General features: G+C 44.1%; 3 protein-coding genes and 1 long non-coding RNA gene across 10 annotated transcripts in view; 2 read left to right on the plus strand and 2 right to left on the minus strand.

Annotated features, from left to right (window-relative positions):
• LOC135519123 (gap junction alpha-5 protein-like) overlaps positions 1-12,904 on the plus strand; it is a 21,253-nt gene extending 8,349 nt beyond the window's left edge. For both annotated transcript variants that reach the window (XM_064944184.1, XM_064944185.1), the window contains exon 3: positions 9,944-12,904. In XM_064944184.1, coding sequence (XP_064800256.1) covers positions 9,976-11,157 — 1,182 coding nt within the window. In that variant the 5' untranslated portion in view covers positions 9,944-9,975 and the 3' untranslated portion in view covers positions 11,158-12,904. The remainder of the gene's footprint in view (positions 1-9,943) is intronic.
• Positions 12,905-16,876: 3,972 nt separating this feature from the next.
• Positions 16,877-30,967, plus strand: LOC135519122 (lysophosphatidic acid phosphatase type 6-like). Of its 3 annotated transcripts, none has more exons than XM_064944181.1 (11): positions 16,877-17,167; positions 17,616-17,844; positions 18,295-18,423; positions 22,576-22,706; positions 23,919-23,998; positions 24,104-24,191; positions 24,326-24,458; positions 24,952-25,073; positions 25,262-25,354; positions 27,286-27,451; positions 29,312-30,967. In XM_064944181.1, exons 2-11 carry the CDS (start codon positions 17,626-17,628, stop codon positions 29,444-29,446), a joined length of 1,296 nt encoding a protein of 431 aa, XP_064800253.1. In that variant the 5' UTR covers positions 16,877-17,167; positions 17,616-17,625; the 3' UTR covers positions 29,447-30,967. The 3 variants fall into 3 exon arrangements, with proteins under 3 accessions (XP_064800253.1, XP_064800255.1, XP_064800254.1); XM_064944183.1 differs by having other exon boundaries at positions 24,973-25,073; XM_064944182.1 differs by having other exon boundaries at positions 17,621-17,844.
• A 4,181-nt stretch (positions 30,968-35,148) lies between these two features.
• On the minus strand, positions 35,149-35,870 carry LOC135521120 (uncharacterized). Its single transcript, XR_010452494.1, has 3 exons — positions 35,707-35,870; positions 35,339-35,444; positions 35,149-35,192 (listed from the first exon to the last, which is right to left on the minus strand). It is a non-coding gene; the product is annotated as an uncharacterized LOC135521120 (long non-coding RNA).
• Positions 35,871-56,403: 20,533 nt separating this feature from the next.
• The window catches only part of LOC135519124 (B-cell CLL/lymphoma 9 protein-like), a 128,714-nt gene continuing 113,028 nt past the window's right edge, over positions 56,404-72,089 (minus strand). For all 4 annotated transcript variants that reach the window (XM_064944186.1, XM_064944188.1, XM_064944189.1 and 1 more), the window contains 8 exons: positions 65,064-65,484; positions 63,235-63,581; positions 62,695-62,802; positions 62,431-62,614; positions 61,870-61,969; positions 59,547-61,713; positions 58,587-58,868; positions 56,404-58,378 (listed from right to left, as the gene is read on the minus strand). In XM_064944186.1, the coding sequence (XP_064800258.1) occupies positions 57,303-58,378; positions 58,587-58,868; positions 59,547-61,713; positions 61,870-61,969; positions 62,431-62,614; positions 62,695-62,802; positions 63,235-63,581; positions 65,064-65,359 (4,560 nt within the window). In that variant the 5' untranslated portion in view covers positions 65,360-65,484 and the 3' untranslated portion in view covers positions 56,404-57,302. The remainder of the gene's footprint in view (positions 58,379-58,586; positions 58,869-59,546; positions 61,714-61,869; positions 61,970-62,430; positions 62,615-62,694; positions 62,803-63,234; positions 63,582-65,063; positions 65,485-72,089) is intronic.

Below are 72,089 nucleotides of genomic sequence, written 5' to 3' on the forward strand. Positions count from 1 at the left end.
CGCGACATTACCTGAACGTCCATCTGCTAACTGTGGCCCATAATTCGTTAGCTGTCTTGAACATATCGGCTGCTAGCTGAATAGGTCTATGGGACAATTTTCCTGGGCCACTATAACTATAACTATTTTGCCAATTGGATTGGTCCCCTCTACCACACGGAACCCCACTAATCTACCAACGGAAACGCACAAGGTGGCTAAAAGCAGACCTCCGTCTTATGCTAGCTTGCTACCCATGGCCCAGCTAGCTGTCTGAATCGCCCGTGACCCCAAACAACCTCACTACTCACTGGACCCTTATGATCACTCGGCTAAGCAGGCCTCTCCTTACTGTCAATATGCCTTGTCCATTGCTGTTCTGGTTAGTGTTTATTGGCTTATTTCACTGTAGAGCCTCTAGCCCTGCTCAATATACCTTATCCAACCCTTCAGCTCCACCACCCACATCTGCAATGACATCACCTGGTTTCAATGATGTTTCTAGAGACAATATCTCTCTCATCATCACTCAATGCCTAGGTTTACCTCCACTATATTCACATCCTACCATACCTCTGTCTGTACATTATACCTTGTATCTATTTTATCGCCCCCAGAAACCTGCTCCTTTTACTCTCTGTTCCGGACGTCCTAGACGACCAATTCTCATAGCTTTAAGCCGTAACCTTATCCTACTCCTCCTCTGTTCCTCTGGTGATGTAGAGGTTAATCCAGGCCCTGCAGTGCCTAGCTCCACTCCTATTCCCCGGGCGCTCCCTTTTGTTGACTTCTGTAACCGTAAAAGCCTTGGTTTCATGCATGCTAACATTAGAAGCCTCCTCCCTAAGTTTGATTTATTCACTGTTTTAGCACACTCTGCCAACCCAGATGTCCTAGCTGTGTCTGAATCCTGGCTTAGGAAGACCACCAAAAACTGAAGTCTCCATCCCTAACAACAACATTTTCAAACAAGATAGAACGGCCAAAGGGGGCGGTGTTGCAATCTACTGCAAAGATAGCCTGCAGAGTTCTGTCCTACTATCCAGGTCTGTACCCAAACAATTTGAACTTCTACTTTTAAAAATCCACCTCTATAAAAACAAGTCTCTCACCGTTGCCACATGCTATAGACCATCCTATGCCCCCAGCTGTGCTCTGAACACCATATGTGAACTGATTGCCCCCCCATCTATCTTCAGAGATTGTGCTGCTAGGTGACCTAAACTGGGACATGCTTAACACCACAGCCATCCTACAAGCTAAGCTTGTTGCCCTCAATCTCACACAAATTATCAATGAACCTACCAGGTACCACCCCAAAGCCGTAAACACGGGCACCCTCATAGATATCATCCTAACCAACTTGCCCTCTAAATACACCTCTGCTGTTTTCAACCAAGATCTCAGCGATCACTGCCTCATTGCCTGTATCCTTACTGGTTCAGCGGTCAAACGACCTCCACTCGTCACTGTCAAACGCTCCCTGAAACACTTCAGCGAGCAGGCCTTTCTAATCGACCTCATTCCGTCAGTAGAGGATGCCTGGTTATTCTTTACAAATGCCTTCCTCACCATCTTAAATAAGCATGCCATATTCAAGAAATTTAGAACAAGGAACAGATATAGCCTGTGGTTCTCTCCAGACCTGAGTGCCCTTAACCAGCACAAAAACATCCTGAGGCATTCTGCATTAGCATTGAACAGCCCCCATGACATGCAACTTTTCAGGGCAGTTAGAAACCAATATACACAAGCAGTTAGAAAAGCCAAGGCTAGCTTTTTCAAGCAGAAATTTGCTTCCTGCAACACAAACTCAAAAAAGGTCTGGGACACTGTTAAGTCCATGGAGAATAAGAGCACCTCCTCCCAGCTGCCAACTGCACTGAGTATAGGAAACTCTGTCACCACCGATAAAACCACTATAATTGAGAATTTCAATAAGCATTTTTCTACGGCTTGCTTTCCACCTGGCTACCCCTACCCCCACCCCCACCCCGGTCAACAGCACTGCACCCCCACAGCAACTCGCCCAACCCTTCCCCATTCTCCTTCTCCCAAATCCAGTCAGCTGATGTTCTGAAAGAGCTGCAAAATCTGGCACCCTCAAAATCAGCTGGGCTAGACAATCTGGACCCTTTCTTTCTAAAATTATCTGCCGAAATTGTTGCAACCCCTATTACTAGCCTGTTCAACCTCTCTTTCGTATCGTCTGAGATTCCCAAAGATTGGAAAGCAGCTGCGGTCATCCCCCTTTTCAAAGGGGGGGGACACTCTTGACCCAAACTGCTACAGACCTATATCTATCCTACCCTGCCTTTCTAAGGTCTTCGAAAGCCAAGTTAACAAACAGATTACCGACCATTTCGAATCCCACCGTACCTTCTCTGCTATGCAATCTGGTTTCAGAGCTGGTCATGGGTGCACCTCAGCCACACTCAAGGTCCTAAACAATATCTTAACCGTCATCAATAAGAAACAATACTGTGCAGCCGTATTCATTGACCTCGCCAAGGCTTTCGACTCTGTCAATCACCACATCCTCATCAGTAGACTCAACAGCCTCGGTTTCTCAAATGATTGCCTCGCCTGGTTCACCAACTACTTTTCCGATTGAGTTCAGTGTGTCAAATCGGAGGGCCTGTTGTCTGCGCCTCTGGCAGTCTCTATGGGGGTGCCACGGGGTTAAATACTTGGGCCAACTCTTTTCTCTGTATACATCAATGATGTCGCTCTTGCTGCTGATGAGTCTCTGATCCATCTCCACGCAGACGACACCATTCTGTATACTTCTCGCCCTTCTTTGGACACTGTGTTAACTACCCTCCAGACGAGCTTCAATGCCATACAACTCTCCTTCCGTAGCCTCCAACTGCTCTTAAATACAAGTATAACTAAATGCTCTTCAACCGATTGCTGCCTTCACCTGCCCGCCCGCCCAGCATCACTACTCTGGACGGTTCTGACTTAGAATATGTGGACAACTACAAAAACCTAGATGTCTGGTTAGACTGTAAACTCTCCTTCAAAAGTCACATCAAATTGGATGCAGTCTATCACAGTGCCATCCGTTTTGTCACCAAAGCCCCATATACTACCCACCACTGCGACCTGTACACTCTCGTTGGCTGGCCCTCGCTTCATACTCGCCAAACCCACTGGGTCCAGGTCATCTACAAGACCCTGCTAGGTAAAGACCCACCTTATCTCAGCTCGCTAGTCACCATAGCAGCACCCACCCGTATCACGCGCTCCAGCAGGTGTATTTCACTGGTCACCCCCAGGGCCAATTCCTCCTTTGGCCGCCTCTCCTTCCAGTTCTCTGCTGCCAATGACTGGAACGAATTACAAAAATCTCTGAAACTGGAAACACTTATCTCCCTCACCAGATTTAAACACCAGCTGTCAGAGCAGCTCACAGATCACTGCACCTGTACATAGCCCAACAATTACCTCATCCCCTACTCTATTTATTTATTTTGCTCCCTTGCACCCCAGTATTTCTACATTCGCATTCACCTTGGCTTTTTTATTGCCTTTACCTCCCTTATCTCACCTAATTTGCTCACATTGTATATAGACTTGTTTTGTACTGTATTATACTTTTATACTTTTTCTATTGTGTTATTGACTGTATGTTTGTTCTATCTCCATGTGTAACTCTGTGTTGTTGTATGTGTCGAACTGCTTTGCTTTATCTTGGCCAGGTTGCAGTTGTAAATGAGAACTTGTTCTCAAATTGCCTACCTGGTTAAACAAAGGCAAAAAAATAATAATAATCTTAAATGGAAGAAATTTGGAACCACCAAGACTCTTCCTAGAGCTGGCCGTCCAGCCAAACTGAGCAATCGGGGTAGAAGGGCCTTTGTCAGGGAGGTGACCAAGAACCGATGGTCACTCTGACAGAGCTCCAGAGTTCCTCTGTGGAGATGGGAGAACCTTTCAGAAGGACAACCATCTCTGCAGCACTCCACCAATCAGACGTTTATGGTAGAGTGGCCAGACGGAAGCCACTCCTGAGTAGAAGTCACATCACAGCCCGCTTGGAGTTTGCCAAAAGGCACTAAAAGGACTTTCAGACCATGAGAAACTTGATTCACTGGTCTAATGAAACCAAGATTGAACTTTTTGTTCTAAATTCCAAGTTTCACGTCTGGAGGAAACCTGGCACCATCCCTACGGTGAAGCATGGTGGTGGCAGCATCATGCTTTGGGGATGTTTTTCAATGTCAGGGACTGGGAGACTAGTCAGCATCGAAGAAAAGATGAATGGAACAAAGTACAGAGAGATCCTTGATGAAAATCTGCTCCAGAGTGCTCAGGACCTCAGAATGGGGCGAAAGTTTACCTTCCAACAAGACAATTACCCTAAGCACACAGCCAAGACAACGCAGGAGTGGCTTCGGGATAAATCTCTGAATGCCCTTGAGTGGCTCAGCCAGAGCCCGGACTTGAAACCGATCGAACATCTCTGGAGAGACCTGAAAATAGTTGTGCAGCAACGCTCCCCATCCAACCTGATAGAGGTTGAGATGATCTGCAGAGAAGAATGGGAGAAACTCCCCAAATACAGGTATGCCAAGCTTGTAGCTTCATACCCAACAAGACTCGAGGCTGTAATCGCTGCCAAAGGTACTTCAACAAAGGACTGAGTAAAGGGTCTGAATACCTATGTAAATGTGATATTTCAGTTTGTATTTTTTATACATTTGCAAAAATCTCTAAAAACCTGTTTTTACTTTGTCCTTGTGGGGTATTGTGTGTAGATTGATGAGGGAAAAAACCATTTCATACATTTTAGAATAAGGCTGTAATGTAACACAATGTGGAAAGAGTCAAGGGGTCTGAATACTTTCTATATATTGTTGTTCTATATATTGTTGTTACATATAATGTTGTTATATACTGTATATTGTTGTTCTATATGTTGTTGTTATATACTGTATATTGTTGTGTTATATATTGTTGTTCTGTATATTGTTGTTCTATATTTATAAACAGTACCAGTCAAAAGTTTGGACATCCCTACTCATTTAAGGGTTTTTCTTTATTTTGACTATTTTCTACATTGTAGAATAATAGTGAAGGCATCAACACTATGAAATAACACATATGGAATCATGTAAATACCAAAAAAGTGTTAAACAAATCCAAATATATTCAACCCATGATTCCATATATGTTATTTCATAGTTTTGATGTCTTCACTATTATTCTACAAAGTAGAAAATAGTAAAAAGAAAAACCCATGCATGAATAGATGTGTCCCAACTTTTGAATGGTACTGTACATTGTTGGGCTATTTATTGTTGTTAAATACTGTATATTGTTGTTCTACATATTGTTGTTCTATATAATGTTGTTATATACTGTATATTGTTGTTATATATATTGTTTTATATGTTGTTGTTCTATATATTGTTGTTTTCCTATATATTGTTGTTATTGCTGCCGCCCGGGTAGACTAGTGGTTAGAGCGTTGGACTACTAACCGGAAGGTTGCAAGTTCAAACCCCTGACCTGACAAGGTACAAATCTGTCATTCTGCCCCTGAACAGGCAGTTAACCCACTGTTCCTAGGTTGTCATTGAAAATAAGAATTTGTTCTTAACTGACTTGCCTAGTTAAATAAATAAATATACTGTTGTTATAAACTGGATATTGTTGTTCTATATATTTTTGTTGTATATATTGCTGTTATATACTGTATGTTGTTGTTATATATAGTGTTGTCCTCTATGAGAACAGAAAAGGTGCACGTCAGTGGGTCAGACTACTGACAGCATTAAAGGGAGTATGTGTATAAATCAATCCTGCCTCCTGTTGTTCTCATCTGGTGGATACATGAGAGGAGGGAGAGATTGTGCATGATGGGTGGGGGAGATTGGGAGGGAGAACAGGGTTGTGATGGGAAGGGGTTGGAAAGAGTAGGGGATGGAGGGGGGTGGCTGTTTTGTAGCAAGACAGATTTCTCTCAACAAGCCTGTGTAAAGTTTTCTCATTTACTTGTCGGTGTGAGGGAATCACTTTTCTCTCATATAGTTCAGTAAGGTAGACTGACCAGTTCTGATAGTACTCTTGCGAGAGTCTATATACCTGTGGTAAGGAAAGATAGAGCATTGAAGACTTGATAGAGGACTAACTGGGGTTGTGGGTTAGGGTTTTCAAATGAGTCATCACTTGTTAAACGTCACTTGTTAGCGCAGAAAAAAGTCTTACACTCAGCGTTTGGAGTGGTGGCTCTCCAGCTGGAGAAGGACTAACTGCCCTCTAAGGCAATGCTTTGAGCCCAGGCAGAGAGGAGAGGCGTCAGACAGGATTTATTGTTGTTGTGTTGCTGCCTGCCCTGCATGGAGAGAACACACTGCATTCATTCCAATGGCTTTGTTAGCCCTGCTGCTGCTGCTGGGTCTGTAGCTGCACTGCAGTGGAACAGCAGTCACCTACATACACTAGCAATGCAGTTTGCTAGCCATTTCATCTCTAAGGAATACAGCCTGGCTGCTCTCCAGCCTCGGTCAACTCAATGTCCATGTATGTATAAACGGCTGTAAATACCAGCCAAGATTCTACCTTTACTATATTGGACCACAGGTTGTCCATATCACTCTGTGTGTCTCTCTTGTTATTTCCTGATCCACTCTCTGTCTATAGGTTGCTCCACTACAGGTCCCTATGGTAAGAGTTAAGGCTTGACACCCACTTTTCCAATCCTCTGTAGCCCTCCGTTTACAGTGTGTTCACTAAATGAAGTGCAACCTCACTCAATGCAAAGTGTGTAGGCCTACTGTTCAACCACAACCCCATCCCTCCATCTCTAAACATACAGGATTATCTTACTCTCTTTTACTGACAATAACTCTCTTTCTCTATACAGTACAATACAGACCACAGACTCGCTCCATGTCGACGCAGCTTATTGGCTCATCTGCCTACCTGCTCTGTAACGTCCCCTGTGCTCTGATCAATGTCAAAGAGACGGAGCTGAGTGATGTGCAATACCCAGTGTGCTCAGTGTTACATACCTCATAGCCCATTACTCGGAGACAGATATTATAAACCAATACGACAGCTATGACAGTGTACAGATGATCCATGGTGCTACCAGTGTATTCCAGTAAATCCCTATTTATTACTGGGCATCTAGGAATGGAACAATCTCAGATGTGACGGCAAAGATGTGAAGATACCAGGTGGTGCTATGTATACATCAGGACAAATGACTGGAACTTCTCTTTTGACTAGTAATAACACATACGTAAAACTTGTCATTTTTGTTAACATATTTTTCAATGCAGTGCATCCCTCCCCATTGTATTTAAACAAAACCGTCTTACCTTCAGCCAACCACTTTCTAAAAAACAATAACTCCTCTCATCCAGCTCCGCCACTCCTCCTTTTCCATTCATATCAAATTAGCTCACTTCTCAACTACGACTTATTAAGAGGGAGGTTTCCTTTTAAGTGGCTTGTCTTTCGGAAATCATATTGTTTTGGATTGCTTCCTCTGAGAATAAGAACAGGAAGTAAAGTAAAGGAGGGAGACACTGAGACCGCTCGGGCCTACTCCAACCGATTGAGATATCCGCTCTGTCCCCGTTTCTCAGTGTAGCTAAGATTCCGTTCCCACCACTCTACTGCCGGTGTGTATGTGTGTTTGTCCAGACAGACTGACAGACTAATAATTGCTCCAGTGACAGGTCTGTGCCCCCGGTGCCCGTGCTTCTACCTCTCACCCCTCTTACCCTCCTCTGACTGACCATGCCAACTCTGTCTGTGAACAAAAAAAAAGTTAAATAAAGTCTGAGAAATAAACATAGTCAGAAATATCAAGAGTGACTCTTAAGGGTGCGGGTCTAAAGCTTACTGGAATGCTCAAGACACAGAATGAAGAACAATAACAAAAGACGACCTCACCACTTTGAGCAAACTTTGTCTGAACATACCATAACTTACTTCAACTAACTAAGCACAACATTAGTCTATAGGAGTCTATGTATACTTCTGACTTCATCATGGTCCTAATAATGTAGGTAATGTTGACCAGCGAGGCTAGACAGCCTGTAGGTTGCGTTATAAACTTGTGAGGAAACCCTTTGTCAGTCCAGCCTGGTAGCAAAATGACTGTTTTAACTCCTACCTCCTGCTATTGTTAAGGCCAGGCTCTCATTCCCTTCCTCTTGTCTAGGCTGGCTACACCTCTGTTTTTTGTGGCTTGCTGTACACACATTATCTAATGCCAAGAAAGCATTATAGCTAGCCAAAGCTGTGTGTTGATTTGATAGTTGGATATTGAGTTTTTTTAAAGACCCTGTGGCGAATTCAATTACTTTGCGAGCATTTAGGGAGCATGGAATTTAAGGGTTCTAGCTTAGCTAACTCTCCTACATATCAGTTCTGAGCTCAAGGCATGGATGGACACCGCTAACATTTCCCCTCTCCTGTTCTCATAGTGGTGCTTTTTCCAGTGTTCCAGTCTTATTGAACCTCTCCCCTCCCCTCCCCCCTCCTCACCTCACCCCTCCCTGAAACGCAATCCGCCTGGGGGGATAAGAGCACTGACTCTGCTTGGAGCACCACCCGGTTTCCATCCTGCTGCCATAAACCAGGGAGAGAGAACTGCAAAACGTCTCATGGTCATGGTCACTTCACAGGGAGGGTGAGAGAGGCAGATAAGACGGAGCCTGTGTCCTACTCAACGTAGTCTTAATCATGTTCTAAGAGAATTTCAACTAACATTTCAAACCAGCTTTATGGATAACTATCAATGGGATATGACACACACGGTAAGATATGTTTGTGTGTATTTGTATGCGTGTGTGGGTGGAGGTATACACAGAGGTATAGGATACTTTTTTATCCTGTTGAGTATTTGTAGTAAAATTCAGATTAGTTCACTCAGTGAGTACTTAATGGTACAAGTGAGTCTGAGGCTGAAATGGTGGAAAAAACTCTCAGACTGTTCTACCGTCATCCTTTCTGCTCTAACTCGTTGTTATTAGTTACTCATTGCCATCCTAAATCGTGCTCTGGGTATATATTTAGACAGCTCTCTGTCTCTCGGATGTTTCCTGTTGAGGACTGATGGATTGGTTTAATCCTTGGATGATCGGGGCGTTTAAGACACCTATAAAGCTGTCTACTGAGATGCCTTATAGGGGTATTAGACACACACCAGCCTGTCACTGCCATTTTGGGGTCTCACCCTAACTCTCACACTGAGGTCAAGGGGCAACATCACATGCACACGCACACACGCACACATACACACAGGCACACATATATACACACACACACACGCACACACATATAAATCACAGGAGGAGTGGAACTTAGAGATGGAAAGTGTAGAGAGAGTGAAAAACATCAAACATCAAAGACGTCAATTAACCGGTTCAAACATGGTGACCGAGGACTGTTGCCAGGTGCTCTGGAGATGATGAAGATTGTCACAGAATTCCATTTGTAGCATTAGGAACTATTAGCTCCTAGCCTTGTGCTGCCCTATGGTCCATCAATCGCTCTGTCTGTCATATATTATCTGGGTTATAATGGGTCAGTGTCAGGGATAGCAACAAAAACATCCAAATATAATTTCTCAGAAACGACCTCACTATTTACTTCGAAATGTCATAAAACATACATTGTGTTTGTGTGTGATGTGGGAAAGGTTCATTCTCAGGCCGTTGTGTCGTGTCCAAGTCTCCAGGCTGATCACAGGCTATTTAGACCATGCCACACACACACTGGTCATTTTATCACCAGGATAAGGGGTCTCTAGGCTGTCATGGTCGATCATAATCTGCATTTTGTCTCCTTTCTTTACTCTGCCCATTTTCTTTCTTCACCACCTATCTTTCTATCTCTTCTCCATTCTCTCCCTCCCTCCTTGACCCATTTCTCTCTCTCTCCTTTACCCATACCCTGCCCCTCTCTATCTTTCTCTCTCCCTCTCCTCCTCTCTCAGGTGTGCCAGTGACCAGTGACGAGTGATCAGACATGGGGGACTGGAGTCTTCTGGGGAACTTCCTGGAGGAAGTTCAGGAACATTCCACGTCGGTGGGGAAGGTGTGGCTCACCGTCCTCTTCATCTTCAGGATCCTGGTGCTGGGCACAGCCGCTGAGTCCTCATGGGGAGACGAACAGAGTGACTTCCTGTGCGACACCCAGCAGCCTGGTTGTACCAACGTCTGTTATGACCGGGCGTTTCCTATCGCACACATCCGCTACTGGGTCCTACAGATTGTCTTCGTGTCCACACCATCACTGATCTACATGGGCCACGCCATGCACATAGTGCGGAGGGATGAAAAACGAAAAAGGAGGGAGCAGGAGAAGACAGAGGGGAAGGAGGAGGAGGAGGAGGAGAGGGGAGAGGGGGGGAGCGTATCGGGTGAGAAGGTGTATCTCCAGCAGAGGGATTGTGGGAAGGTGCTAGAGGCATCTGGGCGAGTTCGCCTGCGGGGGGCGCTGTTATCCACGTACATTCTGAGCATCCTGATCCGCACTGTGATGGAGGTGATCTTCATCGTGGTCCAGTACATGATCTATGGAGTCTTCCTCAGGGCTCTGTACCACTGCAAGGCCTGGCCCTGCCCCAACCCAGTCAACTGCTACATGTCCAGGCCCACAGAAAAGAACGTATTCATAGTCTTCATGCTGGTGGTGGCAGGTGTCTCCCTCCTCCTCTCTGTGGTCGAGCTCTACCACCTGGCCTACAGGCGGTACAGGAAGTGCAGACGCACTCGTGCCTCCCTCAAAAACACCACTCATAATGCTGTGGCAATCCCCTTCACCAGGGACCCCGACAACCCGACCAGTCACAACTCCTCAGGCTGCACCCCTCCCCCTGACTTCCGCCAGTGCTTGGTGTTGTCGGGGACAATGACCCCCTTGGCCCCTGTGAACCCCATGAACTCCATGCCTTCTCACCCCTTCAACAACAGAATGGCGCACCAGCAGAACTCTGTCAACATAGCCACCGAGCGTCACCATTCCCATGACGACCTGGAGGGAGAGGGAGGTTTCCTGAGGATGAACTACACCCAGGTGCCAGGGGAGATGCCCAGCGGGTGCTCTGCGCCACCCTTACTGCATACCGCGTACCTGAAGGACAAACAGAGTCTCAGTAAGATCAGCAGCACCAGCAGCCGGGTTCGACCAGACGACCTGGCCGTGTAGAACCAGACAGACGGAGAGAGAGAGACAGAGAGGGGCTTAGAAGGTGTGGAGGGAGAGGACTTTCAGACACACAGAGAGAGAAAGGCCCTGCTTAGATGAGAGTGGAGCAGGCTGGGTCTATATACCCAGCCAGAGACAGAGAAGGGGAGCAGACAAGGCAGACACTGGGCCTAAAGATGGATGTGTTAGCAAACTCCAAGTGAAGGGCTCCATTCAGCCCAAATCTGGGGGAACTGTGGAAGATTGCCTGGCCTAGGACTCCATGAGCACTACAGGAAGAAAGACATTGGGGTCTGTAAGCTCCCTGGGAGTGTGTTGAATGGATCTTGAGAACTTCTGCATATTGGACTAAGCTTTAAGACTGTGACCATTGGTGCTGGAAGAACTGGTTGTTTTTGTTAGAGCAACAAGTGGCTGGCCAAGCTTGAAACATGGACTTTCATAACGTTGATCAAATATTGACATGGAAGCAAAATATAAATATACCTTTTAAATCACTGTGTGGAAAAAGCCTTCAAAAAAATAACAGATAATTGCATTGTATGTTTTTGATGTTTTAAAGTACCTTTAAAGTCTGAGAATATTGTACTTTAAACTTGCACATTCACTATGCTAAAAACTGTCCCACTGTCTGTCCAGCTGCCCATTATAATAACACAAACATTTACAAGCTTGCAAATGTAAGCAGGCATGCACAAAAACACACACATGCACACACTGCTGTCATAGGAGGACAAAACCCTATCCTCAGGGGTCTGACCAAACAGTATGGCCCCGATCCCTGGCATCCAGTGACGGAGGCTATTTGCAGCTGTCATGTTGTTTGGAAAGTGAAATTGTGACACACATCCCTGCAATGGAATCCATTGTGCATTATATCACCTTCAAATATAGCAGGAGCAACTGTTTTCTCTGTGTTTAATCCTGATGGCATACAAACAGAAACATAGCACCAGCATTATCTTCCAGTCAGAAGTCAGAACAAGGGACAGCTGTGCCAAAATAACTGATTTCTCTCCATTCAACAGACGCTTAGACCAATAATTACAGAGGGTTGTATGCACTCAGGTACAAATAATGAAGAGCTATGCAAAAGTGCCTACAAAATGTGAATCTGCAAAATGTTCAAAGTCAAAGTCTTTTAGCTCCATATTAGGTGTGAATATGTCCTGATACCATTTTAAAGTGTGTTCAGGAGCCATATAGAGTATGTATACAAATAATTTACCTTCAATCGAGACACAAGTTTGAAAAGTTGATCATCCTTCAGTATATTTCAGCGTTTCTTTTTTTGTTAACCACTAGGTGGAGAAATTTCCCCTTGAACCTTTAAAATACAGTGTAGTTCATTCATTGTGACTGTGCAACTGTTGATTGTCACAGTAGCTATCCACCTCTCTTCCATATCTTTTCATCTTTGTTTAAATTTGATTTATTTTTGTTTAACTGTGTGAGGCTGGTCAGAAAATGACATGTCTAGGCCTATAGGCTAATAGAGAAGGCATAACCACAATCTGTGAAGTTCTCAACTGATTTTGCACTAGACTAGGCCTTGTGGGGTTTGGAATATAAAGACCCCTTTGTAATTACATGAATCATATTTTCTTTTTCTATAGAGAGCAACAACCAGTAATTTACAGTAATAGTATTTTGGAATGCCAACAAACGGGTGACTGGTTGACGTTTCTCCGTGCACATTTCAATGTCATTGTGTTTTTGTAAAGTCTGCAATAAAACGAATATGTCAAATAAATTGTTCTCCCAGAAGTTAATGGGCTTTTTCGACATTGTAGCCAACAGTGCAGGCGATCTGCTGACTGACTAATGTACAAATCCCCTTGCATCATAAATAACTACTTATTGTTATTTGTAGATCAGTCAATCACCATTTACCCACAAAGCATCATGGATGTGATGCTCCCGAACGAAGTCAATGTAACGCATACCTTCTCAGAAAAAGTCTACCACAGCCCAAACATTTGTCCTCAACAGACTGGTCCTAAAAATAGTTGCCCTCAAAGAAATACATTGGCATTGCAACGCTGCACAACCTCTACTCTTGCCTCCAGACAAGCTCTCATCTGGTTGTCCACAGTAGCAGACATACCATTAGGCAGAAGAGGCAATTACCTCAGGCCTCACATCCTTAAAGGGCCTTGTGAGCTGTGCAACCTCCATATTAATGAATCCTTAATAATTCCTAATATATCAATAATGTATTTTCATACATATACATATACTTCATATAAATATTAATATAATCCAATTATTTCTTATAATAGAAGTAACAAGTGTCATTCATCATCCATGAACTGGTTCATAATAATGGACTATTCCACCCTGACAGTTTCCATTCATTGTTTCATGAGATATGATTGCAAAAGTGATTTTTATTGAAATTAAACTGCATAAATTAGGCGCTTTCAGAGCAGGGCAGAGAAAAGAAAAATAAATTATATTTAATTTTAACAGTTAAATTACCTTAGTTAACACATTTCATTAGTAAAATGACAGGTGCTTCTGATAATACTGCCATCGTCATTGAGGAAGAGGACATGTATGTGTAGCCATGTATCGGATGATGTCTGGACAAAAATAGTATGGCAGACTGGCCCCTGCCCTTGGTCTCAATCCCTAACTCCATCGCTGGCCATCCTGGTGGTTTTATGCATTCTGTCATGTCCTTCTTCAATTAGGGTCCCCTGGGAAACACAAAATAAAACCATGGTTCCCACCCTATATCTAACCTGTCTACTGTAGGCCTAAAGGCAATCTTAAAGGCTCAACTGTAGAGGCAGTACAGCATTTACTACGATGCAGCCTCTGCAGGGCTTTCATACTTCAGGGCTTTCATGCTTCTTGCACCTAGCGAAGCAGAGCAGAGCTATTATGAAAGAAGTTGTCAAGGAAGTGGGTTTGTGTTTATACAGGACGTACCGCCCCCCCACCTACCGTCAACCAATCATGTCAATGCGGAGCTATACGTAGCCCTCCGTATTGTTAGAAAACGGCGATGCGGTACAAAGCTGATTTGGGCTCTGGAGGCTCCGCAGTTGCGTCACACCATTCATATGAAGCCCCCGACCACATTTTCATTTCAAGCATAAATTGGCTTTTACTCGTTCCTTCAAATAGCCTTTATTCACACTTCTCATAGCCTTACATATAATGAATTGGCTACCATGATCATCAATGGATATTCATTTTTAGCCATATTGCCTGTATGACCATGTAGTGTTGACTATCAGCTTCATCATTAGATGATGTGAATACATCTTAACATCCAACTTGTATCTACTTTAAAACAACCTTGTAAAACAACACATTTTACTGCACCATTTTTACGACTTCCACACTAAAGCACACGGGACGGGTCTAAAGATCAACTTCAGAACAGGGCTAGTAGGCCTAAGCAGGGGAATTGATGCCATTTCATTTCCAGCCAGAATAAACATTTAAAGACTTAGTTGTCAAGTAAATCTCAACACATAAAACCATAGACTGTTGGCTTATATATGTGTAACAGGGTCAGGATTGCCTTGTTACAAGTAGTAACTTTGAGTATTTATATTCTATGTTGAATGTGCTCTGATTGAGTACACATGTGCCCCTCCCTATAAATGAGGAGCACATGGTGTGCTCTGGGTGTAAGCCAAGCCAGGTCAGGTAGTCAATGCTGCACTCCAAGATGCCATGCCTTTCCCTGTCTAGGAGGACTCACTAACTTTTAAAAGTGCACAATTGAGAGCATCCAGTCGGGCTGTATCACTGCCTGGTACGGCAACTGTACCGCCCACAACCGCAGGACTCTCCAGAAGGTGGTGCGGTCTGCACACCACATCCCCGGGGGCAAACTACCTGCCCTCCAGGACACCTACAACACCCGATGTCACGTGAAGGCAAAAAAGATCAAAGACAATAACCACCGGAGCCACTGCCTGTTCCCCCCGCTACCATCCCGAAGGCAAGGTCAGCACAGGTGCATCAAAGCTGGGACAGAGACATTGAAAAACACCTTCTATCTCAAGGCCATCAGATTGTTAAACAGCCACCACTATCACAGAGAGGTGGCTGCCTACCTACAGACTTGATATCATTGGCCACTTTAATAAATGGAACACTAGTCACTTTAATAATGCCACTCTAAGAATGTTTACATATCTTGCATTACTCATCTCATATGTATATACTGTATACTGTATCCTTCACTATCTATTCTTTACTATCTATTACATCTTCACTGCTCTGTCACTGCTCATCCATATATTTTATACTTATATATTCTCATTCCTTTAATAGATTGTGTGTATTAGGTTTTGTTGTGGAATTGTTAGATATTAGGTTTTGTTGTGGAATTTGTTAGATATTAGGTTTTGTTGTGGAATTGTTAGATATTAGGTTTTGTTGTGGAATTGTTAGATATTACCTGTTAGATACTGCTGCACTGTCGGATCTAGAAGCATAAACATTTCGCTACACTCGCAGTAACATCTGATAACCATGTGTATGTGACCAATAAAATGTGATTTTAAGTATATAGTTTGTTTCTAGGTGTGGCAACTTGTAGCTCATTCAGGTAAAGCACTACTTTCTTGAACATTGTTTTTATTTACATCATTGTGTGTTTTAAAGGGGAAGGACTACATTTTTATAATTAGCTTTGAGCATCAGCCATTTAGTAGTTAACTTGCTGTATTTAATATTATAGCTCTGTGTGGCTTCACTGTGAGCTGTGCTTTGATGTGCCTCTTCACTAGAACCTAATTTGAGTGCGGTGGATTTACGCGCGCTGTGACATATTCACGTAACTTCTGTGGATTAACTGCTCTTACCTGAACTTAGTATCTGTTTAGCTCCAGTACTCAAGAATTTGAGAACAAATGCTTTTCATCGTACCCTGAGTTTTACCAACAAACGAATAATATGGTAATAACTAATAAACAACTAATTTGTATTTTTGTCTTGATCCACCACTACCCCAGAGAGCTCCGGGACTGGCTATCCTCTTAAAACTATTTTTTGTTCGACAGCAGAGGCAAGTCGAGTTATGAATTAATGGTCGCTTTTGCATGTTAATTACCACTAGTGTGTTAACCCCATCCTACCGTGTTCCTACCGTGTTTTATCATGCCTGTGCTATCTTCCAGCTGAATGTAATTTATATAACATTATTTATTGCCCTGCTGCCCAACTCTAATAAATATTGGCACTTTGGTAAACACTGTTTGTAATTTATTTGACAGACCTGTCTTCAACCTGTCCCGAGGACCTCCACTCGTGTGTAAAAAAGCAGATAGAACAATGAGACAGATATTTCACTGGGTGTATTGTGAAGCATCTGCTTGGCGTTTCCATTCACTACCAAATATGGTTTTGAGAGGAAGCCCAATTGCGGGCAGTGGGAGAAGATTTTGGCCGAAATTCTGCAAATTTTCACATCGATGAAACATTTGACGTCAATACAGTTTTCTGTTCCCAAAACGTACATCTGTTACCAACAGAGTGGACTAAAGTTTGTAGACTTCACCTTTGCAAAAATCGCGTTGTTTAAAGGAGCACAAAGGCAAATTGAGTCACGCGCGCTTCACAGACTAGGCGTTCTCTCAAGGAAATATGCAGATATTGCTAGAGCGCGCCAATAGGATCTTGTTAACTCGTGCTTGGCTCTGCCCCTTCTTGTATGTTCTGCCCACCATGGCTCATTTGTTCCCATAGGAAACGAAAGAATGTTGTATATCTTGGTTTACTTATAAAATTTTAAAAACTGGCCTAATACAGTTTAAGGGGGAAGAGGGAAATGACGTTTGTGGGCAGCTTTTTCGGGAAGAGTAGTTTACCGCTACCATTGATTCGCTTTGAAAGCATGGATCATACCAGAAAGGACTACATATTCCAAAAAACCTTTTATCCTTAACCGGTGCAGTGTTTTCAAAATAGCCTGAGTTAGTCCATAGGGGATTTTTATCTGAAAAATTTGTTGGCTAGTTTACTGTTCCAGTGCTTATTAAACGTAAGTACATTTGAGTTCAAAGCCGTGTGATGTAACGTTAGCTAACCCCTAATCGATAGAATGACTAATTTCTTACGTTTGACATTAACTAGCTGTGAGTTGACATTTGTTGATAGCTAGCTAACCTTCAGTCTGCAGCAACTGCTCGATCTTGACGGCTAGCTAGTTTAGAGTCATTAGCTCAGTGGCAGCCAGCTTGTTCGTAGCTCCTGCTTCAAAACTTGTTGCCATCGCCACCAAAATAGCAAGTGCTAGGTTCAACAATACTGCAGTTGGATAAGAGCGTCTGCTAAATGACTTAAATGTAAATGTATAACTACCCTGTAATAAACTCCGGAGTCGCTGACATTACAATGTATGAAGATCATAAATTGGTTCGTTGTAAATTATTGACTGTGCTGGCTAAATATGTTTTCAATGTTGTAATTGTTGCGGTCTGTCTCGGCAGCACAGTAATCATGAGGATGAGGAACCTCTGGACCAAAGCAGGTGTTCTGGGCTCGGTATCCATGGCGTTTGGATCCATGTTCTGGTCTCAGAAGAAGACGGAAACGACTCAGACGGGTTCGACCACCGCATGCACGGAACCACCTTCTGCTTATGAGCTCAAACTCGTGCAAGTCCTGTTCCGCCACGGAGCCCGAACTCCGCTGAAGTCTATACCGGATGTCATGGAGGTGAGGGATCATTTGTGTCAAATATGGTGAATAAATAATAAATTAAGATGTCCCACTCATGCCTTTTACCGTAGAAAACAATATGAGTTCCGGTCTGCTTAACGGGGTGGCTCTCCCATAGGCACCAATGCATTAGCAGCTGGGTGTGAATGATCTACTTAATGTATTCACTTAATTCATTAACCAGAACAAATGAGGAAGTGGGATGTCTTGTTTCCTTTTCCATCTCTGCCTGTGTTTTGCCCCTGAACAAGGCAGTTAACCCACTGTTCTTAGGCCGTCATTGAAAATAGGAATTTGTTCTTAACTGACTTCCCTACTTAAATAAAGGTTTCAAAAATAATAATATATATTTTTTAAACGTTTAGCCTCATTGACAAGACAATGCATGCTGAAGGTATGGTCACCAGTATCTGAAAAGCTAAAATACTTCCTTGTCCTGTCTCTCAGGCCCAGTGGGTGCCTAACCTCCTGGAACCCCCAGCACACACACATATCAACTATGTGGTGACAGACCTGGAAGGAGGTCCACGGCCCTCCTCACCGGTGGAGGACAGCTACCGGGCCAACATACTGAGTGTGAGTGTGTGTGTGAGCAGAGGAAGTTGTACCTAGAGAGATAGGGTCAGGGCGAGGAGTAGGCGCTTTGATAAGTATGGTTAGGGCTGTTACGGTGACCGTATTTCTGCCACACCGGCTGTCACGAGTCATGAAGGCAGTCAAATTCCACGGGACTGTTTAGTCACAGTAATTAGGCTTCTCCAAGCTCTGATGCTGCTGATGGTCATTAGTAGTCTGCCAAACTTGCTAACTGCCTGGTGCTCAGCACGCTATTGTTCTTCTAATCACTCTGACATCAATGCAAATGTATTCGAAAATCTTATCAAACACTTCATAAGAGCCCATGAGCTTAGGTTGCGCAACATTTCTACAGGCTATGCAATTGCATGAGAATGTGATGGCATCTATTTAAAAAGAGGCGTATCCCATCAGTTTCTATAGGCTAGACCTACTACATTTATTTCTCAACTTTCCTAATATTAAGCACATTTCTTTCCTTTACAACAGGAGTATAGCCTAACTGTGCATATTAAGTGCATATTTTTCCCCCTGCCCCAGTATCCAACAGATGCATGATAATGGTCCATTCTAAATCAAAACAAATGTTACACATATATTATTTAGTATATGTAAAGACAATATTAAATCAAGAACAGTCTGATAGTCTAATATTTTCACCTATTACTTAGGAATTACAGTACCAGTCAAAAGTTTGGACACACCTACTTATTCCAGGGTTTTTCTTTATTTTTACTACTTTCTACATTGTAGAAAAATATTGAAGACCATCAATACTATGAAATAGCACATATGGAATCATGTAGTAATCAAAAGTGTTAAACAAATCAAAATATATTTTGTTTGAGATTCTTCAAAGTAGCCAACCTTTGCCTTGATGACAGCTTTGCACACTCTTTGCATTCTCTCAACCAGCTTCATGAGGTAGTAACCTGGAATGCATTTTAATTGACAGGTGTGCCTTGTCAAAAGTTATTTTGTGAAATTTCTTTCCTTCTTAATGCGTTTGAGCCAATCTGTTGTGTTGTGACAAGTTAGGGCTGGTATATATAGTATATTATTGATTGGATGTTTGTTTATTCCAAGTGTGTTGTTGTATGTGTCGAACTGCTTTGCTTTATCTTGGCCAGGTCGCAGTTGCAAATGAGAACTTGTTCTCAACTAGCTTACCTGGTTAAATAAAGGTGAAATAAATACAAATAAAAAATACAGAAGCCCTATTTAATAAAAGATCAAGTCCATATTATGACAAGAACAGCTCAAATAAGCAAAGAGAAACGACAGTCCATCTTTAAAGTTTCTTCAAGTGCAGTCGCAAAAACCATCAAGCTCTATGATGGAACTAGCTCTCATGAGGACCTCCACAGGAAAGGAAGAACTAGAGTCACCTCTGCTGCAGAGGAAAATTTCATTAGAGTTACTAGCCTCAGAAATTGCAGCCCAAATAAATGCTACACAGAATTTGAGTAACAGACACCTCTCAACATCAACTGTTCAGAGGAGACTGTTTGAATCAGGCCTTCATGGTAGAATTGCTGCAAATAAACCACTACTAAAGGACACCAATAATAAAAATAGACTTGCTTGGGCAAAGAAACTTGAGCAATGGAGATTAGAATGGTGAAAATCTGTCCTTTGGTCTGTTGAGTCCAGATTTGAGATTTTTGGTTACAACTGTCGTGTCTTTGTGAGACACAGACTGGTGAACAGATTATCTCCGCATGTGTGGCTCCCACCGTGAAGCATGGAGGAGGAAGTGTGATGGTGTGGGGGTGCTTTGCTGGTGACACTGTCAGTGAATTATTTAGAATTTAAGGCACACTTAACCAGCATGGCTACCACAGCATTCTGCAGCAATAATCCATACCATCTGGTTTGGGCTTAGTGGGACTATCATTTATTTTTCAACAGGACAATGACTAACACAGCCTGGAGGTGTGTTAAGGGCTATTTGACCAATAAGGAGAGTGATGTAGTGCTGCATCAGATGACCTGGCCTCCACAATCACACGGCCTCAATCCAATTGAGATGGTTTGGGATGTGTTGGACAGCAGAGTGAAGGAAAAGCAGCCAACAAGTGCGCAGCATATGTGGGAACGCCTTCAAGACTGTTGGAAAAGCATTCCCCATGAAGCTGGTTGAGAGAATGTCAAGAGTGTGCAAAGCTGTCATCAAGGCAAAGGGTGGTTACTTTGAAGAATCTAAAATCTAAAATACATTTCTGTAACACTTTTTTTGTTTTCTACATGATTCCATATGTGTTATTTCATAGTTTTAATGTCTTATTCTACAATGTAGAAAATAGATTATCTCCGCATGTAAAGAAGTCCAAACTTTTGACTGGTACTGTATATATTATCACTTGTGAATGAAGCATATATAAAATAAGTAAATGCCCAGCTTGTGTGCAGTAAGGCAAGAAACGGTGCATGCCTTTTTTTCGAATCATAGTTGATCACCCCATGTAACGTAGCCAATAGGCCTATATGTTTTGATACGGTTTGTATCACAACTAACGTGGCCAAATGGCTTCTTAAAATTAAGCACATTAATCCACTTTACAACGGCTGTAGAGCATAATTAGCATACATAAGCAGCACGTGAGTTTCAAGTTTTGGGAAGATAATTTTCACCATAAAAATGCACATTTAAAATAAAATTACATGCATAATTGTATTTGCGGTCACTTTTGAAAATGGTGTTTTCCTTTTAATTGATTGCATTTTGGATCATTCGCGCTTATAGCCTACTGCCATGTGCACATTGATGCACTTATAATGTAAAGAAATAGCCTAATAGTTTATCAACATTTTAAGCAAAACGTTCTGATCTGTTGCATCAGTCCTCGTTGCTTAAAAATGTTAGTGGTTATATTCATTTGGGATCTATCGCAACCCACAACTGTCCAAGACTATGTTCAAAATATTTATTTCTCACACAGAATAGAATAGGTCAACCTTTGTACCATGGGGGATGGTAGATTGACATAGGCTAGTGCTTTTGCTGTTCGTTAGGCCTACTCATCTTGTTGGCTGCCATAAAGTAAACGTGGACAGTTCTTCCAATATCTTCAATATTATGCTCTGAATTAGATAAGGACGTGCACAGTTGCATCCCAGATGTGTCTTTCACTTGTAGCATTTAAGAAAGACCCGATCGATCACCTGAAGGGCATTGGCTAATAACAATTGAGCCATGTGAGTGAGAGGTGCTTCAGAGCACGCAGCCGGGAGAAGGGAATTATAATTTGTATATTCAGCCCAATGGCACAATGTACACTGGCTGCAAAAGGCATTGATTTTTTCATCGGGCATTAAGGCCACACAAACGGGATGCTGCTGGGAATTTTGAGGCATTATCATACTTGTCAAATTGTGAATGAGAGACTGATAAAGTGTGTACAGCCTGTGCAAATAACAAAGCAGAGCTCATAACTTTCATGCAACTGTTTTCAAATCATCATTAGAGTCACATCATCCAGCCTTAGAATGTATTAATAATCAAAACAAATAGCCCAACATTTGTATCGCAACTAAAGTTGCATAAATAACTAAATTAGGCATATAGGAGGACTTGTTTATTTCCTAACCGCAATACACAGAATAGCTACATGTGCTCACTCCCTCAAATCGTTTGGAGAAAATATCCTTTCTATTTTATTCAGCTATGTTCAATTGTTTTGTTCATAATATAAGAAAATGCCACAATTCTAAGCCAATCTTGTCAGCTATATGACCTAGCTATATGAACTAATTTTGCACGCCCAATTTTTCAGTTTTTGATTTGTTAAAAAAGTTTGAAATATCCAATAAATGTCGTTCCACTTCATGATTGTGTCCCACTTGTTGTTGATTCTTCACAAAAAAATACAGTTTTATATCTTTATGTTTGAAGCCTGAAATGTGGCAAAAGGTTGCAAAGTTCAAGGGGGCCGAATACTTTCGCAAGGCACTGTATGTATATATATATATATACACACACACATTTGCTTATTTGTGGTGTGGTTTTCATGTCAGCCCTTTTGGGCTTCCAGCCTCACTTGCACACTGTTTTTTCCAGTTTTTTTATCTGTACTGTTTTGTCTTTCACTTATTTTCTTTGGTGTGAATAAATAAAACCTAACCTTTGACCCCTGTCCTTTTCCCCTGAAGGGGGGTACGTACCCAGGTCAGTTGACCACGGTGGGCATGCAACAGCTGTATGAGCTGGGAGAGAGGCTGAGGAAGAGGTACATCAAGGACACGGCCTTCCTCAACCCCACCTTCAGCCCTACAGAGGTCTAGTAAGTACCATAGCCTTTCTCAACCCCCACAGAGGTCTAGTACGTACCACAACCTTCCTCAACCCACACCTTCAGCCCTACAGAGGTCTAGTAAGTACTGCAGCCTTCCTCAACCCACACCTTCAGCCCTACAGAGGTCTAGTAAGTACTGCAGCCTTCCTCAACCCACACCTTCAGCCCTACAGAGGTCTAGTAAGTACTGCAGCCTTCCTCAACCCCCACCTTCAGCCCTACAGAGGTCTAGTAAGTACTGCAGCCTTCCTCAACCCACACCTTCAGCCCTACAGAGGTCTAGTAAGTACCATAGCCTTTCTCAACCCCCACCTTCAGCCCTACAGAGGTCTAGTACATACCACAACCTTCCTCAACCCACACCTTCAGCCCTACAGAGGTCTAGTAAGTACTGCAGCCTTCCTCAACCCACACCTTCAGCCCTACAGAGGTCTAGTAAGTACCACAACCTTCCTCAACCCACACCTTCAGCCCTACAGAGGTCTAGTAAGTACTGCAGCCTTCCTCAACCCACACCTTCAGCCCTACAGAGGTCTAGTAAGTACCACAACCTTCCTCAACCCACACCTTCAGCCCTACAGAGGTCTAGTAAGTACTGCAGCCTTCCTCAACCCCCACCTTCAGCCCTACAGAGGTCTAGTAAGTACTGCAGCCTTCCTCAACCCACACCTTCAGCCCTACAGAGGTCTAGTAAGTACTGCAGCCTTCCTCAACCCACACCTTCAGCCCTACAGAGGTCTAGTAAGTACCATAGCCTTTCTCAACCCCCACCTTCAGCCCTACAGAGGTCTGATATGTACCACAGCCACATGTGCTTTTGTCAATAGCCTGGTAGTCACGTTCTGTAGCCAACTCAGATCCGCATCTAGGTAACATGAAGGTAACTTAAGTAACATCAGCCTAACTAACGTATAGGTCACCTAGGTAATGAGAATGGCTTACTCAGAAAAACTTCCAAATGGACTAATTCGAGGTAAAAAAGGAGTTGGAGCACTCAACAAAAAAAGACAGATTGATTTTGTCATTGTTGTTGAGCACCCCTCCTTTCCTTTTTTGCTGAAGCGTAAACACCCACCTGAGCTTTCACCTAGGTAACATCAGGCTAGGTAACATAAAGGTTGAAGACATAATACCACAGTACATGTACAAGACATTGATATATTCTTCTAATATATATGCCGTTTCGTCTCTCTCTTCCAGTGTGCGTTCCACTAACATTGTAAGGACCATAGAGTCTGCCAAGTGCCTGGTGGCAGGGCTGTTCCAGCAAAGCCAGAGTGGTAGGTGTCACTGTATGTTTGTTTGTTTATGTGCGTATGAGGCGTGTGTGTCAAAGACCAGTATTTCCGATCTCCTAATGTTGCTCCCCCTCTCTTCTTCTGAAGACATGGTTTCCATTCTGACGACTGAGGCAGAGTCAGAGATCCTGTACCCTAACTACCACGGGTGCAGACTGCTCAAACACCTCAGCGGGTTAGTGAGTGACTGGCTCGGTCTCTTTCCTATACATTTTTGTGTTTGGCTGGATCTCTCACTCTTTAATGTTTGTGATTGGTTGTTTCTATCTTGTTGATTTTTGTGATTGGCTGTGTCTGTGTGTGCTGTAGTCATCGCTGGGCGGAGTCGTCCACTCTGCCAGACATCGCTGCGGACTTGAGGAGCATCCAGAGTGCTCTGGGCATCGCTGCCCACCAACGGGTTGACTTCATCCTCATCAGGGATGACATGGTGGCCAGAGAGGTGACACAATGCAACAAATATATATATTCTTAATTTCAAACCTTTTCTTGACAAAATGTATTATGAGATCCAAAGGTATAAATAGTGACACTGTCATTGTCACGACTTCCGCAGAAGTCGGTTCCTCTCCTTGTTCGGGCGGCGCCCGGTGTCGCCGGTCTTCTAGCCATCATCGATCCATTTTCCATTTGATTTGTCGTGTCTTCTCACACCTGGTCTCAGTATCCCTCATTACATGTTGTGTATTTAACCCTCTTCCCCCCATGTCTTTGTGCATAATTGTTTATTGTAAGTGCATGTGCACATTTTCTCTGGTGCGCGATGGGTTTTGTACCCATTTGTTTATTGTTCTGGTTTCCAGGGGTTTTATGAATATAACTGCTCCGTTGAATACCCAGTTTTGCTCTCCTGCGCCTTACTTCCCTTCTGCTAGTTACAGCAAAATGACTTAGTCATTTTGTTTGCATTGCATGGAGATGTTAACATGACAAAGTGTGTGTGTGTGTTATATCAGACACACGGACTGCCCTGCCCACCAGTCCTGGACTCCTGGAGGAACACAGTGGAGCAGAGAGCTGTGGAGATGATCTGTCACATCTACGAACCCAGCAAGAGGTCAGGGGTCAAAGGGTAGTGGGATGTAAATACAGATGGGCCTGTGTAGAGGGCCGGGTAGTAGAACAGAGACAATATAGTTCCCTGTTTCATGAGCATAAGCTGCTTCCTTATTCCACATTCAGAAATAAATTCCCCCAAGACAGTTGTTTCCTTCATCTTGTCTGAGGTTTGCCTATTGTGATCAGGGAGAACCTGCAGCTGTGTGTGGGTCCCCTCTTCCACACCCTGATGGGCAACATTGAAGACCATCTACAGGGCACAACCTCAGAGTCCAACAGGTGAGTTACTCTTACTTTGATTAGATTCATTTTGAATGGGGCTGCCTCCCGGCCGTGAACCGGATGCACGTCCAGTGCTACCTGTCCAAGATGAGTAAGATTCAGTGTTTTCACATGCAAAAGTGATTGCTTTTGATTTATCTGCCTTTCCAATGAGGGCAAAAAAGTATTTAGTCAGCCACCAATTGTGCAAGTTCTCCCACTTAAAAAGATGAGAGAGGCCTGTAATTTTTATCATAGGTACACTTCAACTATGACAGACAAAATGAGGGGGAAAAATCCAGAAAACCACATTGTAGGATTTTTAATGAATTTATTTGCAAATTATGGTGGAAAATAAGTATTTGGTCACCTACAAACAAGCAAGATTTCTGGCTCTCACAGACCTGTAACTTCTTTAAGGGGCTCCTCTGTCCTCCACTCGTTACCTGTATTAGTGGCACCTGTTTGAACTTGTTATCATTATAAAAGACACCTGTCCACAACCTCAAACAGTCACACTCCAAACTCCACTATGGCCAAGACCAAAGAGCTGTCAAAGGACAACAGAAACAAAATTGTAGACCTGCACCAGGCTGGGAAGACTAAATCTGCAATAGGTAAGCAGCTTGGTTTGAAGAAATCAACTGTGGGAGCAATTATTAGGAAATGGAAGACATACAAGACCACTGATAATCTCCCTCGATCTGGGGATCCACGCATGTTCTCACCCCGTGGGGTCAAAATGATCACAAGAACGGTGAGCAAAAATCCCAGAACCACATGGGGGGACCTAGTGAATGACCTGCAGAGAGCTGGGACCAAAGTAATAAAGCCTACCATCAGTAACACACTACACCGCCAGGGACTCAAATCCTGCAGTGCCAGACGTGTCCCCCTGCTTAAGCCAGTACATGTCCAGGCACGTCTGAAGTTTGCTAGAGAGCATTTGGATGATCCAGAAGAAGATTGGGAGAATGTCATATGGTCAGATGAAACCAAAATATAACTTTTTGGTAAAAACTCAACTCATCGTGTTTGGAAGACAAAGAATGCTGAGTTGCATCCAAAGAACACCATACCTACTGTGAAGCATGGGGGTGGAAACATCGTGCTTTGGGGCTGTTTTTCTGCAAAGGGACCAGGACGACTGATCCGTGTAAAGGAAAGAATGAATGGGGCCATGTATCGTGAGATTTTGAGTGAAAACCTTCCATCAGCAAGGGCATTGAAGATGAAACGTGGCTGGGTCTTTCAGCATGACAATGATCCCAAACACACCGCCCGGGCAACGAAGGAGTGTCTTCATAAGAAGCATTTCAAGGTCCTGGAGTGGCCTAGCCATTCTCCAGATCTCAACCCCATAGAACATCTTTGGAGGGAGTTGAAAGTCCGTGTTGCCCAGCAACAGCCCCAAAACATCACTGCTCTAGAGGAGATCTGAATGGAGGAATGGGCCAAAGTACCAGCAAGTGTGTGAAAACCTTGTGAAGACTTACAGAAAATGTTTGACCTCTGTCATTGCCAACAAAGGGTAAATAACAAAGTATTGAGATAAACTTTTGTTATTAACCAAATACTTATTTTCCACCATAATTTGCAAATAAATTCATTAAAAATCATACAATGTGATTTTCTGGATTTTTTCCCCCTCATTTTGTCTGTCATAGTTGAAGTGTACCTATGATTAAAATTACAGGCCTCTCTCATATTTTTAAGTGGGGAACTTGCACAATTGGTGGCTGCCTAAATACTTTTTTGCCCCACTGTATTTTATGGAAAAGAGATGCATGTTTCTGAACGATCTCTGCAGATCTCAACCCAACCACTTGATGGTAGCAAATGTAATTTTCTAAATGGCACATTCTTAGTTTTTCGTTCCCTACCCCTACTTGTTGCTGAACATCAGACATTTTCTGAGGGCATTTTCACATATGTGTTTTTTCTCTCAGGAAGCTGTTCCTGTACTCTGCCCACGACACCACTCTGATGCCCTGTCTCATGGCTCTGGGGGTTTTTGACATGCAATGGCCACCGTACGCCGCTGACATCACCCTGGAGCTGCATCAACACAGGCAAACCAAAGAGGCCTTTGTCAAGGTGTCCTACATTGGCAAGGTATGGTCTAGGGCAGGGTTTCCGTTCGCCGGCAATTTCCGGATTTTGGACCAAATTAAATAAATGAAAAACCGATCAATTAAATTGTTGCCACCCAGAAAAAAAATCCCATTGCAAAATAATGCTTTTTATTCATTGATGGAAATACCAGTTGATGGAAATACATTTGACCTTCATGCTTATCGGTCTATAGCACAGGAGGTTGGTGGCACCTTAATTGGGGGGAACGGCTTGTGGTAATGACTGGAGTGGAATCAGTTGAATGGTATCAAACACATGGAAACTATGGGTTTGATTCCATTAACTCCGTTTCAGACATTATTAGGAGCCTTCCTCCACTGGTCTATAGGTTAACTAGCATCATTTTATGGAATTAAATTGGCCTGTGTGTATCGTGTGATAAAACAGTTTTGGTGTATGATTAAAAGATCGCCTCCCATTCAAGTGCAGTCAAAAAGGCTATCAGTGTGTCACCCTCCACTTTACAATGTGAGCTGAAGGCAGTATGCATTTTGAAAACTTACTTAATTGTTTATTTCATATTATGAGGCCTGTTTTACCTTGCTTCAAAGTAGCCTTTATGCTAAATCTGACCATGGAAACGTGTAGGCAATTATTTTATTAAGACTTCATAGGTGGCACATGAGTTTCAAGTTTGGGGAAGCTTACAATTTATCCTGCCATGTCTACGAGTTATGCGAGTTATGATTTTCATATAATCATTTTTGTGGATTAGTTTTATTTTGTCAATAACGTTTTTGTTTCTCAAAATCATTGTCATGTGGTTAATCATAATCTGAATTAAAATGATGAAAATCTAAAAGTTAAAAATCAACTAATGCGAGATCACCAGCCTCTGCCGTATTGACACACCGTGACCCATTGGTGGCTAAAGAAATTAGTGCATAGAGCTCATAGCCTATAACTGCCCTTGTTCTTACACACCAAGGATTGGTGATTATTGAGGATGAGATTGTTGGAAAGATTTTTGAAATATATAGCACTTTGTGACATCAGCTGGTGTAAAAATGGCTTTATAAATGTATAAATATATTTGATTGATACATTTGATTGAAATAGCTTACCTTAAAGAACTATAGTTTTAATATGTTATCATTTGCATTGGATGTTAAACACTTTACATTTACTACTGGTGACATGTTCTGGGGAATATTTTTTTTATGTAAAGGCAAACAATTCACACAAACAATGAATGCACAAGACTTCGCAGGAGACAGCTGAGCCGTTCTGGAGAGACACACATCCCCCCCCCTTCTTGTCTCAACATTTTACAATTATGCTCAAGACACATTATCTTCACACACATTTTAGATGTTTTTCACTGACAGCCGCAATTCAATAATCCGCTAAGCCTTTTGCCAAGCGTGCTTCCCAAATAGACATCGGACTACGACCGTGTGATTTTTGAAACAATCCACATCATATAGTAACCCATCCTAGTTGTTGCCACTTTAGATTCCCTCTCTTTCTAAGTTTCCAACAGACATTTCCATCTCTCACATATGGAACAGCTATCAGGTGTGCTGTTTAGAATGGTGTTTTCCCAGGTGCGCTCTTTTGAATGGTGTTTTCCCGCAAATTGTATTTGCCCTAATGGGTTATACATCCAATGCTTATGGGTCAGGTACATTTCTCAAATGGCAGGTAAATTGAAATCTTCCCGGTCACATTGTCCAGTGCCATATTTTCCGAACTGAGAACTTGGTCTAGGGTGCAAGTGTGCTAGGGAAGAGGCAAGGCTCATATTTAAACTCTTTCAGGACCCTCTTTCTCTCTGAGAAAGTTAGTGATCTCTTTTTGTGTGTGTCTCTTATGTTCTTTGTTTCTTTGTGTCTGCAGGACCAGTTGATTCCAGGCTGTAGTGGAGTCTACTGCCCCCTGCAGGAATTCAAGCAGGCCTTCTCTAACTACTCACTGACCTCTGAACTCTATGAGTCGCTCTGCAACCGCACAGAGGGCATGGCCGACCCCTGAGGCTTCCACACTCTCACTGTTACCAGCCACCCTGTTTACATCCCACCAGACATCCACTCTCCAGCCCTAGCCTAGCATTAGCCCGCGTATTAGAGTATTTAGTATGTTAGGATACCTCATTGTTCAAGCCAGGGGTGGGCAAACTTTTTGGCTTGAGGGCCATATCGGGATTTAGAAATTCGATGAAGGGCCGTACAGATTTTTGTGGGCTTTTTTTATCTATATTTTTTTTTTTATCAATTTGCGGGCCAGAAAATAGGTCCATTGTAAATGGGTCTATTATAAATAACCCATTGGGCTCCCTAGTGGCACAGCATCTCAGTGCTAGAGATGTCACTACAGACCCTTGTTCGATTCCAGGCTGAATCACAACTGGCTGCGGTTGGGAGTCTCATAGGGTGGCGCACAATGGACCCAGCTTCGTCTGGGGTAGGCCGTCATTGTAAATAAGAATTTGTTCTTAACTGGCTTGCCTAGTTAAATAAATCAAATAGGTCCATTATAATGTTCTATCTAGTTTTAGACATTCAAGTGTGGCCTGGAGTGTTTATTTTAACCTAAATGATAATTCCCCCCCACATTTATTTGATTATTTTGTACCTCCGGTGGGCTGGATTGAATGGTCATGTGGGCCAGAGTTTGCCTGTCCCTGGTCTAAATGTACAAAGGTAGCGTCACTGTCAAAGTGGATAACTGGCTTTGAAACCACACCCAGGGCAATCGGCATCCTGTGTGGTACTGCTTCAACTGGTTATGATAGTTAGTCCTGTGTGGCTCAGTTGGTAGAGCATGGTGCTTGTAACACCAGGTTTCTGGATTCGATTCCCATGGGGGTCCAGTACGAAAATGTATGCACACGCTTTGGATAAGAGCGCCTGCTAAATGACTAAGATGAAGAAAGTTTTACTTTACAAAGTAAATCTTAATAATATTGAAATAATCTGGTAATATTATAATGCCTAAAATGTTACCAATTATAATCATAAATGTACTTTCTGCGACAGTACTATGCACAGAGCGATGTGCTTTTGTCTGTAGATACACTGCATTTACCTGGTTATTACTTTATGCACAGCACTGTAAATGACAGTACTTATAGATACTGCATATTGACTTTATGAAATATTCTGGCTTTGTTTTTTTGAGAGTGAACCAAAATGCTTCACAGCAAACTGCAATCTTCTCCTCAGGGGAAAACCAAGCACTTCATGTACATAGTGCTCATTAACCAAGGGTACCAAAATGTATGGTATGTATGAGAGTTGTGTGTTTACCCACTCAGAATCATTCATTTTAGAACCTTTTTAAAAAGGGATTTATTCTGTTTACGATATGTTGTGAGTGAAACAGTAGGTGCCTTCTTTTAGGAATGTGTTGATTATATTGAGTGTATAAATTATATGCATGGACATGTGAGCAAATATACACTACACATGGGAGTGTTTATTGGTTCTAGGTGTCATCATGGGGAGTTGACATGACTTTGGAGTGGTGGTTATAATAAAGAGTTGGTCAAGCCTTTGTCTGTCTCTAATGTGCAACACCAGTGGTCATATGGTCAGTCAGTGGTCGTCGTAAGGATACCTGACCCACAGTTTTCAGCCATGTGTTAGATCATGTATCATGGATGACTGTATGATGCAAGACAAACCGGCTCCAAGACAATGGGCGCATTTGAGCAGATCAGTCGGTGAAAATGGTTGGTCACCACTTATCAAAGGGGATAACAATTGTCTGACTTGAGCCAACATGTTGACTGCATGAACTTTACAAAAACCATGTGATCAAAGGTCATGACGTTTTGACTGCAGTCGACTACACGTATCTGCAGTTGCTCCAGAGACGGAAGAGGAAGCGAGATCCCACACCTCGGATGTTCGTTCCTGACTCCATCCGCAGTTCTAGAGGACGTTCTGCACTCTCATTGGGTCGTTGGCCAGCCTGTCCTCCGGGTTCCAGTCCAACGGCCAGTCGGAGCAAGCCAACCAGGACCTCGAGACTACCCTGCGCTGCCTTGTCTCCACCAACCCCACCACCTGGAGCCAGCAGCTTGTGTGGGTCAAATACGTCCGCAACACCCTTCCCTGCTCTGCTACGGGCCTATCTCCCTTTGAGAGTTCCCTGGGGTATCAGCCCCGGCTCTTCCCTGAGCAGGAAGCGGAGGTCGGCATACCTTCTGCCTAGATGTTTTTTTCCGCCGCTATCATCGTACCTGTAGGAGAGCCCGGTCAAGACCACCTCCAGGTATCGATGACAAGCGGATCACCTTTGGATCCCGGCCCCCGGTATGGGCTCGGGCAGAAGGTATGGCTGTCCACCCGAGATCTGCCCCTCCGGGTGGAGTCTCTTAAACTGTCCCCCCATGTTTATCGGCCCTTACCATCTCCAAGATCATTAGCCCCTCTGCTGTCTGCCTTCTGTTGCCCCGTATCCTTTGTATTCATCCTACATTCCATGTGTACTGCTGCTGTGTCTAGACTGTATCTTCTTTGTGCTACGGCAATATCCATCAAAAAAGGCAGATAGCCTTCATATACAAAACATTAGGAACACATTCCTAATATTGATTTACGCACCCTTCTGCATTCAGAACAGCCTCAATTCATCTGGCCATGGACGTTACAAGATGTTGAAAGCATTCGAATGGGAATGCTGACCCATGTTGACTCCAATGCTTCCCATCGTTGTATCAAGTTGGCTGGAAGTCCTTTGGGGAGTGGACCATTGTTCCCCCCCCCACACACCATTTTCTCCCCAATTTGTCCCATCGCTGCAACTCCCATATGGACTCGGGAGAGGCGTTTGTCCTCTGAAACACAACCCCACCAAGCCACACTGCTTCTTGACAGAATGCTTGCTTAACCCAGAATCCAGCCGCACCAATGTATCAGAGGAAACACCGTACATCTGGCGACCGTGTCAGTGTAGATTGCGCCCAGCCCGCCACAGGAGTCGCTGGAGCGCTATGGTACAAGGACAACCCGGCCGGCCCCTCCCACCATTTGTAAAGCAGGCCATTGCATTGGCTTTATTAGTCCTGATTCTTATGACTAATCAATTTGGCTATTTGAAGTCTGAATATCAGATAACTCCTCATAAAGCTGGGTATCGCAAGCCTATTTGCAATGTGTTTACACAGCAGGAAATGCAGAAGTATTTTCTTTTTTGCTATGATCAAAAATTGAGGGATACAAACTTGAAACCACTAATCATGACAACGGTGTGAAACTCCTGGACAGCAGTTGTGATTGTTCATTCCATACTGTCCATTTTAGTTTGACATGTCCTGTTTTTAGGAGATGTTGTTTGTTAACATGACAGAATTTTTTTTATCTTATTGAGCGCCATTTAGAGAAACCTGCATGATGCAAAAAGCGTTCGTGTCATTACATTGTCATACGTTTTATCTCCATCCTGTAGGCTACAGAAAAGGCCACATTCTCTTTCTACCATATCCTATAGCTGCTACACGATTTATCATTTTTTTGACAGAACATTGGTGCATCTCTCCAACAGCACAATGGAGAGGCGAGCTGGGAATGGACAAGCAAAATATGTTGCGCCCCCTGCTTTTGACAAATTGGGCACTGCTCACCTAAAAATCTCATATGCCACTGGTTGAGAAAAATTGTCAGGGTTTTATGTGTTGTTGTTGGATGTGCATCTTGGTCAGATTAGCTCAGAAAATGCAGCCGTCGTCAATCTGCCACCATAAACGCCCGCCTGATCCTGCCTAATGAGCAGGCTGGCCGTGGTGTCTGTGCCTCGAACTTGGTCGGGCAAAACTAAACATGGTGGTGTTCACTTTCGCAATCTCACTGGAATAAAGACCTCCATTCCTGTCATTATTGAAAGACATTGCTAGTTGTAGGTCCCAAGAAACAAAGAGATCTGCTGTTTCATCTGACAGTTAATGTTGATGGTTGTACAGTAGTCTCAAATAATATGTGAAGGATCTCGGCCTTACTCTGGACTCTCTTTTGGCGAACATATCAAGCAAATTTCAAGAGCGTCCTTTTCCATCTTCGTAACATAGCAACAATCTGAAACTCATTGTCCAAAAATGGTGCAGAAAAACTAATGCTTTTGTCACTTCTAGATTAGACTACTGCAATGCTCTACTCTCTGGCTACATTACTAAATAAAGTTCAGTAAGTGCAAAATATGGCTGCTAGAATCTTGACTATAACCCCAAAATTGTATCATATTACTCCAGTGTTAGCCTCTCTACACTGGCTTCCTACTAAGGCAAGGGCTGATGTCAAGGTTTTACTGCTACCTTACAAAGCATTACATGGACTTGCCTCTACCTATCTCTCTGATTTGATCCTGCCGTACATACCTACACATACGCTATGGTCACAAGACACAGGCCTCCTCATTGTCCTTAGAATTTCTAGCCAAATCTTTGTGGGCTTTACTCAGCCTCGTCTAAGGTTAGTAAGTTGGTGGTCTGTTGATATCCCTCTAGTGGTGTGGGGGCTGTGCTTTGGCAAAGTGGGTGGGGTTATATCTTGCCTGCTTGGCCTTGTCCGGGGGTATCGCCATCTCAGCCTGGGTATCGCCATCTCAGCCTCCAGTATCTATGCTGCAATAGTCTATGTCCCGGGGGGCTAGGGTCAGTCTGTCCTATCTGGTAAAATTCTCCTGTCTTTTCTGGTGTCTGGTGTGAACTTAAATATACTCTCTCTAATTTTCCTCTCTCTCTCCCCTCCAGGAGAACCTGAGCCCTAGGACCATGCCTCAGGACTACCTGGCATAATGACTCCTGGCTGTCCCCAGTCCACCTGGTCGTGATGCTGATCCAGTTTCTGTTGTTTTGCCTGTGGCTATGGAACACTGACCTGTTCACAGGACGTGCTACATTGTCCAGGACCTGCTGTTTTCGACTCTCTCGCTCTCTCACTCTCTCTACCACACCTGCTGTCTCGACTTCTGAATGCTCAGCCAACTGACATTTACTCCTGAGGTACTGACCTGTTGCCACTCTACAACTACTGTGATTATTATTTGACCCTGCTGGTCATCTATGAACATCTTGAAGAATGATCTGGCCTTAATGGCCGTGTACTCTTATAATCTCCACTCGGCACAGCCACAGGAGGACTTGCCACCCCTCAGAGCCTGGTTCCTCTCTAGGTTACTTTCTAGGTTTCTGCATTTCTAGGGAGTTTTTCCTAGCCACCATGCTTCCACATCTGCATTGCTTGATGTGTGAGATTTTAGGCTGGGTTTCTGTACAAGCACTTTGTGTCATCTGAAGTTAAAGGGGCTTTATAAGGGGCTTCATAAATACATCTGATTTGATAGAGTAAGTGAGAAACTTGAAATTACGTGCAAAATAACACATGGGCAGAATGTGATTCGGATCCTAAATTTGGTTTCCACTAGTTACCACAGCCACAAATTTGGCAATATCAAAAAGATTCATTAAAAATGAAAATGTATTCGTAGCCTGACCTTTCAGAAAAGGCATGTTCGCTCCTCCCTCAGGAAGACATTTCCCGTTTTCTAAAACCTTACATTGTGCACATTTTCAAGACAACATAAACATAAGCAGGAGGCTGCATAAAGTGTTTAGTGCGTAAAAGAAACACATGAGCAGAACATTGGGAGTTTTAGAAAACAGGAAAAGGCATCCGGCTGGTGGGACAAATATCTTCCTCATTTAACCCAACCCCTCTGAGTTAAGCTACTGACCTCTCTGCGCTTATCACAATGACTTGTTTGTTCCTGTTTTCGTTTCCTGCAGAAACAAGGTAACATGAATTAGGTATTTTATTGAAAATATAACTCCTACTCAACTATAGATACAACATGAGACCACGGTGCTTTAGGCAATGCAGATGTGATTGAACTGAGCTCTTAGGTAGACTACTTTGAGCTACTCACCTACACAGCCAGACCATACAACAGATGTTAATGCAGAGAACCACTCCTCCAATAGCAGATGGAATTGTGAAGAGCAATAACCTCCATAGGTTATATTCAGCATGATCTGTGTTAAGACAGAAACAACTGGGACTTTCAGGAGAGTTGACAAGTCTAAAACAAGTGTTATATTCCTTTGCTTAATAACAATATAGTAAACAATTGGGAGATAATAACCAAATAATAGCATTATTGATGGTTTGCAATAATTATCACAATAATTGATATTTTTGTTAAAGTCAAAATTCTGGAAATGTATATCTGGCATTACAGAATACAGTTTCTTCTCCACATGTTACAGTATAAACAGAACATTACTTTTCCATTACCTGTGAGGTTATTAGTGATGGTCAAATTCCACTCCATTGTCCGTACACCACTTTGATCATCTGTTATTTGACAGCTGTAGCTCCCGGTGTCATTTAACTCTACATTAAAGATAGTCAGCTTTGTAGGTGGATCAACACTCATCCTGTCAGAGGGGAATTTTCTTTCAGATTTATTCAGTGTGTCACTATGAGAGAAAATAAGAACTGTGTCCTTCTTCCAGATACAGTGCCTTGCGAAAGTATTCGGTCCCCTTTAACTTTGCGACCTTTTGCCACATTTTAGGCTTCAAACATAAAGATATAAAACTATTCTACCGATCCTAGACTTCGGCGATGTTATTTACAAAATAGCCACCAACACTCTACTCAGCAAACTGGATGCAGTCTATCACAGTGGTATCCATTTTGTCACCAAAGTCCCATATACTACCCACCACTGCGACCTGTATCCTCTCATAGGCTGGCCCTCGCTACATATTTGCCGCCAGACCAACTGGCTCCAGGTCATCTATAAGTCTTTGCTAGGTAAAGCTCCGCCTTATCTCAGCTCACTGGTCACGATAACAACAACCCCCCCGTAGTACACGCTCCAGCAGGTATTTCTCACTGGTCATCCCCAGAGCCAACACTCCCTTTGGCCACCTTTCCTTCCAGTTGTCTGCTGCCAATGACTGGAACGAATTGCAAAAATGGCTGAAGTTGGAGACTTATATCTCCCAGTATTCTACTTGCACATCATCATCTGCACATCTATCACTCCAGTGTTAATTTGCTAAATTGTAATTACTTCGCTACTATGGCCTATTTATTGCCTTACCTCCTCACTCCATTTGCACACACTGTATATATACTTTTTCTATTGTGTTATTGACTGTACGTTTGTTAATTACATGTGTAACTGTGTTGTTGTTTGGTTCGCACTGCTTTGCTTTGTCTTGGCCAGGTTGCAGTTGTAAATGAGAACTTGTTCCTAACTGGCCTACCTGGTTAAATTAAGGTGAAATAAAAACAATTAAAAACAATACTACAGGTTTCTATTACAGGAGAAAGAGGGGGTAAAAAGAAAGGAGATATAGAAAGAGTGTGAAGGAGAGGGGGATAAAGAGGGGAAGACCAAGATAAGGGTGGAGGTATGACAGTGCTACAAGTGAGATGATAGTTACATATACAGACCATTCGGAAAGTATTCAGACCCCTTGACTTTTCCACATTTTGTTATGTTACAGACTTATTCTAAAATTGATTACATTTGTCTTTTCCTCTCATCAATCTACACACAATACCCCATAATGACAAAGCAAAAACAGTTTGTTTTTGTCCAAAAATTTAATTAAATAAAAAAACGTAAATATCTAATTTACACAAGTATTCAGCACCTTTACTCAGTACTTTGTTGAAGCACCTTTGGCAGTGATTACAGCCTGTTATTGGGTATGACGCTACAAGCTTGGCACACCTGTATTTGGGGAGTTTCTCCCATTCTTCTCTGCAGACCTTCTCAAGCTCTGTCGGGTTTGATGGGGAGCATCGCTGCACAGGTATTTTCAGGTCCTTCCAGAGCCACTCCTGCGTTGCCTTGGCTGTGTGCTTAGGGTTGTTGTCTTGTTGGAAGGTGAACCATCGCCCCAGTCTGCGGTCCTGAGTGCTTTGGAGCATGTTTTCATCAAGGATCTCTGTACTTTGCTCCATTCGTCTTCCCCTTGATCCTGGGGTCCCTGTCACTTAAAAACATCCCCTCAGCATGCTTCAACGTAGGGATGGTGCCAGATTTACTCCGGACGTGACGCTTGGAATTCAGGTCAAAGTGTTCGATCTTGGTTTCTTCAGACCAGAGAATCTTGTTTCTCATGGTCTGAGAGTCCTTTAGGTGCCTTTTGGCAAACTCCAAGCAGGCTGTCAGGTGCCTTTAGTGAGGAGTGGCTTCCTTCTGGCCACTCTACCATAAAGGCCTTATTGTTGGGAGTGCCACATAAATGGATGTCCTTCTGGAAGGTTTTCCAATCTCCACAGAGAAACTCTGAAGCTCTGTCAGAGTGACCATCGGGTTCTTGGTCACCTCCCTGACCAAGATCCTTCTCCCCCGATTGCTCAGTTTGGCCGGGCGGCCAGCTCTAGGACAAGTATTGGTGGTTCCAAACTTTTTCCATTTAATAATGATGGAGGCCACTGTGTTCTTGGGGACCTTCAATGCTGCAGAAATGTTTTGGTACCCTTCCCCAGATCTGTGCCTCAACGCAATCCTGTCTCGGAGCTCTATGGACAATTCCTTCGACATCATGGCTGGTTTTTGCTCTTGCAGGCATTGTCAACTGTGGGATCTTATAGACCGGTGTGTGCCTTTCCAAATTATGTCCAATCAATTGAATTTACCACAGATGGAATCCAATCAAGTTGTAGAAACATCTCAAAAATGATCAAAGGGAACAGGATGCACCTGAGCTAAATTTTGAGTCTCATAGCAAAGGGTCTGAATACTCATGTAAATAAGGTATTTATTTTATTTTTAAAACATTTGCAAAAATTTCTGAAAACCTGTTTTCACTTTATCGTTATCAGGTACTGTGTTGGATTGAGCATGCATAGATGGATACAGAGACCGGAAGGTTCTAGTGAGAAAACACAACTTTACTAGGCAACAAAATAAACATAACAACAAAATAACTAAGGGTTGGCTCTGTCCTTCTTATCCTCTTACACTTATGGTGGCGCTATTTCATTTTTGGAAGAAAAACGTTCCCGTTTTAAACAAGATATTTTGTCACAAAAAGATGCTCGACTATGCATATAATTGCTACTGTTCGAAAGAAAACACTCTGACGTGTCCAGAAATACAAATATCTTCTCTGTGCGTGCCCTTTAACGTGAGCTTCAGGCAAAACCAAGATGACTTGGCATCCAGGAAATGACAAGGATTTTTGAGGCTCTGTCTTTCATGATCTCCTTATATGGCTGTGAACGCAAGAGGAATGAGTCTGCCCTTTCTGTCGTTTCCCCAAGGTGTCTGCAGCATTGTGACGTATTTGTAGGCAGATCGTTGGAAGATTGACCATAAGAGACCACATTTACCACGTGTCCGCCCGGTGTCCTGCGCCGAAATTGGTGCGCAAAAGTCACCTGCCAGTATTTTTCCATGGGGCACAGAGAGAGAAGCAAGCTTCCAAGAACTGCATGTCAATGAAGAGATATGTGAAAAAACACCTTGAGGATTGATTCCAAACAACGTTTGCCATGTTTCGGTCGATATTATGTAGTTAATCCGGAAAAAGTTTCACGTTGTAGGTGACTGCATTTTCGGTTCGTTTCGGTAGCCAGGCGCAATGTAGAAAACGGAACGATTTCTCCTACACACAGACGCTTTCAGGAAACACTGCGCATTTGGTATGTGGCTGGGAGTCTCCTCATTGAAAACATCAGAAGCTCTTCAAAGGTAAATGATTTTATTTATTTGGTTATCTGGCTTTTGTGAAAATGTTGCGTGCTACATGCTACACAAAATGCTATGCTAGCTTTGCATACTCTTACACAAATTAGTCAATTTCTATGGTTCAAAAGCATATTTTGAAAATCTGAGATGACAGTGTTGTTAAGAAAAGGCTAAGCTTGAGAGCAAACGCATTATTTTAATTTTATTTGCGATTTTCAGAAATCGTTAACGTTGCGTTATGCTAATGAGCCTGAGGCTTAGTCACAATCCCGGATCCGGGATGGGGAGTTTCAAGAGGTTAAATTCTGCTCTGTTTATATTCTGCTCTGAGCCTCCGGGAGCTTCATTCCCATTTCTAGGCTCACTCCTTGCCTCTCTCTTTGTCTCCCTCACGGTGTGCCACGGTGCTCCCTTTATGTAGCCTGCACGGCTGGTTGGCACTCTCACCTAATTATTTCTACTTGGGGCCATCAGTGTCGGGCTGCCCAGCCCGTGTACTCCTAGCAGAGGGAGCCAACATCGCAGCACGTCCCTCCCCTCTATCACCAACCCCCGGGGTGGACCTCCCGGCATACCTGTCCCTCAACGTGATGAAGACAAAAGAGATGATTGGGGACTACAGAAAAGAGGGCCGAGCATGCCCCCGTTCTCATCGATGGGGCTGTAGTGGAGAAGGTTGAGAGCTTCGAGTTCCTTGGTGTCCACATCACGAACAAACTAACAGGGTCAAAGCACACCAAGACAGTCGTGAAGACGGCACAACAAAACCTATTCGCCCTCAGGAGACTGAAAAGATTTGGCATGGGTCCTCAGATCCTCAAAAGGTTCTACAGTTGCATCCTGACTGGTTGCATCACTGTCTTGTATGGCAACTGCTCGGCCTCCGACCGCAAGGCACTACAGAGGGTAGTGCGTACGGCCCAGTACATCACTGGGGCCAAGTTTTCTGCCATCCAGGACCTCCATACCAGGTGGTGTCAGAGGAAGGCCCTAAAAATTGTCAAAGACTCCAACCACCATAGTCATAGACTGTTCTCTCTGCTACCGCACAGAAAGTGGTACCAGAGCACCAAGTCTAGGTCCAAGAGGCTTCTAAGCAGCTTCTACCCCCAAGCCATAAGGCTCCTGAACATCTAATCAAATGGCTACCCAGACTGTTTGCGTTCCCCCCCCCCCATCACGAACAAACTAACAGGGTCAAAGCACACCAAGACAGTCGTGAAGACGGCACAACAAAACCTATTCGCCCTCAGGAGACTGAAAAGATTTGGCATGGGTCCTCAGATCCTCAAAAGGTTCTACAGTTGCATCCTGACTGGTTGCATCACTGTCTTGTATGGCAACTGCTCGGCCTCCGACCGCAAGGCACTACAGAGGGTAGTGCGTACGGCCCAGTACATCACTGGGGCCAAGTTTTCTGCCATCCAGGACCTCCATACCAGGTGGTGTCAGAGGAAGGCCCTAAAAATTGTCAAAGACTCCAACCACCATAGTCATAGACTGTTCTCTCTGCTACCGCACAGAAAGTGGTACCAGAGCACCAAGTCTAGGTCCAAGAGGCTTCTAAGCAGCTTCTACCCCCAAGCCATAAGGCTCCTGAACATCTAATCAAATGGCTACCCAGACTGTTTGCGTTCCCCCCCCCAGTGAGAGACAGAATAACAACAACAAAATCCAGAAAAACACATGTCAAAAATGTTAGAAATTGATTTGCATTTTAATGAGGGAAAAAAGTATTTGACCCCCTCTCAATCAGAAAGATTTCTGGCTCCCAGGTGTCTTTTATACAGGTAATGAGCTGAGATTAGGAGCACACTCTTAAAGGGAGTGCTCCTAATCTCAGCTTGTTACCTGTATAAAAGACACCTGTCCACAGAAGCAATCAATCAATCAGATTCCAAACTCTCCACCATGGCCAAGACCAAAGAGCTCTCCAAGGATGTCAGGGACAAGATTGTAGACCTACACAAGGCTGGAATGGGCTACAAGACCATCGCCAAGCAGCTTGGTGAGAAGGTGATAAGTTGTTGCGATTTATTCGCAAATGGAAAAAACAAAAGGACTGTCAATCTCCCTCGACCTGTGGCTCCATGCAAGATCTCACCTCGTGGACTTGCAATGAACATGAGAATGGTGAGGAATCAGCCCAGAACTACACGGAAGGATCTTGTCAATGATCTCAAGGCAGCTGGGACCATAGTCACCAAGAAAACAATAACACACTATGCCGTGAAGGACTGAAATCCTGCAGCGCCTGCAAGGTCCCCCTGCTCAAGAAAGCACATATACATGCCCATCTGAAGTTTGCCAATGAACATCTGAATGATTCAGAGGACAACTGGGTGAAAGTGTTGTGGTCAGATGAGACCAAAATGGAGCTCTTTGGCATGAACTCAACTCGCAGTGTTTGGAGGAGGAGGAATGCTGCCTATGACCCCAAGAACACCATCCCCACCGTCAAACATGGAGGTGGAAACATTATGCTTTGGGGGTGTTTTTCTGCTAAGGGGACAGGACAACTTCACCGCATCAAAGGGACGATGGATGGGGCCATGTACCGTCAAATCTTGTGTGAGAACCTCCTTCCCTTAACCAGGGCATTGAAAATGGGTCGTGGATGGGTATTTCAGCATGACAATAACCCAAAACACACGGCCAAGGCAACAAAGGAGTGGCTAAAGAAGAAGCACATTAAGGTCCTGGAGTGGCCTTGCCAGTCTCCAGACCTTAATCCCATAGAAAATTTGTGGAAGGAGCTGAGGGTTCGAGTTGCCAAACGTCAGCCTCAAAACCTTAATGACTTGGAGAAGATCTGCAAAGAGGAGTGGGACAAAATCCCTCCTGAGATGTGTGCAAACCTGGTGGCCAACAACAAGAAACGTCTGACCTCCGTGATTGCCAACAAGGGTTTTGCCACCAAGTACTAAGTCATGTTTTGCAGAGGGGTCAAATACTTATTTCCGTCATTAAAATGTAAATCAATTTATAACATTTTTGACATGCGTTTTTCTGGATTTTTTTGTTGTTATTCTGTCTCTCACTGTTCAAATTAACCTACCATTACAATTATAGACTGATCATTTCTTTGTTAGCAGGGGAAAAAAGTATTTTTATTTTTCCTCATTGTACATATTACCTAAATTACCTTGACTAACTGGTGCCCCCGCACATTGACTCTGTACCGGTACCCCCTGTGTATAGTCTCGCTATTTAATTACTTGTTACTTCTATTTCTTATTCATTTTTTAAAACTGCGTTGTTGGTTAGGGGCTTGTAAAGTAAGCATTTCACCTGTTGTATTCGGCGCATGTGACTAAAATTTGATTTGATGTTGTCATGTTTTTATTTTAGCCTGCCCTTCCCTTATCTACACTGAAAAAATATCATTTCAGAGGTCCTCTTTTATGATTCTTTTTTTCTATCTCACATAGCTCATATATGTATCTATTGGAGGTCCTAGGATACAACAATGAATAATGTGGAACAAATAAATGCCATCAAAGGATACCTTACAACTTACAAAAATTAACACCTTGTGAAACAGCTGTGAAAACCAACCTGGCAATTTTTAAGATCTGAATACATAAACTTTGATAGTTTTTGGTACAGTTGTGTCATTCATTTATTTTCACTGATTTGTTGTGCACTAACATGGCAATCATAGACAAAAATACTGAATTAAGGTGTGTGGAATTCTGCCTGTCACTTGTTCTCAACAGGCAGCCAGTCTCAGAAGGGGAACTTGAATAAAAGGGAGACTGCAAAGTCTAGGCACTGCTGCTCTCTCTGTTCTGAATGTTTGCAGTGCTAGTGTTTTTAGTTAATCTGTGCATCTCACATATTATGTGCCCAATATGATAGAGCAAGAAACTTTTCTCGGCAGATAATGACAACAACAGTAGTTGTAGATGATGTAATGAAAAGTTGGAGGGTGGTTGGTAATGGAGGACATCCAGTGGATCCACGTCTGGGTGTTGGGCAGAACCCCTAGCTCCTGGAGAACAGGAACGGAGTTTAAAAAACTTCTTCTCGACAACATTCCGCTGAAAAGGCAGAGCTCGAAATTCAATTTTTTTTTTTTAAATATGTAACTTTCATACATTCACAAGTGCAATACACCAAATTAAAGATACACTTATTGTTAATCTACCCATCGTGTCCAATTTCAAAAAGGTTTCACAGCGAAAGCACACCATATGATTATCTTAGGTCAGAGCCTAGTCACAAAAACACACAGCCATTTTCCAGCCAAAGAGAGGAGTCACAAAAAGCAGAAATAGAGAACATGAATCACTAACCTTTGATGATCTTAATCAGATGGCACTCATAGGACTTAGATGTATGATAGATGTATGTTTTGTTCAATAACGTTCATATTTCTATCCAAGAATCTCAGTATACATTGGCACTATATGGTCAGTAATGTTGTGCCTCGAAAAAACATCCTGCGAATTTTCAGAGAGCCACATCAATTTAGAGAAATACTCATAATAAACTTTGATAAAAGATACAACTATTATGCACAAAATTATAGGTATACTTCTCCTTAATGCAAACGCTGTGTCAGATTTCAAACAAGCTTTACGGAAAAAGCAAACCATGCAATAATCTGAGTACGGCGCTCAGACACAAAAAGAAGCCATGCAGATACCCACCATGTTGTGGAGTCAGTAAAAGTCAGAAATAGTGTTATAAACATTCACTTACCTTTGATGATCTTCATCAGAATGCACTCCCAGGAATCCCAGTTCCACAATAAATGTTTGTTTTGTTCGATAAAGTCCATAATTTATGTCCAAATACCTCCTTTTGTTAGCGCGTTTGGTAAACAAATCCAAACTCACGCGGCGCTGGCAAGTCCAGGCGAAAGTTCAGGCGAAAAGTTCAAAAATATATTTTACAGTTAGTAGAAACATGTCAAACGATGTATAGAATCAATCTTTAGGATGTTTTTAACATAAATCTTCAATAATGTTCCAACCGGAGAATTCCTTTGTCTTTAAAATTGCAATGGAACGCAGGTCGCTTTCACGTGTGCGCACATGATCAGCTCATGACATTTACATTTACATTTAAGTCATTTGGCAGACGCTCTTATCCAGAGCGACTTACAAATTGGTGAATTCACCTTATGACATCCAGTGGAACAGCCACTTTACAATAGTGCATCTAATGTTTGCTTGTTTAGGTCTCTGTCTCCTTCCCTGTTTGGGATAGTGGGCAGCATTTTCACATTCAGATGAAAAGCGTGCCCAGAGTAAACTTCCTGCTACTCAGGCCCAGAAGCTAATATATGCATATTACTAGTAGATTTGGATGGAAAACACTCTGAAGTTTCTAAAACTGTTTGAATGATGTCTGTGAGTATAACATAACTTATATGGTAGGAGAAAAATCCAACCAGGTAGTGGGAAATCTGAGGTTTGTAGTTTTTCAACTTATTGCCTATCGAATATAGTGTCTATGGGGTCAAATTGCACTTCCTACGGCTTGCACTAGATGTCAACAGTCTTTAGAACATTGTTTGAGGCTTCTACTGTGAAGTGGGGGTGAATGAGAGCTGATTCAACCAGAGACCTGCCAAACTGCTTCTGCCTACCACCGCTCAGTTAGATACTTAGATACTTGTATGCTCAGTCAGATTATATGCAACACAGGACACGCTAGGTAATATCTAGTAATATCATCAACGATGTGTAGTTAACTAGTGATTATGATTGATTGTTTTTTATAAGATAAGTTTAATGCTAGCTAGCAACTTACCCTGACTTACTGCATTGGCACAACAGGTGCAACAAGAGGCAGGTGGTTATAGCTTCGGACTAGTTAACTATAAGGTTGCAAGATTGGATCCCCCGAGCTGACAAGGTAAAAATCTGTCGTTCTGCCCCTGAACAAGGTAGTTAACCCACTGTTCCTAGGCCGTCATTAAAATTAAGAATGTGTTCTTAACTGACTTGCCTAGTTAAATAAAGGTATATAAAAAAATGTAAAATCGGTGTCCAAAATGACAGATTTCCGATTGTTATGAAAACTTGAATTCGGTGTGGTTTCTGCTGTGTGTGTGTGGTTTCTGCTGTGTGTGTGGTTTCTGCTGTGTGTGTGTGGTTTCTGCTGTGTGTGTGTGGTTTCTGCTGTGTGTGTGTGGTTTCTGCGGTGTGTGTGTGGTTTCTGCGGTGTGTGTGTGGTTTCTGCGGTGTGTGTGGTTTCTGCGGTGTGTGTGGTTTCTGCGGTGTGTGTGTGTGTGTGGTTTCTGCTGTGTGTGTGTGGTTTCTGCTGTGTGTGTGTGGTTTCTGCTGTGTGTGTGTGTGTGGTTTCTGCTGTGTGTGTGTACAGTTCCTGTGTGTACAGTTCCCGCTCAGCCCAGTCAAAACTGTTCGCTGCTCTGGCCCCCCAATGGTGGAACAAACTCCCTCACGACGCCAGGACAGCGGAGTCAATCACCACCTTCCGGAGACACCTGAAACCCCACCTCTTTAAGGAATACCTAGGATAGGATAAAGTAATCCTTCTCACCCCCCCCCCTTAAATGATTTAGATGCACTATTGTAAAGTGGCTGTTCCACTGGATGTCATAATAAGGTGAATTCACCAATTTGTAAGTCGCTCTGGATAAGAGCGTCTGCCAAATGACTTAAATGTAAATGTAAATGTAAATCATTTAAGGGGGGGGGTGAGAAGGATTACTTTATCCTATCCTAGGTATTCCTTAAAGAGGTGGGGTTTCAGGTGTCTCCGGAAGGTGGTGATTGACTCCGCTGTCCTGGCGTCGTGAGGGAGTTTGTTCCACCATTGGGGGGCCAGAGCAGCGAACAGTTTTGACTGGGCTGAGCGGGAACTGTACACACAGGAACTGTACACACACACAGCAGAAACCACACGCACACACACAGCAGAAACCACACACACACACAGCAGAAACCACACACACACACAGCAGAAACCACACACACACACACCGCAGAAACCACACACACACCGCAGAAACCACACACACCGCAGAAACCACACACACACACCGCAGAAACCACACACACACACCGCAGAAACCACACACACACACCGCAGAAACCACACACACACACCGCAGAAACCACACACACACCGCAGAAACCACACACAGCAGAAACCACACACACACAGCAGAAACCACACACACACACAGCAGAAACCACACACACACACAGCAGAAACCACACACACACACAGCAGAAACCACACACACACAGCAGAAACCACACCGAATTCAAGTTTTCATAACAATCGGAAATCTGTCATTTTGGACACCGATTTTACATTTTTTTATATACCTTTATTTAACTAGGCAAGTCAGTTAAGAACACATTCTTATTTTTAATGACGGCCTAGGAACAGTGGGTTAACTACCTTGTTCAGGGGCAGAACGACAGATTTTTACCTTGTCAACTCGGGGGATCCAATCTTGCAACCTTATAGTTAACTAGTCCGAAGCTATAACCACCTGCCTCTCGTTGCACCTGTTGTGCCAATGCAGTAAGTCAGGGTAAGTTGCTAGCTAGCATTAAACTTATCTTATAAAAAACAATCAATCATAATCACTAGTTAACTACACATGGTTGATGATATTACTAGATATTACCTAGCGTGTCCTGTGTTGCATATAATCTGACTGAGCATACAAGTATCTAAGTATCTAACTGAGCGGTGGTAGACAGAAGCAGTCCGGCAGGTCTCTGGTTGAATCAGCTCTCATTCGCCCCCACTTCACAGTAGAAGCCTCAAACAATGTTTTAAAGACTGTTGACATCTAGTGCAAGCCGTAGGAAGTGCAATTTGACCCCATAGACACTATATTCGATAGGCAATAAGTTGAAAAACTACAAACCTCAGATTTCCCACTACCTGGTTGGATTTTTCTCCTACCATATGAGTTATGTTATACTCACAGACATCATTCAAACAGTTTTAGAAACTTCAGAGTGTTTTCCATCCAAATCTACTAGTAATATGCATATATTAGCTTCTGGGCCTGAGTAGCAGGAAGTTTACTCTGGGCACGCTTTTCATCTGAACGTGAAAATGCTGCCCACTATCCCAAACAGGGAAGGAGACAGAGACCTAAACAAGCAAACACACAGGTTACACTTAACTGTGAGAAAATTTGATGGATTAGTGCAGTGTTATAAAATAAATTAACAGCGGGCAATCATTTTTACCTGGTCAAAAACCTCCACATCCTTCTCAGTCTGTGCCTGAAGGTAGTACTCAAAGCCGTTCTGATCTGGATCGACAATTTCCACCACATCAGGTGGGTTTCAGTGATCTAAAACTTCCGGCAGGCTACACAGGGTTCAGACCTTTAAGCAAAAAGTGACAAAATGTTATTTATTTCACTTGCCCAGCTGTCCACCTCCTTGACAATTCCCCGTCAGAAAAAGCATAGGTTGATTTTGGCGTTCATGCGCTTCACTCACACGAAATGGCCAGCATGCATCTCGGTCAGCACAGCCTCCTTCTCCTTAATACAAATCACCCTCCTGTGTGGCTGGCCATCCTTCCCCATAGATATATATGATTGCCTAACAAGTTGGAAGAGAAGAGGTGTTGAAATACTCAAGTCTAAGTATATTTGCACTGCTGTGTTTCTCTTTCTCTCTCTCTGTCTGTCTTCCACCCTCTTCCCACCTCTCGCACTTTCATCCTTTCTTTCTCACCCCCCCCACTCTCTCTGTGTCTGTCTAGCGAAGACACTTAGTTTACACCTATCCATTTGATTGATCAGGTTTAACTTATAGCTAGGCACCTCAATATGACAGACATAACTATATCAGTGGAGGCTGCTGAGGGAAGGACGGCTCATAATAATATCTGGAATGGAGTCAATTGAATGGTATCAACCACATGGAAACCACGTGTTTGATACCATTATATTCACTCCAGTCCAGATATTATTATGAGCCATCCTCCCCTCAGCATTCTCCACTGAATTATATGTATAGCTAGCAACTAGCTAACGTTAGATGGAAAATGGTGTTTGAAAAATGTTTGTACATAGCTAAATCCATCCAGTTATCTAATTGAAGTTAACTGCTTAACGTTACCCTGAATTGTGAATTTCTCTGAATGTTGCGCCTCTTGTCGAGATCAGGGGTGTTTTCATAGTACTTCACCTGGAAAGAGAAAAGAAAATCTCTGAGGGATGCCATTGGAGTGCTAACTACATAAAAACTGAAAGCTGTAATAACAATTACAGTAGCTTGCTTGCTAGCTAACGAGGCAGGCTGAGGTAAAAAGTACAAAGTATATTGACTTTCTTTTTTTTCTATTGTGTTATTGACTGTACGCTTGTTAATTCCATGTGTAACTCTGTGTTGTTGTTTGTGTCGCACTGCTTTGCTTTATCTTGGCCACGTCGCAGTTGTAGATGAGAACTTGTTCTCAACTAGCTTACCTGGTTAAATAAATGTGAAATTGAAACATTTTAAAAATTAAAAATTGTTCAAAGTCACAATTACATCCCTGAATTCTCCTTTCATTAGGTTTGTTTAGTTTTTTTATCACCGAGACATTACTTAATCAGTTGCCAGCCCAAGCTCCATAAACACTCCTCTCAGTTATCAAATCAAACTTTACTTGCCACATGCGCCGAATACAACAAATGTAGACTTTACTGTGAAATGCTTACTTACATGCTTTTAACCAACAGTGCAGTTCAAGAAGAAGAAAATATTTACCAAGTAGGCTAAAATAAAAAGTAATAATAAAAAGTAACACAATAAGAATAACGAGGCTATATACAGGGGGCACCAGTACCGAGTCAGTGTGCAGGGGTACAGACTCGTTGAGATAATCTGTACATGTAGGTGGGAGCAAAGTGACTATGCATAAGTAACAAACAAACAGCGAGTAGCAGCAGTGTACGAGAGGGGAGAGGGGGATGTAAATCAATGGCGATCCGGTGGCGATTTTTATGAATTGTTCAGCAGTATAATGGCTTGGAGGTAGAAGCTGTTGAGGAGTCTTTTGGTCGTAGACTTGGCGCTCCGGTACCACTTGCCGTGCGGTAGCAGAGAAAACAGTCTATAACTTGGGTGACTGGAGTCTGACAATTTTATGGGCTTTCCTCTGACACCGCCTATTATATGGGTCCTGGATGGCAGGAAGCTTGGCCCGTTTGCACTACCCTCTGTAGCGTCCTCCAGTCAGATTCTGAGCAGTTGCCATACCAGGCGGTGATGCAACTGGTCAGGATGCTCTCGATGGTGCAGCTGTAGAAACTTTTGAGGATCTGGGGACCCATGCCAAATCTTTTCAGTCTCCTGAGGGGGAAAAGGTTTTGTTGTGCCCTCTTCACGACTGTCTTGGTGTGTTGGGACCATGATAGTTCGGTGGTGATGCAGACACCAAGGAACTTGGAACTCTCGACCCGCTCCACTACAGCCACGTCAACATTAATAGTGGCCTGTTCGGCCCGCCTTTTCCTGTAGTCCACGATCAGCTCCTTTGTCTTGCTCACATTGAGGAAGCTCACTCTGACCTCCATTGAGGAAGCTCACTCTGATGTGATCAGGCCTACCACTGTTGTGTCGTCAGCAAACTTACTGATGGTGGTGGAGTCGTGTTTGGCCACACAGTCGTGGGTGAACAGGGAATACAGGAGGGGACTAAGTACACACCCCTGAGGGGGCCCAGTGTTAAGGATCAGCGTGGCAGACGTATTGTTGCCTACTCTTACCACTTGGGGGAGTTCCATCAGGAAGTCCAGGATCCAGTTGCAGAGGGAGGTGTTTAGTCCCAGAGTTAACTCGGAAAGGAGAGAGAGAGAGTGTCCTAAGAACCTTAGTCTGTTAAATAAAACAACAATTTGGTGCATAAATATAACAATCTTGTAATCTTGCTACCAAAAGGTTTACTAGATAGTTTCTTCCATCTTAGCCAAATTTCCTCATCTGTTTTGGTGCTTCCCTTTTGCACTACACTTTTACTATACCACAGGTCAATATAGTCTTCCAGTCTAACTGTCTATCTATGACAATAGCGGTCAGTGGATTGTGTCCATGAAAGATTGCATGAAAGAACAGTGAAGACATGAGACACACAGCTCAAAAATCTCCCCTATTAATAACGTAGACTAGCCTACAACACCACAATGCAATGAATATGCGTTTATTGTTTTCAAGTGAGTACAACATTCAACTGCAGGCTGCAGTGAAAATGTCATTTCAATAACAGTGCCTGTGATTTGAATGTTTCATTACATTTGGATAAGTTGTGAGTCTATTCTGGACAGTACATAGCATCTAGAAAGGCACAGTAGCAGGCCAGTCTGGCTGTATTTTTACTTCTGGTACTGAGATGCGCTGCCTATTGCAGATCATCAAGTCATCCTGAAATAACGTGGCCACATATGCCCCCTGCAGGCAGAGTTATTCAGCAAAGCTTAAAGACGCAATATTTAACTTTTTGGAAGCCTTAACCAAATTCACATATAAATGTGAGTTATAGATCTGTCATTCTGATTGAAAGTGAGTCTATGAAGCAGTAGATCTGTTCGATGTGTTCTAAGTTTTGTTTTTGCATCTTTTACTTCCGGATTTGTTCACCAGCTTGAACCAGCTGAAAACACAATATTTTTGGTTATGGAAAATATATTTCACAGCGGTTTAGATTGTGCAATGATTATCTACACTATACTTGCTTGTTTTGTCACAAAAACTGAAATTTGAATTAGATTTTTTGCAACCAGGCAAATGGCAGAGCGATTTCGACAGCTTCAACTGCCGCTCTGCCTCCTCTCCAATCCGAGCAGCTATTCATCACACACCTAGAAACTAGAACCTACATATTTATCATGTCACTTTTAAAATGTATTACATTTTATTTGTGGCCAAACAGTCAATGTTTTAATCTGATTAGGCTACTTCAAAAGTCTCCTGTAGGTATGTGCAAGTTTGTCCAAAATCTAATTCCAGCATCCTCAAAATACTTGGCACGAACCAGGTTCCCATTCAACCTTTTTATGAACGTTTATGTCGGATGAAAAATGACAGGCCTGATGGAAACAGCATTTGTGTCTGTAAACTTTCGAAATGTTGACTAAACAAAATACTCAAGACAAAGTGAAATCTTTTTGTGACGGTAAAATTCATTATGCGAGAATTGGCAGTAGAAATGCCTTTATGCACACATTTTGTTATAATTACCATCATATCAAAGTAAAATTGTAGTCACGCGATGACATGTAGTCCTGCCACTACGACCCGGGAAAGCATGTGGTTTATTAGGCTACAGATGAAACAAATTATGATGAACTTCGCAGGGTGGTGAAAATGCAGGGTGATGAGCTTGATGCTCTTTTTCAATAAATATTGAGGGTCTTGATGTTTTGATCGATGCTTGGCTGCAGTTTGACAAATACAAATAATATTGCTCTTTTGTCCATAAATCTCATGTAGTCTGTACTCGCACTCTGTGAGCTGTTGGCTAGAGCACAAGTGCCATGACCAGAGTGGGTACATTCTCTATACAGTGCATTCAGAAAGTATTCAGACCCCTTGCCTTTTTCCACATCTCGTTGCGCCTTAATCTAAAACTGATTAAATAGTTGTTTTCCCTCATCAAGCTACACACAATACCCATAATGACAAAACAAAAACAGGTTCTTAGAAATGTTTGCACATTTATGAAAAGGAAAAAAGGAAAATATCACATTTAAATAAGTATTCAGACCCTTTACTCAGTACTTTGTTGAGTCACCTTTGGCAGCAATTACAGACTCAAGTCTTCTTGGGCATGAAGCTACAAGCTTGGCACACCTGTATTTGGGGAGTTTATCCCATTCTTCTCTGCAGATCCTCTCAAGCTCTGTCAGGTTGGATGGGGAGCATCGCTGCACAACTATTTTCAGGTCTCTCCAGAGATGTTAGATCGGGTTCAAGTCTGGGCTCTGGCTGGGCCACTCAAAGACATTTAAAGACTTAATATTCAGACCCTTTGCTATGAGACTCAAAATTCAGCTCAGGTGCATCCTGTTTCCATTGATCATCCTTGAGATGTTTCTAACACTTGATTGGAGTCCACCTGTGGTAAATTCAACTGATTGGACATGTTGGAAAGGCACACAGCTGTCGATATAAGGTCCCTAAGTTGACAGTGCATGTCAGAGAAAGAACCAAGCCATGAGGTTGAAGGAATTGTCCATAGAGCTCCGATACAGGACTGTGTCGAGGCACAGATTTGGGGAAGGGTGCCCCAAATTTTCTGCAGCATTGAAGGTCCCTAAGAACACAGTAGCCAGAGACATGAAGACTCTGGCAGTGTGCTAGGCCAGTGTTACTTTGATTATGTCTGCTCGTCATGGTTCACCAGCAGCCACAAACATCTAAAGAATAAGCTACAGACCAGCCAAAACAAGCTTGGAACAATTGTACTTTTTTTGTCTATATATCTGGAATCTGTCTGTATGTATCTATGTAATTGTATATATATTTCTGTCAGAAAATAGGGACCACAATGGAATTAAGTCCCCAACTTCATTGTGCAATCCAGGACATTAAAAAAATGTGTATACATGGATTTTATTTTCTTCTGACAAATAAAGCCAATAACTCAATCCAAACTGTACATCTGTCTTTTGATGAATGGAAAGAGACATCTGTTACAAAACACCAAAAAGTTTAATTTAATTCTGAGATTGTCAAGCCAAGCCCTCGATACTGTGTAGGGCTACAAGGTAGAGAGGAATGCATTTTCTGTCCCCTACCTTTCTCTTTTCTCTCTCTCCCTCTTGCACACACAAACACACACACACTCACACTCTCTCTGTTTCTACATTTCTCAATATTTTTATTGTCTGGATAGTCCATCTGTACATGGTCACACTATCAACAAACTATCTGTTGATAAGCAACTGCTTGCTAAGGTTACTGTTAGGCTTAGGGTTCAGTTTAGGGCTAGGATAAGGGTTAAGGTTAGGGCTAAGGTCAGGGCTAGGAGATACAGCAGTTAGAAATGTTACTGATGTAGATAGTCTGTTGCAGTCTGTAGATAGTCTGCATAGTGTATAGATCGTCTGTAGCACATACACAGATGAATACCCAAATAAAGTTTTACCAATGTCTGTCCATGGCTGATAAGTGTTTGGTTCAGGTAAAGTGTAAACAATGATGAAGGGGAATGAGATGACTTCTGCCCATTTGTCCTGCTCCTCTACCTCTGGTCCCTCACCCCTTACAGGGTAGGGAGGGGACTACCTTCCCTATGGTGAATATGAATGTAGGATCCTTTGTGTGTGTAAGGGACTGTGCATGCATGCGTGTGTGTGTGTATGTGCATATGTGCATGTGTGTATGTGTGTGTATGTGCGTGTATGTGCGTGTGTGCGTGTGTGTGTGTGTGCATGTGCGCGTGTGTGTGTGTGTATGTGCGCGTGTGTGCGTGTGTGTGTGTGTGTATGTGCGTGTGCGCGCGTGTGTGCGTGTGTGCGTATGTGTGTGTGTGTGTGTGTGCATCATTACTGCTCTCTCCCCCGCTGTAGCTCGAGTGGGGGCTTCACATTGTGTCAGGCTCAATGGAGTGGAGCAACAATTAATTGCTGAATTGCATTCTGGATCTGTTCTGTTTGCCACCATTTTACAGTTGTTCCTTTTCACACTGTTCATTAAGATGATATCTCACCCTCAGCCCCTGATGAATAAAAGGCTTACAGAAAGGCAAGATCAGTGTTTATTACTACAAGCCAGTCACTTAGACCTATCCAACAAAACACGCCTTGTTGTAGGCAAGCTAGCAGTGTACATTGTGGCTTCATTTCAGTTACATGTTCCAATGCTTTGTCACTGTTTGTCTATCCCCGTTGGATACCAAGACATTCTAAGCCATTATGTGCTGTAGGTCTACAATGGTTTCTGATCTCACATCCATTTGGAGTGAAAAGCCCTCCCTTGTTTTGGTTTCATATCCCTGCATGCCAGTGAAAGGTCACTCTCTGAATACAGGAGATGGGAGGAAAATGAAAAACAAATACAGACATCCCTTGGGGGAGAGATTTCCATTAGTAATGGAAATACATGGAAATGTGGTTTTGTCTGATCATATGAAGGTGCTTGTTGTCATGAGGATGTGCACAAGGGGCTTCTTTGCACTTCAACTAGAGCCATGCAACTCAAAGCACATGTGTAGATCCAAGGGGAACTATTTAAACAGGTTTATACACTGAGTATACCAAATATTAGGAACAACTTCCTAATGGACTAATATGACCAGACCCAGCTGCTAATGCATTAGTGCCTATTGGAGAGCCACCCCACTATTAAACAGACCGGAAATGCCCATTTTTTCCATTGGTAAACGGCCTGGGTGGAACATAATTTCTCAAACGTCTTTGGTTGCATTGCAGTAGGCTCTACTGTCAGCCAATAGTTCGGGTGCTTTTGTGGGGGGAGGAGGGACCAATGTGAACATGACCAAAGACGGGACTGACACTGTATACAGTTAAAGTCAGGAATTTATCTACACAGGTTGAAGTCATTAAATCTCCTTTATCAACCACTCCACAAATTCCTTGTTAAAAAACTATTGATTTGGCAAGTCGGTAAGGACATCTACTGTGTGCATGACAAGTAATTTTTCCAATAATTGTTTAGACAGATTATTTGACTTACAATTCACTGCATCACAATTCCAGTGGGTCAGAAGTTCACATACAATAAGTTGACTGTGCCTTTAAACAGCTTGGAAAATTCCAGAAAACGATGTCATGGCTTTAGAGGCTTCTGATAGGCTAATTGACATAATTTGAGTCAATTGGAGGTGTACCTGTGGATGTATTTCAAGGCCTAGCTTTAAACTCAGTGCCTCTTTGCTTGACATCATGGGAAAATCAAAGGAAATCAGCCAAGACCTCAGAAAAAAATTGCAGACCTCCACAAGTCTGGTTCATCCTTGGGAGCAATTTACAAACGCCTGAAGGTACCACGTTCATTTGTACAAACAATAGTACGCAGCCGTCATACCGCTCAGGAAGGAGACGCATTCTGTCTCCTAGAGATGAACGTACTTTTGTGCGAGAAGTGCAAATCAATCCCAGAACAACAGCAAGGACCTTGTGAAGATGCTGGAGGAAACAGGCACAACAGTATCTATATCCACAGTAAAACGAGTCCTATATCAACTTAACCTGAAAGGCTGTTCAGCAATGAAGAAGCCACTGCTCCAAAACCGCCATAAAAAAAGCCAGGCTACGGTTTGCAACTGCACATGTGGACAAAGATCGTACTTTTTGGAGAAATGTCCTCTGGTCTGATAAAACAAACATAGAAGTGTTTGGCCATCATGACCATGGTTATATTTGGGGGAAAAAGGGGGAGGCTTGCAAGCCGTAGAACACCATCCCAACCGTGACGCACGGGGGTGTTTTGTTGCAGGAGGAACTGGTGCACTTTACAAAATAGATGGCATCATGAGGCCCTGACCTCAATCCCATTGAACATTTGTGGGCAGAACTGAAAAAGTATGTGCGAGCAAGGAGGCCTACAAACCTGACTCAGTTACACCAACTCTGTCAGGATTAATGGGCCAAAATTCACCCATTGTGGGAAGCTTGTGGAAGGCTACCCGAAACATTTCACCCAAGTTAAACAATTTAAAGGCAACGCTACCAAATACTAATTGAGTGTATGTAAACTTCTGACCCACTGGGAATGTGATTAAATAAATAATTCTCTACTATTATTCTGACATTTCTCATTCTTGAAATAAAGTGTTGATCCTAACTGACCTAAGACAGGGAATTTTTACTTGGATTAAATGCCAGGAATTGTGTAAAACTGAGTTTACAGTTATTTGGCTAAGGTATATGTAAACTTCCGACTTCAACTGTGTGTATATATATATATATATATACACACATACACAAATGAATGTGATAGGAGGCTCTGACTTACCAATTTATAGTACAATGTATACACATTTTAGTTTGTAAGTGTCATTTGGTGGTTAGAAGCATGGCCAGGAAGAACTCTGGTTGGCGTCTGGCTTTCTTTATACATATTGAATCGAGCCAGTGTATCGCCGAAGATCAGCACTATAGAGTGCTTGAAATTTGAAAGCAATTTCCTATTGAGCCGACATATACCAGAAAAGAGTAGAGCCCGAGCTCACCTGTTATGTCTGGTCCCACTCAGTTAATCTTCTATCAGATTAATGCTGTGGGAATGAAATTCCAGAGTCAACAGAAGACCCAACAGCAACAGGAATCAGAAATGGCACAAACTGTCTGGGGAAGAGTTGAAATGGGAGAAAGAAGACACTACAGTTTATCAATGTTTGTGCTTTTTTAATAATACCATTATCTCTATGAGGTCATAGTTTGGTTTGTTATACAATGGATTTAAAGGAAATTAAAAGACAAAAATATCCCACCAATGGTAAACAGTACTGTTCTTTAGAGTGGCATCCCTCCCCCAATGAAAAGGTGGGTAAGAGAGCTTAGAGGTCACTGATAGAATTCCTATACATACTTACAACACAAAACACACACCGTCGCAGGCTCGTACACACACACACACACACACACACACACACACACACACACACAGATGACAGAAATAGTCAAAACGATGGAGCTAGAGAAGATATAATTCCATTAATCTTCACAAAATCTTTTTTTTCCATGTTTAAGTTCCTTATCCTTTGCTGGGAAAATCCGTTGTTGATTTTGTTTACTGATTTGAAAAAGTTGATGTACAGTTAGCTAGCGGTACAGTCCTCCAAGGTGGTTCATCTCATTCCTCTTCGACACTCAAACCTTATAGTCAGAGATTTAACACAAAAAAACACTTGAGGAACAGTTTAATTGTGACATTGAAGCACAACAATCCCATACATTCAGACATTTCTGAAGAGACCAAATTAAATGCTTGTGGCAAAAGACAAGTACTGGGCTATGTAGACCCCACAAGCCATTAACGGCATCACTCCTCTCCGATACATGTTTCGTACCAATCTCTGTCTGTCATTCCTTACTTTCTATGTTTTAATCCATCTCTCTCTTTTCTGCCGTGACACATTCCATCCAATTCTATATATGAGCTCACAACATTCCATCCAATTCTGTATATGAGCTCACAACATTCCATCCAATTCTGTATATGAGCTCACAACATTCGAGGTCCATGGTTCTATGAGTTGTGTGTTAGAACATTCCAGGCCCTGGGCTGAACCCCATGTCCATGTCCATGCCACGTTGCCTCATCTGCCCCCCCATCATCATCATCGTCGTCTGCTGGGGGGGGACGCCCATGCCTTGCAGAGACATCATCATGTTGGGCGACCCCCCAGGCCCAGGGTGGTTGTAGAGTACCCCCCTCTCCTTTCCCTGCATCATGCCCGCTGGACCCCCCTGTGACATCATCCGGTGCTGAGGTCCCATCATGCCCTGACCCATGAACCCTGGGGGCCCATGTGCCCTCATAGGATTATGGGAAGGGTTTCCCATGGGCATATCCTGGGGGCCCATAGTGCCTCCCGGCCCCCCGGGCATCCCCCCCAGCCCCTGCATGGGCATGCCCATCCTTGGGGGGCCCTCCCCCATCATCCCCTGCATCATTCCCTGCATGTGTGGAGGTTTCCCCCCTGGGCCGGGGCCATCTCCTCCTCCCCTGGGGAAGTAGGACAGCGTCTGGCTGGGCTTCTCTGATGGGATGATCCTGGACAGGTCAAACTCTGGCATACCGGACGCTCCGGTTCGCATCACCTCATGCAGGTCTACATCACTGAACTCTCCGTGCATGTTGAACTGTGGTCCTCCAGGGTTGTTGGGCCTACCTCCATCGCCTCCACCTCCAGGAGGCATGTTCCCCATCCGACCCCCCATAGGACCCCCTTCTCCCTGGAAGCCCATGGGGTGTCCTGGGAAGCCCTGGGACAAAGGGCCATTGTGGGGGGAGTAGGCACCCTGCTGGGAGGGGGACTGGGGGAGGGGGTAGCCCTGCCCTCTGTGGGGGTAGCCCATGCGCCCCTGGGGCATCATCTGGGGGTTACCCATGCCTTGGTCCTGGGGGTTGGGATGCATCATCATGCCATGAGGCATCATGCCCGGGCCAGGTCCCATGTTGGGGGGGTTTGGGGAGGGCATCTGCTGGGGCATGCCGTGGGAGAGAGGCTGTGAGCCCACGGGGGTCATACCCAGGGGACTGAGGACAGGCATGGGGCCAGAGGAGCTGGGGCCCATCATGCGAGGAGGACCTTGGTGGTGGTTCATTCCCATACCTACAGAGGGCCACAGAAAGAGAGAGGGACATTAGTGCACAGACAGCATGTTATAATTTAATTCTTCTTCAATCATGTCGGGTAAACCATAAAGTCAAAGCTCTAAGAAAAAGTCTTACAGAATATATACATTAAATCTCAAAATACTTATTTATTTACAAGATATTTGAATACGGCATAACATGACATCTAATCTCCGTCCACTCACCGTTGTTGTTCATGGAGGGCAGGTTCGGGGAGCGCGCAGGGGGCGAGTCGTCATCTGAGCTCGCCACGGTCTTGATGGCGTCATGATAGAGAGGGGTGGAGCTGGGCATGGCGAACTTGGACATGCGTGACATCATGATGGAGAGGGGGTTCTGGGATAGCGTAGGTTCGGGGGGTAGGGAGTAAGGGCTGCCGGTCGGGGCGCTGCCTGGACCCCCCTGGAGGGGCATGGAGCCAGACTGGGCTCCTGACGAGGGGGGGGCCGAGAGGGGGCCATTACCACCTGTGGAGAGGTGAGAGATATGAAAGTAAACTCCTATTCAAGTCCTATTCATTAAGCAGCTAAAAATACCCTGGTTTACCCTGGTTACTTGAAAGAAGGGACAATGTGTCAAACACGTTTCAGATTGACATACAATACATGTCAATTGTAAATAATGACTAATTAATTTAGATACAGTGAAGTTACATGGCCACAAGGGGGAGCAATTTACCTGAAATGGGAAAATGTTTTCTGATTAGGGAAAATGTGTTTACATGGATGAGAATGATGCTTTCAATTGACTTATTGACTTATAAATGATTTGATTTAAAGCTGATGGAGACAAATTCTAGCCTGTACTCCCAGATATACAACAGAGGTCTGTTTAGACTGCCTGGACAACAGACAGAGTGCTGCAGGAGGAGGGACATTACAAAACAACCCTCTATTCAAGACATGATGTCATCTTCACCCAATCATGCATCTCCATCAGGTAGTAAGTATAAAAATAAAAAAAACTCTCAAAATGAATATTATCTCTGTCTTGAACTCAACATTAGTAATGTTGTTTATCACAGCAGGTAAGAGAAAGATGTGAGAGCAAGAAGAGAGCAGTGGAGGGAGAAAGAAAGAAGAGAAAGGAGAGCAAGAAGAGAGCAGTAGAGGGAGAAAGAAGAGAAATCCAGAAAACTACTGTACCTTGCTCCATATTTCCCATCATGTTAGGTGAGGTCATACTGAGGGGGGTTTTACCCCCTTGCTGCTGAGGGATTCCTGGGCTGGGCATGGGGGGTTTTGGGGAAGAGGCCCACCCTGGAGAAGGGTTGGGGAGGGACGGGGACCTCATATTTACAGGGGAGGCACCAGCAGACCCCATCATAGAGTGAGGAGACTTCATGGGAGCCGAGTTGGCAGTGTTAGGGGGGCCATTGGGTCCCGGAGTGCCGGAGAGCATACCAGCCAGCTGGGAGGGGGTCTGGGGGGACTTGAGGTTCCCAGAGGGAGAGCCCATCATGGGGGACTGCACCTGCCTCAAAGGAGGGGACTTGAGGGGGTTAATACTGGGTGAGCTGCCCCCTCCTGGCTGGATGATCAGCTCTGCAGGCTTACGTCCCCTCTGGCCCTGGGGGGGTCCGGTGGAGGGCGGGTGGTGGTTGAGGCGGCCATTGCCCCCCGTAGGGGTGGTCCTGTGCTCCGGGCCAGCATAGACCTGCTCTCCATGAGGGCCCCTCATACCGCCAGGACCACCAGGGAAGGGCCGTGCGGGTCCCATGGGGAAGTCCCCTGGCTGGGGCTGGTCTGTGAAGTGCATCTGCCTTCCCTGGGGCCCCATGTTGTCCATTGGATGCCCTCTCATTCTCATCATCTCGTCTGGGCTCATGTTCATAGGCCCCTCTCGTAGCTGGGGGTTCCCATGGGGGCCCATGCCAAACTCAGGGCCCATGTCCCGGCTCCCCATAACAACCAGTCTGGAAGAGGGGCTCATCGGGCCCTCGCCGGGCATCCTGGGAAACATCATCCCGCCCCCATTACCTGGCTCCATGCCACCTCTTTGGTGTCCCATCATCCTCTGCATCTCCATCATCATCTGTGGAGGAAGGCCCGGTCCCTTGTCGCCTCCCATGCCCTGGTGAAACATGGCCTCCTGGACTGACTGGGGGTTGGGGAAGCGCTCTCCCCGCACACCTGGACCTCCGAACATACCCCCTGGCCCTCCTGGGAACCCCCGGCCGTCCCCCATCCTCGGGGGCATGTCTTCAGGCCAGCCCATCCCAGGCCTGGGGGGTCCCTCCATGTCTGGGTTCATCATGCCCTGGGGGAACCCAGGCATCCTCTGCATGTGAGGAGGCATCCCTCTGGGGCCCATGGCCATGCGATCGTGATAGTGCTCTGGTGGCCCTCCTGGCCCCCCTGGAACCCACACCTCTCCAGGGCCCATCTGGTAGGGTGGTGGGGGCCCTCGCATCATGCCGCGTGGCCCGTGGGGGTGCATCATCATGTCGGGAGGAAGTGGGCGGTGATGCATTTCCTGTTTCCTCTTCTTCTCCTCGTAGAACTCCTGCTGCAGCTTCAGCCAGGCCACCTGCTCTGGGGTCATGTGATCTCCATCCCCACACCCTCCAGGACCCATCATGTGGCCCAGCTCATCTGGGAAAGAGGGCATGTCTCTAGGGTGACCATGTGGGGGGCCAAATGGGGTTCCCTGGGGTCGGGACCCTCCCGAACCCCCTGGTGGACCTAGGCTCTGGGATTGGGCCATCATGGCCTGGAGAGGGCCCTGCTCCGGCCTCCTGGGCCCCCCATCGGGCATGCCGTCGTGGGACTGGGGGAGTCCCCCAATAGGACCGGGTGGCGGTGGGGCATCGCGGTCATCTGGGAAGAGCATGCGCTGGATGTCTCGCAGGGTCTGGAGGGAGCGCTGGCGGTGCTCTAGCTGTTCCTGGGAAAGGCCCTCTGTGTTAGCCTCCATGTTGAGAAGTTCCTGGGCCAGTTGCTGCTGTTGCTGCTGGGGGGTCAGACCAGGCTGACCCATCCCTATGGGCCCCAGCCCTCCTCCTTCACCAGGCTGAGGGGGGTTCAGAGGAGGCATGCCCTGCTCAGACTGGGGCTGGCACCCAGGGGTCTGGTCACCTGGACCCATGGTATTACCAGGGCTGCTGCCATGGAGGTTCTTGGGGTCCATGTCTGCTGAGGAGGCCCCATCCTGGGTGAGTGAACCAGGCTTTACCCCCTGGGGAGGGGGCTGGGTTGGCGCTTGATCAGTCGGGCCAGGTTTAGACCCTGTCTGGTGGTTCTTGTCTGAGGAATGAGATAAGGACTGCTGGGAGGGCTTGGAGTCTCCTCGGAGGGGTCTTGCCTGATCGTTCTAAAACAGAGAAAGGAAAAAGCGATAAAGACAGCGGGATAAGAAATGAGGTTTGAGTAAATGAGGGTTAGTAAATCAAGTATTTATCAAAGCTGACTGTATGCCAAGTCATATGTCTCTTCATCACATCATGGCAGTGTGTGCGTGTGTTATTACCAGGGGTGGGAGGGGGATCTTGTCCTTGCTGTTGGAGATGTTTCTCATGTGGAAGTTGATGATGTTTTCTGAGTGGCCTGTTAGAACAGCATCAGCAGCCCTGAGGAACAGAGACCAGACAGTCACATTTGTGTCTGTGTCTGTGGCAGCAGAATGAGGGCCGTGTTAGCAGAGGGCATGAAGGAAATGCAGAGGTCGACAGACTAAACAAACAGTTTCACACACATCTTCCACTTTCATCTCCTTTTCCGTTCAGAGGACAGTGTAAATCGGAGACAACTGAAACAAGAACACACTTTCAGGCAAGCACACTGAAAACAAGGCAGAACTGCAGGCTTTCACATGTTAGGAGGAGAGCCAGATTTCTGGATTTGATAACTCCACTCCTTTCTCAGGTGTGTGTGGTCTATCCAAACCAAGCTCAGAATAACCTGGTGTGTGGAACACTGAGTTTGCTGAGGGAACACGTCACACACTACAACTACAATTACTACAGCTCAATCACTAACACATCATGGCCAATTAGGACCATTAACATGGTTTCCCTGCGATCTCTCTTACTTGTTGGCCATCTCTGTAGTGAAGACGTAAACCACTTTAGACCCAGCCTTCTGACCACCCGACTCCGACGCTGCGCCCTGGCCTCCTAGTGCATTGTGGGAGGGTGTGGAGGAGCGGCTGAGTCCGGCGTTGGGGGGAGGATGGGAGTTGGAGTCCTGGGGCTTCACGTCACTGGAGTTACAGTCTGGGGAGGGACAGAGGATCATATTGCTGTAGTTTACAGTAGCAGGTGGAAATGGGGATGACGGAAGGACAGACACTCACTGAAGAATCCTTTGTCGTCCTCATCACTCTCTCCTCCAGAACACCAGTCAGCTCCACTGTAGGGCTGCCTCCTCTCAGCCACACACATCCTCTTCACCTTGTTACTGTCTGTACACACACACACACACAGTCAGTGTGTAACCGTGTGCCGCACTTATACAGTTACAGCTGAGCTCTCTATCAATAATACACAAACACACTCCCTCCCTCTCCTTTATCAGAGCGCAGTCTCCCAGGCTCCCAGGAGGAGAGGGGTGAGCAGCATATCAAGTCAGTGTGTGACCATAATGACACGCTTTCAGAGGCCTGCTGATGTTTCTACAGCCACAACACCACATGTTCACACAGACAACATGGACACGTAACATGCCCACGAACTTCAGCAGCTATTGTGTCAGAGGCAAGATGTAAAGCACTTTAGTTTCATGGAAATGGAAGTTTACAAAGTGTAAGGTAGGTTAGGATTTGTAAAAAAAAAGTACACTAATTAATACCACTTGACATATTTGACCACTATTTAGAGTGCAGTGTACTACTCACCCTTGTCGTCGCTGGTGGGCGTGGCTATGCCTGGCTGCTGCTCGTTGTAGGACTCCACTGAGGTGCTCCTCTCCCTCTTCACCTTGACCTTTGTCCCCTGTCCCCCAGAGTTCAGGCCCTGGCCATTCTTCAGACCCCCCATACCTCCTGGACCCACCCCTGACATGCCGCCCTGCTGGGAGCCCTTACCACCCACTGTCTTGGGGTCGCATGGCGAGGCCTGCGATTGGCTGCCGGCGCTTCCTGGTTTGCTCTGATTGGGAAGTTTGGAGTCCATCTGGGCGGCGCCACCGGAGGGGGACATGACTGGAGGGGAGCGCACCATTCCCTCTGGCTTGGGTTTAGGACTGAGAGAGGGAAGAAGTGCTTTTCAATGGTTGGTGTGTGTGTGTGTGTGTGTGTGTGTGTGTGTGTGTGTGTGTGTGTGTGTGTGTGTGTGTGTGTGCGTGCGTGCGTGCGTGCGTGCGTGCGTGCGTGCGTGTGTGTGTGGACATATTTAACTATACTTGTGGTGACCAGAAGTCCCCAGAAGAATAGTAAACAAAAAATGTACCACCTGGGGACATTTTGTTAGTAACGACAAGGTCAAATGCTATTTCTAGGGGGGTTAAGGTTAGAATTAGGTTTAGGAGCTAGGGTTGGTTTTCAGGTTAAAGTTAGGTTAGGGAAAATAGGATTTTGAATGGGACTGAATTGTGTCCCCACAAGGTTAGTTGTACAAGACTGTGTGTGTGTCACAACAGGTGTGGCTCCCCCAGTAGTACACACAGTCTACTTCCCCACCATGACACAAATGCTACCAGGGACACAGAGGGAACAGGCTGAAGCCTGGGGCTGGAGTTAAAAGCTGTAAGAGGCCAGAGAGTCAGACAGCTGGCTTGGAGTGAACCAGACTGACCTCTTGTCCCATCAACCCCTCCCAATCTCCCCTCACTCCCGTCTTTCCACTGCCGGGAGGGGAGACTGACAAAATAGTTAAAATCACACACACACACACAAATGTGCATGCAGACACACTCACTCAGCAGCTCTGTTTGTATGGAGGTGCCCGAATATGAACCGACTAAAACAGTGGGCCTACTGTGTCCAGGATTTACGCTGTGGGAAATCCCCCAGCCTACCATGATCCATCATTATAGCTACTAACCACTGTGCTGTACAGTTAGAATATAGGAGCAGACAGAGGGAAGGGAAACACACTTTTCTCACTGGCCAATACTGCAGTAGGAATAATCCCAGCCAGAGTCTTATATTTGTCTCTGATCCCAAGAGGAGAGGCAGAGCAGGGCGTCTGCTTCTGAATGGCCATGAGTAAAGTACAGTTCAGGAGAACAGGAGCCGTCCAACTGGCAGAGATCACTATACCACACCCTAAATGACAGACACATTCAGCCAGAGAGAGACAGACAGGAGAGACAGACAGGAGAGAGAGAGAGACAGGAGAGAGAGACAGGAGAGAGAGAGACAGGAGAGACAGACAGGAAAGAGAGAGAGACAGACAGGAGAGAGAGAGACAGGAGAGAGAGAGACAGGAGAGAGAGAGACAGGAGAGAGAGAGACAGGAGAGAGAGAGAGAGAGAGAGAGAGAGAGAGAGAGAGAGAGAGAGAGAGAGAGAGAGAGAGAGACAGAGAGAGAGAGAGAGAGAGAGAGAGAGAGAGAGAGAAGACTGGCAGGGGTTTGGCAGGGCAGAAGCTGGTTTCCATTGGCTCCAGAAACATGAGTCAGCAGAAAGTGCATTCAAACACAGTGTACTCCCTAACTCAAGGACACACATTACTACTACCACCACCACTATACACACACACACAGTACACTTGCTCTCCCTCACCTCTGTGTGTTGGATGGGGAGTTCTTCAGTCTGTTGTGATGAATGGAGGGGGCTCCCAGCACCACAGAGCAGGGTGGGGTGATGAGCTGGTGGGGGCTGCCTGTGTGTGTGTGAGGGGCTTTCCCTCTGCCGTTTCCTCGGCCACCCGAACCCAGAGCACTGTTCCCGATATTCCCAAGATTCCCCCGGCCGTCCTTGGCCTCCTCTCGTTCTTTCTTTCCTCGCTCTTTCTTGCTGAAATGTGTCGCTGCCGTCCCTCCTGCCGCGGCAGGCCTCTCCTCCTGGACCTCCAACATGCTCTGTGTGTGTGTTTGTTTTAATAAGTGTGTGTGTGTGTGAGTGAGAGAGTGCTTCTGTATGAGGAAGAGAGTGTGTTTGTGCCTGAAGTTTCCCCAAGAGGCTCTCACAGCCCTTGGGCACTCTGTGGAGAGAAAACAGAAGATAATCATTAGACAGAAATGTTAGAGAAATGTGAGAACACCTTTACAACAACTTATTGATGTCTCATGGTCATTGGTTCTAACATGTTTGTAAAGAATTCCGTTGTGTATCATCCTCTCTGGTAGAAGTGGTGGGAGTCCCTGAATGTGGTTGACTGGAGAAACCAACAGAATACTAAACTGAGCACTCAATTATGACTGGATTCCTACTGACTAGTCCATACACGTTCTTATACGGTGTGTGTGTTCTCTATGTTGCAGCAGTGTGTGTTTTCTGCCCCTCTGGTAATGACATGAGAATGGGCAGTGAGCAGCACAGTCAGATCATACCGTCATCCTGAAAATATTTAGGAACTCCTCCAAAAACACTCAAATACTGTAACCGGCTCCAGAGGTCTCCTGAAGGGAGGGAGAAAGAGTGAGAGGGAACGAGAGAGATTGAGAGAGCGAGCGAGCGATGCTTGGACTGGAACAGACCAACACACTGCTAGCTGCTCCTACACAGGTTAACTAGAAACACTACTGTACAGGCTTGCACACACACGAGTCAGTGTGTAACCAGGGTCAAACCAGTCTCTACTAGGTTGAGCCCCACTGCTGCAGTTTTAGTTGCATGTCCCTATATAATAAAAAGCAAAAAAGTTAGAACTATTGAGTGACAAGTTGGCTTTTGAGTGACAGAGTGCCTGTCAGCACAATGGGGAGGGTGCACAGCGGTGTGTAGGGGGGCTATGGAAAGCCCCTGGGCGGTTAGGTATGACTCCTTCGGGTTTCCATAAAAGCAGGGGAAAAATTATTCTCATCCCTGTGGTAGGCTAAGTGAAAAACGTCATACGCCGCCTGTCATATTTTATTTGGATTTATAAGGGTGGGGTCAAGTCTACCGTTGAAGCTGCTTGCTCAACTCTGCCTCGCACGCCACAACTACAGAGTTTAGTTAGAGTCTTAGCTAGCTGTAAAAAGTGTTAGTGTTATTAGCCTTAGCTAGCTGTAAATAGTGTTAGTGTTATTAGCCTTAGCTAGCTGTAAAAAGTGTTAGTGTTATTAGCCTTAGCTAGCTCGAACCAGTTAATCTGCCACGATGGATATCAGAAATTCGAGAAAAGAGAGCATAGAGCAGAAACATCAAACCACAAAGGCCGCCACCAAGCCCAGCAGCGATAATCAGTGGTGTAACGTACTTAAGTAAAAACACTTTAAAGTACTAGTTAAGTCTTTTTTTTGTTATCTGTACTTTATATATAGTTCACTACATTCCTAAAGAAACAAATGTACTGTTGGGTGAAACATTATTAATGCTTAGCAGGACAGGTCCAATTCACGTACTTGTCAAGATCCCTGGTCATCCTCACGGAATCTGATCTGGCGGACTCACTAAACACACATGCTTTGTTTGTAAATGATGTCCGAATGTTGGAGTGTTCCCCTGGCTATTTGTACATTGAAAAACAACAAGAAAATGGTGCCATCTTATTTGCTTAATACAAGGAATTTGAAATGATTTCCACTAACTTGATACTTAAGAATATTTTTGCAATTACATTTACACTTTTGATATTTAAGTATATTTAAAACCAAATACTTTTAGCCTTTAACTCAAGTATTATTTTACAGGTATCTTTACTTTTCCTCAATTATGACGTTTGGGTACTTTTCCCTACGTGCAATGATGCTCCCGAGCTCAGCTAGCTCCATGTACCCACCCTTCCACAAGTGCCGCCAAGATAATGGCTCAACCTCCAAGTGTTCCTGTTGATCTTGGAATTGAGGAGCCGAGCCAGCCCAGGTTAGCTTAAAATCCTACTCTAGCCGCAGGTTCTGTCCAAAAACGTATGTTGTTTGGATTAGATGGATCTCCATTGGCCTTTTATTTACTGTGTTTGTTTACTGTTAATGGAATTAGCCTAAATATAGATTGTGTCATGCCTTTAAATCAATCTGATATTTTGTTTACTAGGCCTACTACTGTGTATTCTAAGCCAAACTGCTATTCAGTATTTTTGTTTGCATGCATGAATAAATAACTAGGCTACTACTTTCAGCATTTAATTTGCATTTTGTTGGTCAGACAACCATGTGTACGGCTGAACTCACAAAGGGCAATTCACCTATTACAAACAGCCCATCTTGTGGCCTACATACAGTTGAAGTCAGAGGTTTACATACATCTTAGCCAAGTACATTTAAACTCAGTTTTTCACAATTCCTGACATTTAATCCTAGTAAAAATTCCCTGTTTTAGGTCAGTTAGGATCACCAATTTATTTCAAGAATGTGAAATGTCAGAATAATAGTAGAGAGAATGATTTATTTCAGCTTTTGTCTTTCATCACACTCCCAGTGGGTCAGAAGTTTACATACACTCAATAAGTTGGGGGAATGTTGGCCCATTCCTCCTGACAGAGCTGGTGTAACTGAGTCAGGTTTGTAGGCCTCCTTGCTCGCACAAGAATTTTCAGTTCTGCCCACAAATTTTCTATGGGATTGAGGTCAGGGCTTTGTGATGGCCACTCCAATACCTTGACCCTGTTGTCCTTAAGCCATTTGGAAGACCCATTTGCGACCAAGCTTTAACTTCCTGATTAATGTCTTGAGATTTTGCTTCAATATATCCACATAATTGTCCTCCTTCATGATGCCATCTATTTTGTGAAGTGCACCAGTCCCTCCTGCAGCAACGCACCCTCACAACATGATGCTGCCACCCCCGTGCTTCACGGTTGGGATGGTGTTCTTCAGCTTGCAAGCCTCCCCTTTTCCTCCAAACATAACGATGGTCATTACGGCCAAACAGTTCTATTTTTGTTTCATCAGAGAACATTTCTCCAAAAAAGTACTATCTTTGTCCCCATGTGCAGTTGCAAACCGTAGTCTGGCTTTATTATGCCGGTTTTGGAGCAGTGGCTTCTTCCTTGCTGAGTGGCTATTCAGGTTGTGTCGATATAGGACTCATTTTACTGTGGATATAGATACTTGTGTACCAGTTTACTTCAGCATCTTCACAAGGTCCTTTGCTGTTGTTCTGGGATTGATTTGCACTTTTCGCACCAAAGTACGTTAATCTCTAGGAGGCAGAACGTCTCCTTCCTGAGCGGTATGATGGCTGCGTGGTCCCATGGTGTTTGTACTTGCGTACTATTGTTTATACAGATGAAGGTGGTACCTTCAGACATTTGGAAATTGCTCCCAAAAATTAACCAGACTTGTGGAGGTCTAACAAAAATAAATCTGAGGTCTTGGCTGATTTCCTTTGATTTTCCCATGATGTCAAGCAAATAGGCACTGAGTTTGAAGGTAGGCCTTGAAATACATCCACAGGTACACCTCCAATTGACTCAAATGATGTCAATTAGCCTATCAGAAGCTTCTAAAGCCATGACATCGTTTTCTGGAATTTTCCAAGCTGTTTAAAGGCACAATCAACTTAGTGTATGTAATCTTCTGACCCACTGGAACGGTGATACAGTGAATTATAAGTGAAATAATCTGTCGGTCAACAATTATTGGAAAATGACTTGTGTCATGACGTTGGCCTGGGGGTAGGTTTATGACAGTCATAAATACCTCTTCACCCCTTTTTCCTCTCTCTCCTCTACTGATGTGAAATTTGAAAACCCCTTGGGTAACAGAGATTCTGGGAACATCAGAAGGTGGGGGGAAAGGAACTATATTCTGGTAATCCCAGCAATTGAACATATGCGGTGGTACTTAATGAATATGATGTCAGTTCGGTTGTCATCTGGGAAATTCTCATAAATTATAGGATGACAAACTCTACAGTGGAAAGTCTACACGGTTGTCACAGTTATCGGATTCACTTGGAATTGATGTTCAATTTCAAATGTTTGAATATAAAATTATTGGTGAAGAGATTAAATGTAATTTTAGCTTCCAAATGAGAGATATGGGTTTTCATACGGTTAGACCTCTGCTCAATCAGTGGCCCGCCCCTGTGAAGACACATGGGTTATAAAACCTTTCAGACACACCCTTCTCACTCCACTATATAAAGCCTTGACGAAAATGTAACCTCCTGTTCCGAGGATGTGAGGACGACGGTCCGATGTCAGAATGGTTCAGATGTCAACTACAGAATTTAGCCAACCTCAGAGTGAGCTTTGGTTGCGAATGGTTTGAACTTTGAACTCTTATTCACTACAGAAGGGATACCTCCTAGCCGTTGAGTTAGCAACAGCAGCTGCAAACGTGGGCTAGGAAAGAACAGACAGAGTATCCCGTCTACCACACAACGACATTACTACAACATATCCAATTTACCACCAGAGACATTCTTCAGAGGACACGGTTGGGAGACACTGCCTTCCATCTACCACCAACCTACCGAAGCGCAGCTCAGAGTAAATATTTATTGCATTTTCCTTTTCCAAATGGGCGGTAATTTAGAATGCATAAGATACTGTATTTATGATAGCAGAGCTTCTCCCTTTGTCCCTCAGTCTTCCCACTCTTTCACTCAAACTCAGCCCTTTTCTTTTGTGTAACAAGCTGTCATATCTGTTCCGCCCGCTAGGGATATTTTCCTTTATGACGTAATTTGTAATCAAGGTATGATTCATTATGTGTATATGTAATTCTGTGTGATTAGTTAGATATTTAGTAAATAAATAATTAAACTCAATTTTGTATTGCTGATTCAACTTGTTAGCCAGAGTTCGTGAAGATAACCAAGAATTTACAACTTTCAGATGAGACTGAATGAAGGTGACGATTAATATTAACTGCTATTGATGTAAAATATTACTAGGTCTTTAAGGGTTTATTCGGAAAATAACAGCTCTATAAATATTATTTTGTGGTGCCCCGACTCTCTAGTTAATTACATTTACATGATTAGCTCAATCAGGTAATATTAATTACGGAGAAAGGATTTTATAGAATAGCATGTCATATCACTTAATCCGGCATAGCCAAAGACACGACACATGCACAAAGTAGATGTCCTAACCAACTTGCCAAAACTATAGTTTGTTAACAAGAAATTTGTGGAGTGGTTGAAAAACTAATTTTAATGACTCCAACCTAAGTGTATGTAAACTTCCGACTTCAACTGTACATTACCAACGACCAATCACATTCACCTGAAGAAAACTGAAAACACACCAAACAAGCCAATGGATGCCGAGCCCACTCTTAGAAAACTCACCTTCCTAGCTTTAATACTGGGGAACGCATTCATTTCCTCACTTCAATACCGTGCATCAGCGAGCCCAAACCCTCTGACGAAGCGGGGCCAAAATATGGTATACCTCATACCCTCCTTCAGGGAACAGTAGTTATATTCATAACTGTACGTCCTCCTTCAGTAGGTCACTCAGGATAATATACTATGGGGAAATACAATCACGCCCGAAGCCGGCTCAGAGGGTTCCAAACTAGGAAGCCCACGGCAACCCAAGCAGACATATGTTCCACCAGCTCCAAAAAGGACTTACAGAAGCCACCTTTCCCTAATACTTACCTGAGAAGCCTGAACTGTCAGAGCCCCATATAGGGAACCAGAACCTGCTGCAAATTGGCTATGCGCATTGGCACGATGCCACTGCAGCCCAAGTCCATAGACCCCACGGTTCCAAGAATAATACTTACCTTGCGAGCTTGGAATGTCAGAACTTGTACAAGGAACCGCAAGTCCAAAACAACAGAACACCTGTCGCGGCTTGGTAGAGCACACACGCGTTCTGAATAGCATCGAACAGTCGATGAACCATGGCAGTCCGAGGTTCAAACATACAGGGAACTGTGGCAACCCGGAAAATGCGCGTCCTGCGTGCTGCATAACATCCACTCTCAGATCCAGCCACAAGAACACTATGAATCACACTGGGAGCGGTTATATCCAAGCGATAAAACCTCAAAAAGGTATGTGGGGAACCCAAACTCGCTGCAGCTCAGATATCCCCAATCATCATGCCCGGGAACAATGCCCGAGAAGCCACCACACCCCTAGTGGAATGAGCATTCACACCGTTAGGGAATCCTTGTCCTTTACTGTCATAGAGTGCCTTCGGAAAGTTTCAGACCCTTTGAGTTTTTCCACTTGGTTACGTTACATCCTTATTCTAAAAATGTATCAAATCATTTTTTCCCCTCAATCTACACACAATACCCCATAATGACTAAGCAAAAACAGGAATTAAGACAGTTCTGCTCATTTTCAACAACAAAAAAATGGAAATATCACATTTACATCAGTACTTTGTTGAAGCACCGTTGGCTGTGATCACAGCATCTGTTGGGTATAACGCTACAAGCTTGGCACACCTGTATTTGCAGAATTTCTCTTATTCTTCGCTGCAGATCCTCTAAAGCTCTGTCAGGTTGGATGGGGAGAGTTGCTGCAGAGCCATTTTCAGGGCTCTCCAGAGATGTTAGATCGGGTTCAAGTCTGGGCTCTCGTTGGGCCACTCAAGGACATTATTGTCCTGTTGGTAGGTGAACCTTCTCCCCAGTATAAGGTCCTGAGTGCACTGGAGCAGGTTTTCATCAAGGATCTCTCTGTACTTTGCTCCATTCATCTTTCCCTCGATCCTGACTAGTCTCCCAGTCCCTGCCGCTGAAAAACATC

Source organism: Oncorhynchus masou, chromosome 29 (assembly GCF_036934945.1).
Source record: "Oncorhynchus masou masou isolate Uvic2021 chromosome 29, UVic_Omas_1.1, whole genome shotgun sequence".
Classification (NCBI taxonomy): Eukaryota; Metazoa; Chordata; class Actinopteri; order Salmoniformes; family Salmonidae; genus Oncorhynchus; species Oncorhynchus masou.

Coding starts and splice junctions, on each gene's coding strand:
- LOC135519122 (XM_064944181.1), top strand. CDS start 17,626: ATGAGGATGAGGAACCTCTGGACCAAAGCAGGTGTTCTGGGCTCGGTA. Junction 22,707..23,918: donor TTCAGCCCTACAGAGGTCTA/GTAAGTACCATA, acceptor TCTCTCTTCCAG/TGTGCGTTCCACTAACATTG. Junction 27,452..29,311: donor AGGTGTCCTACATTGGCAAG/GTATGGTCTAGG, acceptor TTGTGTCTGCAG/GACCAGTTGATTCCAGGCTG.